This window comes from Nicotiana tabacum, chromosome 22 (genome assembly GCF_000715075.1).
Source record: "Nicotiana tabacum cultivar K326 chromosome 22, ASM71507v2, whole genome shotgun sequence".
NCBI classification, from domain to species: Eukaryota; Viridiplantae; Streptophyta; class Magnoliopsida; order Solanales; family Solanaceae; genus Nicotiana; species Nicotiana tabacum.
In genome coordinates, this window is record NC_134101.1 from 24358218 (window position 1) to 24430306 (window position 72089).

The window sequence follows — 72089 nt, forward strand, 5'->3', positions numbered from 1 at the left end:
AAACGAGAGGCGATATAGCGATATTTATGTAGTAGGGATCATTTTAATATTATCGCTTCTTGATTTCGTGCCCGGGATGATAATCTTATTTGAAGCTCTTGCACAGAGCTTAAGAGTAAAGTTAGGGGTCTTATTAGGTTGTGTGTTCTGTAAAATTGAATAAGGAAACGAGATAAGGATATAAACATCCATTTTGTTTGAAAAGTCAAAAGGTGCTACTTGGCACCCTACCATTGGTTCTTCTTCCAATACTTATAACGTTTTATATGGGTGTCGTATGTACGTATGGTTAATAGAGTTGGAAACTACATTTCAAGACCTTCAATTTAGTATATAATATATCCCAAAAAGACCTTATATAGCATACGAAATGTATTTCTCAAAAAACTCTATTACAAGGAAAATCCTTAGTCGGTTTTTCCGCATCTTTAATCCGATTTTTTCCAAACATCATATTTTCTATCCAAACATCATATATAACCATATTATGACTTTAAAATCATTTAAATCATGATTAACAAGTCTCATATTCATTACATCACCTTGGGATGCAAAGGGTGTAACAATCTTCCCCCCTTAGAAACATTCGTCCTCGAATGTTAAACTCCCAGAAATCTATAAAAATTTTGGCAGTCTCCTCTGTAATGGTACTACTACCAACCTGTCACACAGAAAACCCAACAATACAAAGCCACACAGGGCCACAATCATCAATAACACTAATGGCCTCACACGACCAATGACAATAACTAACATAAGAATCAAGTACCATATACGTACCTAAAGCTGTGATGTCTCAGTTTGATCCTCCTCCCGAAGAGGAAAAAAGTGAAGATACCTAGACTTCATGTCTTATTCATCTTCCCAAGTCATCTCCTCCACATTCTTGTTCCTCTAAAGTACTTTAACTGAACTACGTCCTTAGTTCTCAATCTCCGAACTTGTTTATCTAGTATAACAATGGGAGATTCCTCATATGATAGCTGCTCCGTGACCTGAACATCATCAACTGGAATGACTCTAGAAGGATCTCTAATACACTTGCGGAGCATAGACATGTGAAAAATTGGACGTACTGACTCCAAGTTGGAAGGCAAGTCTAACTCATATGCTATCTGGCCTACTCTGCGTATGATCTTATAAGGTCCAATATACCGAGGGCTAAGCTTTCATTTCTTACCAAATCTCATAACGCCTTTCATCGGTGATACCTTTAGGAATACCCAATCATCTACCTGAAACTCCAAGTGTCGTCGTCGATTATCTGCATAGGACTTCTGACGAATCTGTGTTGCTAATAGCCTTTCCCTTATAAGCTTAATCTTCTCAACTGCCTGTTTTACCAACTTTGGTCCTACTAACTTAGTTTCCCCAATATCGAACCATCATATAGGAGACCTACACTTTCATCTGTAAAGATCTTCGTATGAAGCCATCTGAATACTGGAATGATAACTATTATTATATGCAAACTCAATAAGTGGAAGATGATCATCCCAGCTACCCTTGAAGTCCATCACACAAGCCTGTAGCATATCCTCCAGTGTCTGAATAGTACATTCAGCCTGACCGCCTGTCTGGGGATGAAATGTTGTACTAAGACTTACCTGAGTCCCCAATCATTTTTGGAAGGACCTCTAGAAATTAGTTGGAAACTGAGCACCTCTATATGAGATAATAGATATAAGGACACCATGAAGTCATATTATCTCCCTAATGTAAAGCCTTGTATAATCTTCTGCTGAATAAGTAGTCCTGAAGAACAATAAATGGGTTGCTTTTGTAAGTCTATCGACAATAACCCATATATCATCGAACTTATGTTGGGTACGAGGTAAGCCTATGATGAAATCCATATTAATCACTTCCCATTTTCAAGTTGGAATCTCTATAGCCTGTAATAATCCACAGGTTTTCTGATGCTCAATCTTAACCTGCTGACAATTAGGGCACTGGCAACAAACTCTGCTATATCCTTCTTTATTTCATCCCACCAGTATATTCCCCTGATATCATGATACATCTTCGTCGCTCCTGGATAAATAGAATAACGAGAATAGTGAGTTTCTCCCATAACCTGCTGGCGCAACCCTGCCACATTAGAACACATAATCGACCTCGATATCTGAGGACTCCATCTCCAGTAATCTCAAATGGTGTATTCTCTTTTTGAGGGGATGTATCTCTATAATGAGCTAGTACAGGATCCTCATACTGGCATTCCTTCACTTTAGTTATTAAAGAGGATGTTGTTGTGTCCTGAATAGTAACTCTGGTATCACCTGAGTCCAGTAATCAAACTCCAAGACTAGCTAGCTAATGAATCTCATGGGCTATCCCACACTTCTCTGGCTGTAAATATGATAGGCTACCCATAGATCTACGGCTGAGGGCATTGGCTACTGCATTCGCCTTCCCCAGATGGTATAAAATATCAACGCCATAGTCTTTCAGTAGCTCTAACCATCTCCTTTGGCGTAAATTAAATTCCTTTTGATTGAAGATATATTGAAGGCTCTTATGATTCGTATATATATCAACATGAATGCCATACAAATAGTGCCTCCACATCTTTAGTACATGAATCACCGTGGCTAACTCTAAATCGTGGGTCGGATAATTCTTCTCGTGCTTTCTTAGTTGTCTTTAAACATAAGCAATTAATTTTCATGGTCGTTCTGCCACTTGTTGCATGAATACATGGTTATCTCATTGCCCACAAATATTGAAATTTCCTGTAACTCATATGATCTCAAATATCGTCTTTTGATTTATTTATTTTCCCGTTCATTAGCCACGATAGGTGCCACTTTCTTATGGAGTGCATACAATGTTGTTGTGAGACTGTTGTTACAAGACCATTTCTTCTTTATGTCAGTATGCTTAAGTTGAAGCCTTCTTCTTTATTTCCACAGCTAGTCTTTCTTTGTAGTACTTAAGAGAGACCCTTTGACTCATGTAAAGCTGTGAGCTTATTATATCGTATACCTAAAAGAATTTTTGATGTTCTTACTCACCTATAATTATCCTTAATTACTTACCTTCGTGCCCTTGTGCTCGTAAGGTTGATTCTGAACTGAAATTTTTGATTGTCTTCTCAGTGGCACCATTTTTTTAAATTTTCGTAACACTTACATGGTACCTTTAACAACCCCAACTCCTATCTGAATATTTTTCAAGGATTACGATGCCATCATATTTGCGAGACTGAATTCCCTATGCTGGGTTTCACTATGTTTATCTTGCACAACCTACTGATTTGTCTGTATTCTCTTGTTTAGCCATGGCTAGGCTCTTCCTGAATCAACTACTAACTACACGTTAGTCCATTCTCATATAAATATTATGTATAATCTCTCTTGGGTTATATCCTTTGTCTTAACTTACCCCGCACACTGGCTCCTTATGTATCCAGTGTTTATTTGCACTTATTTATCAATAACATCTAGTGATGGAACCCTTACTGCCTCTCCCCGTCGTCATGCTTACATAATGTTCTGGAGTTGTATCATATCTGTAGGATCTGAATAAATGCAATCTCATTCTTTTTGCCTTTCTACCACATTCTTCATTTACTATTCCATAGTTACCTGCACCACATAACTCCGACTTAATACCATATCACACCATCTTCCCCCTTTAGGGGAGTACTAACATTTATTGCTATGAAGATTTACCTATAAATGTTTCACTTCTTCATATTTGGCGTCTTTTTACATCTTCACAGACTCTTACTTGCCTTGCGGTAACCTTTCTGTATCAGGGATAACTGAATTTCTTACACACGAAGGTGACACCTAGTGTAATTGGCACACTTAGTCCCTTAAGCTTAACTCTGCTCGCAACGCTTGTTTTAGGGAAGCATCTTCATGAATGACCTTTAAAAGTTATTCTTCTGTTGTCCATTCAATTATCGCCGGAACGCGATCTCTGAAATTCTCACAATGTCAACTATTATCAAATCCTTCGGTCCCGAATTCATGTTCGGTTTATTTTATTCACTAGCCCATACTAATTTCTATTACTCCGAGGGTCTAACTTTTCCTTCTGGTAATCACGTATGAGTCACCAACTCATTTCTCGAAATGGGGACATGACTTTATGGCTTATACTCTTTTATTGTCTCAAGGCCTATAACTTCTTGTCTTTTCCTTCACTTGACTATAGAATTTGTAGTCCTGTCATATTTTGATTTACCGTTATCATCCATTTATCACATCTTACTCATAATGCTTCATTTACTCTCTTCTTATTCTCCCGCTAATATTTTTGTCTATCACTTTATTCTGAAAACTTCAACAAAATATTCTTTTGCTTTTAGCTCCCCTTGATCTATCTGCTGGCTATTCGGGTCGCCTAGCATTCTCTCTTTACTAGTGGTGGGATCTATACAAAGGTAAATATTTATTCCCTCTAGGATTCCAGTGCCAATCGTCTAATTTTTATCTGGGCATTCTAGTATTTCATATCTAAATGTACTATTCTAGAGTGCACCATCGAGGTATCTCTCAAGGAGATCTATTACCACATTTACACTATCCTTCAGAAATAATATCTAATGATAATAATCCATCCACAATTTTTGGAATACTCTAACCCTAACTTGATCCTGATATCCCATCTTTCTCTTAAACTATATATGTCAGCACCCATAGGGCATAATTGAGATGGGTGTGGACAATTATATATATATCTTCGTTACTGTTGAAAGAAACTCAGAAGGCTTATATTTATCTGCTTGAATTGTAAATACAGATAATCTTCACTAACTGGGAACCTTGTATCCTTCTTCACCTAGCTGCTTTTACTTGTTGAAACTTGTATCTACCTTCTGATTCTCTCGTTACTTTTTACCATATGGGTAGATAGATATTCATGCCTTAGGGCTCCTTATCAATAAGCTCACACGTCGTATTACACATATAATCTACTGAAGGCATTACATTTACTCTTCATAAGCATGACGCAAAATCGAGTTCCTCTGACTCAACTCTTCCACAGCTACATTCAATCTCTTACCAATTGTCTTTCTGGATGTATATGTCATTGTATAAAGAATAAAATAGAATTTAGGAGTTTAAAGTTTTTACAACTGAGCTCTACCACACGATCTAGAGTAAGAAGAAAGACTGACAATCCTAAATTCCCTGTAACCTCATGCTTATAAGTGTGGTGCACAACACACCCATAAAGAAGACTCTACTAGACATGTCTTGTAGACTCCCCAGGACATAACTGCTCTGATACCACTTTTGTCACGACCAAAACCGTAGGGCCGCGACGGGCACCTGATACCTAACTCAATCGAGTACCAAAGTAACGTATCATTCTTATCATACTATCATGGGTAAATGAACCGGAAAGGCCGTCATGAGATAACTAGAATAAAACATAAGGGAATACTAGACATAGGACGACCCAACATGATATAGAAACTTATACATATGACATACGAGCCTATAAGGCCGACATAATCATTTGTATACTCAAGACATAGGCCGATAAGGCCATACAAGTATCCATATACATGTCATATGTCTACACGCATCTAAGAGTACATAAATGGCATAAAGGTCGGGACAAAGCTCCGTCATACCAATCAATATATATTTAAATCATAATGACCAAATAGGTAACTCCGGAGCAAGTGGAGTGCACAAACACCTTCTGATGAGCTGATAGCCTACTAGGAGAACTCTCAACCTGTCTATCGGGACATGCGGGCATGAAACGCAGCATCCCCGGGTAAAAAGGGACATCAGTACAAATAAAGTACCGAGTATGTAAGGCATGAAAGAAACATGGAGTAAAGAACTCAACCTGTAAGTCACAATAGCCCCGTGAATCATGAAAATATTTATAATGTCATTCATATGCATATAAATGTCATACCATGCATAGGTATATGCGTTCATACCATCCTCAAGCCTCTAAGGGCATCCCATTATATCATCTCGGCCACTGTGGACAAATCATCAACGTATACCAGCTGATCAGGTGGTAGTGCGTATATAATGCTGTAACCTTTTTCCATATCCCATATACGTATAATATACGCGTATATAATTCCATCTAGTCATGGGTCAATGTACATTTATAAATGAATGAAATGCATAAGAAATAGGTTAATAAGATCAATATACCTTTCGGATAAATTTTATCAACTACGTATTTTTCTGAGACCCATGAACAGAAGATATAATAATAATTCACATGGGGAATCAAGAACGTAGGCATCTCTAATACTTCTATGAATAGAGTCATTTATGAAAGTTGTGCATTTGCTCATTTCGTTTGTATCGTACGGATCATGCCAAAAGAAAAGAAGGGATAGCCTTAACATACCTTATCACAATATTTCCAATCACCAAGTTGAACTCGTCTATTCGTACCTTAATCTACAACAACAATAATAATAATAATATCATTAAGTCACGAAAGGTACAACTATCGCACAACGAACGACAATCTTATTTTGTATTAAAACGGACAACATCTCCCTTATAATCCTTACTTCATTCAAATTCAAAATAACACCAAAACGAATAATATCAACATGTATACATTATTTTCCAACCTTATATACACCACAAAATACTATAAAATAGACCAACATACCCCAATCTCTTCATACACAAAACGACCACCGTAGTAGTGTCAAATAACCCAAAGATATTACGACGAACGACCAGCCCACCACCCTGCATTTATGAGGTGTTTCTACACAACCTTAATCCTCCAAAACTCCACAAAATATAAGTAAAACACGCAGCCCAACAGCAACACAAAACAATCTACAAAACAGTCTGCTACAAGTGAATAACTCAAACTCACGGCTTCCGATCACCGTCCCGTGAGTTCTAACTATTAGGAAATAAATTTATCAATATTCCTTGATATTTAAACACTTAAATATATAAAGTATACGTTTTATTAACTATGAAGTACCTTCCCAAATTCAAACTACAAAGAAAAAGAGAGGCGATATAGCGATACTTACGTCGTGGGGATTGTTTTAATGTTATCGCTTTTTGATTTCGTGCCCGGGATGATAATCTTATTTGAAGCTCTTGCAGAGAGCTTAAGAGTAAAGTTAGTTGTCTTATTTGTTTGTGTGTTCTAGAAAAATGAAGAAAGAAACGAGAATATAAACATCCATTTTGTTTGAAAAGTCAAAAGGTGCTACTTGGTACCCTACCATTAGTCCTTCTTCCAATGCTTATTACCTTTTATCCTTGTATCGTATGTATAAACTGTTAAGAGTGTTGGAAACTAAATTCCAAGAGCTTCAATTTAGTATATAATATGTCCCAAAAAGACCTCATATAGCACATAAAATGTATCTTTTAAAAAGCTCTGGTAGAAGGCAAATCCTTAGTCGGGTTTTCCGCAAATTTAATCCGATTTTTCCCAAACATCATATTTTCTATCCAAACATCATATATAGCCATATTATGACTTTAAAATTATTTAAATTATGATTAACAAGTCTCATATTCATTACGTCACCTTGGGACGCACATGGTGTAACATCCTGAGTATGGATTGGTTGTCTCCATGTCATGTTATTCTGGACTGTAATGCAAAAACTGTGACGTTGGCGATACTGGGGTTGCCAAAGGTCGAATGGAGAGGTTCTCTAGATTATGTTCCCATCATGGTAATTTCTTATTTGAAAGCCCAAAGTATGGTTGAGAAGGGGTGTTTGTCATATTTGGCCTTTGTGAGAGATGTTGATGCAGATACTCCTACAATTGATTCAGTACCAGTCGTGCGAGACATTCCAGATGTATTTCTTGCAGACCTACTAGGTATGCCACCTGACAGGGATATTGATTTCGGTATTGACTTGGTGCAGGGCACTCGGCCCATTTTTATTCCTCTGTACCGTATGGCACCAGCTGAGTTAAAAGAATTGAAAGAGCAACTTCAGGAACTTCTTGATAAGGGGTTTATTATGCCTAGTGTGTCACCTTGGGTGCACCGGTACTATTTGTGAAAAATAAAGATGGTACTATACAGATGTGCATTGATTATAGACAGTTGAACAAAGTTACAATTAAGAATAAATATCCATTGTCGCGTATTGATGACTTATTTGACCATATTCAGGGAGCGAGGGTGTTCTCCAAAATTGATTTGAGATCGGGATATCACCAGTTGAAAATTCGGGATTCGGATATTCTAAAGACGACATTCAAGACTCGTTATGGTCACTACGAATTTCTTGTGATCTCTTTTGGGCTGACCAACGCCCCAACATCATTTATGCACTTGATGAATAGTATATTCCAACCGTATCTTGAATCATTTGTTGTGGTATTTATTGATGATATCCCGGTATACTCACGTAGCCATGAGGAGCATGCACAACACTTGGGTATTATATGGCAGAGGCTGAGAGAGGAGAAAGTTTATGCCAAATTCTCTAAGTGTGAGTTATGGCTTAGCTCGGTGGCATTCTTGGGACACATAGTGTCCAGTTAAGGGATTAAGGTGGATCCGAAGAAAATAGAGACAGTTTAGAGTTGGCCCAGGCCATCTTCAGTTATTGAGATTCGTAGTTTTCTCGGCTTGGCCGGTTATTATCGTCGCTTCATGGAGGGTTTCTTGTCTATTGCATCGCCTATGACTAAATTGACCCAGAAAGGTGCTCCGTTTAGGTGGTCGGATGAATGTGAAGAGAGCTTTCAGAAGCTCAAGACAGCTTTGACTACAGCTCCAATATTGGTGTTGCCTACAGGTTCAGGGTCTTATATTATGTATTATGACGCATCATGTATTGGTCTCGGCGCAGTGCTTATACAAGACGGTAGGGTGATTGCCTATGTGTCCAAATAGTTAAAAGTACATGAGAAGAATTATCCGGTCCACGACCTTGAGTTAGCAGCTATTTTTCACACCTTGAAAGTTTGGCGGCATTACTTGTACGGTATCCATTGTGAGGTTTATACCGATCACCGAAGTCTACAACATCTGTTTAAATATAAGGATCTTAATTTGCGGCAGTGAAGGTGGTTAGAGTTACTTAAGGATTATGGCATCGCCATTATCTATCATCCCGTAAAGGCCAATATGGTGGCCGATGCCTTGAGTCATAAGCAAAGAGTTTGGGCAACTTAGCATACTTACATGTAGCAGAGAGGCCTTTAGCCTTGGATGTTCAGGCCTTGGCCAACCAGTTTGTTAGATTGGATATTTTCGAGCCTAGTCGAGTTTTGGCTTGTGTGATTTTTCGGTCTTCTTTATATGATCGCATCAGAGAGTGCCAGTATGACGATCCCTATCTGCTTGTCCTTAAGGACACGGTTCAGCACGGTGATGCCAAGGAAATCACTATTGGAGATAACAGTGTATTACGGATGTAGGGTAGGCTATGTGTGCCTAATGTAGATGGTTTGTGTGAGTTGATTCTCTAGGAAGCTCACAGTTCGCGGTACTCCATTCATCCAGGTGCCGCGAAGATGTATTAGAATTTGAGGCAGCACTAATGATGAAGGCGAATGAAGAAAGATATAGTTGGGTTTGTAGCTCGGTGTTTAAATTATCAACATGTGAAGTATGAGCATCAGAGACCGGGCGGATTGCTTCAAAGACTTGAAATTTCGTAGTGGAAATGGGAGCGTATTTCCATGGATTTCGTAGTTGGGCTTCCACAGATTTTGAGGAAGTTTGATGTTGTTTGGGTGATTGTGGATCGGTTGACCAAATCCGCGCATTTTATTCTAGTTAGTACTGCTTATTCTTCGGAATGGTTGGCTAAAATTTATATCCGCGAGATTGTTCGCCTACACGGTGTACCAATGTCCATCATTTCGGACCGGGGCACGCAATTTACATCATAATTTTGGAGAGCAGTGCTGTGAGAATTAGGCACACAGGTTCAGTTGAGTACAACATTTTACCCTCAGACGGACGGACAGTCCGAGTGCACTATTCAGTTATTGAAGGATATGCTACGCACTTGTGTCATTAATTTTGGAGGTTCTTGGGATCAATTTCTGCAAATGGGAGAGTTTGCTTACAATAACAACTACCAATCAAGCATTCAGAGGGCTCCGTATGAGGCTTTATATGGGAGATGGTGTCGGTCTCCAGTGGGGTGGTTTGAGCCAGGTGAGGCTAGGCTATTGGGTACTAATTTGGTTCAAGATGCTTTGGAGAAGGTTAAATTGATTCAGGAGCGGCTTCATACGACGGAGTCTAGACAGAAGAGTTATGCCGACCGGAAGGTCCGTGATGCTGCTTACATGGTTGGGGAAATGGTTCTGCTCACGATTTCACCCAGGAAGGGTGTGTTGAGGTTCGGGAAGAAGGGCAAGTTGAACCCTCGATATATTGGACCTTTTGAGATACTTAAGAAGATTGGAGAGGTGGCTTATGAACTTGCTTTGCCACCGAGTCTATCAGGTGTTCATCCAGTGTTCCATGTGTCCACGCTCCAAAAGTATGTCGGAGATCCGTCTCATATTCTGGATTTCAGTACAGTGCAGTTGGATTGTAATTTGATTTATGATGTGGAGTCGGTGGCTATTTTAGACCGGCAAGTTCAAAAGCTGAGGTCAAAGAACATAGCATCAGTGAAGGTACAGTGGAGAGGACAGCCAGGCGAAGAAGCTACTCGAGAGATTGAGCAGGATATGCAGAGCAAATATCCACACCTATTTGAGGCCCCAGGTATGATTCTAAACCCGTTCGAGGACGAACGTTTGTTTAAGAGGGGGAGAACGTAACGACTCGGTCGGTCGTTTTGAGTATTATAACCCCGTTCCCTCATTTACTGCTCAATTTATGCTTTACAGTTATTTTATGACTTATCGAGTTAGTTGGTTCGGGTCCGGAAGGATTTCGGAGTGAAATGAGACACTTAATCTCTTAATTGAAAACTTGAGTTGAAAAAGTTGACCGAATATTGACTTATGTGTAAACGACCTCGGAATTTAATTCTGATGATTCCAATAGCTCCGTATCGTGATTTTGGACTTGGGAGTGTGTCCAAAAAATTATTTGGAGGTCCATAGTGGACTTAGGCTTGAAATGGCAAAAGTCAAATTTTTGGGAAGTTTGACCGGGGGGTTGACTTTTTGGTATCAAGGTCAGAATCCGATTCTGAAAATTTGAATACCTCCATTATGTCATTATGACTTGTGTGCAAAATTTGAAGTCAATCGGACGTGCTTTGATAGGTTTCGGCGTTATTTGTAGAAATTGGAAATTTCAAAGTTCATAAGGCTTGAATTGGGGTATGATTCGTGGTTTTAGTGTTGTTAGATGTAATTTGAGGTTTCGACTAAGTTCGTATAATATTTTAGGACTTGTTGGTATAATTGGTTGAGGTCTCGAGGGCCTCGGGTGAGTCTCAGATGGTTAACAAATCAATTTTGGACTTGGCATTCGAGCTGAAGAATGCTAGTTTTCTGTCACTGATTTCCTTCTACGCGATCGCATGAAAATTTCTGCGATCGCATAGGCTTGTTTAAGGCAGTGATGATTTTGTTCTTCGCGATCGCGTAGCTGTACGAGTTCGTTATTTGCGAACACATGAAGAAGGTCGTGTTCGCATAGAGTAAGTGGAGCAGAAGTAGAGGTCAAGTATTTTGTGCTTCGCGATCGCGTGGACGAGTCCGCGATCGCGTAGGCTTGTGAGAGTGAGCTTCGCGATCACGTGGGAAAGTACGCGATCACGTAGGGTTAAATATGGGCAGTGGAAATTTGTGCTTCGCGATCGCGTGTGGTATTCCGCGATCGCGTAGAGCAAATGATTGGGCAGCGAGTTTAAGTTCTGTTCGTTCCATTTTCTATTTTTACCGATTTGGAGCTCGGAGAGAGAGAATTTTCGGGAGATTTTTAAGGAAAACAATGGGGTAAGTATTTCTAACTCAATATTGGTTAAATTACCCGAATCCTTGGGACCCACAAAGGTCGTGTACTTGTAAAATTATTTGCTAAATTGCTGTTTTGCACTGAGTCACAGTTCTATTTATACATTTTTACCTCAGTCTCTCTTATTCATTATTGGTGCATCATATCATTATTGTTGTGCTGCTTATCATGATTTCTGAGAGCCCGAGAGACTGGAGAGGTTGATGACTGAGTGAGTCCGAGTGCCTAATTGTGAGGATATTTATGGATCGGGCTGCACGTCGCAGCATGTTTCATTGATTTATGCCTGGCTTGATATAGCGCTTGGGTTGAAGGAGCCCCTCCGAAGTCTGTACACACTCCCAGTGAGCGTAGGTACCTACTGGGTGTGAGTGCCGAGTGACGAGTGACTGTGAGGAATGAGTGACTGTGAGTAAAGAGTGACTGTGAGGAAAGAGTGAATGGGAGGACTGAGTGACTGTTACTCTGAGAGGATGCATTGATTTCATTATTTGCTGCATTTAAGCTGTCATATATCACTATTTTGAAAATTTCAGAAAACTATTATTTTCTGTTTCGGTCAAACTTGATATGAAATTTCAGTGAAATCTTAAATGTTGAATTTGAGAGCATGCCTACCCTTTTATGTTGGAAAATACTGTATTTGGACATAGTTGAGAAAGCTCGTCACTACTTTCAGTTCTTTATTTATTATTGTTACTTACTGAGTTGGTTGTACTCATACTATACCCTGCACTTCGTGTGTAGATCCAAGTGATCCCGGATACAGTGGGTGTTGATTCTTTCACAAAATTGAGTTTTTGGAGATTCAGAGGTAGTTGCTATGTTTCGCAGACCTTGTCTCTCCTTCCCTATCCTTTTTCTTATTGTATTTGGTCTTGGATTATTATAGACCGGGTTTCCCAGACTTGTAATGTATGGATGCTCATGTACTCAGTGACACTGAATTTTGGGAGTGTGTTTATTTCCAATGTTGGTTCGATTTACCCTTGAACTTAATTATTATGTTTTCAGTATTTAAAATAAATTGTGGGTTATTGGTGTTGTCGGCTTGCCTAGTATTGAGATAGGCGCCATCACGACGGGTGAGATTTCGGGTCGTGACACATTAAGTATATGTCGAATCATCCACCATGCTTGCTGAGGCACTGCCATTTGCATAAGTTGTTGACCTTTGATGTAGTAGGTATGTATCCATTTGATCTAGAGTCTATCTTGTTTATTTGCAAGGTCCCAACACACATTTGCAATGGCAGCTTTGTTTCACAATTGGAGATTGATTAAGTTCAAACCTCCTACAGACTTGGGAGTACATAGTTTCTCCCATGCAACCAATGATTTCTTGGTGTTATTACTGTCAACAGACCATACATAGCTTCGACAATAACCATCAATGAGCTTCAAAACCTTAATGGGAAGGGGAAGCAGTTGAGCCCAGTAAGCCTATATGCCAAATAGAACACTTTGCACCAGTTGTACTCTCCCTGCATATGATAGCTTCTTTGTTGTCCAGGAAGACACTCTTGCCATTATTTACTGAATGAGGGGTTTCTATTGCATTAGTGAAATCTTCTTGGTTGAAAGTGGTATGCCAAGGTACCTGAAAGGTAACTCTCCTTTACCATACCCCAAGTGTTGTAGTATTCTTGATTTCTCAGTCTGAGAAACTCTACCAAAGTAGACAGAGCTTTTGCCTAAATTAGCTTGTAGGTCTGAGGTTTGAGAGAACTGACTGAAACATCCATGCAAGGCAACAATTGATGATAGATCACCTCTGAAGAACAATATCAAATCATCAGCAAAACCCAAGTGAGTAATGCCTAGCTTAGCACACTTATGATGATATTTGAAAGTTGTCTTCTTTCGGTCCATTTAGGCTCCTACTGAAATATTCCATGACAAATGCAAACAGAAATGAGGAGAATGTATCTTCTTGTCTAAGTCCCTTAGCAACATCAAAAGGAATGGTAGTCTCTCCATTTACCACTATTGTCTAATTGACAGTTTTGACACACTCAAGTATCCAACTTGTGAACTTTGTAGGGAAGCACATAGTGCCCATTACCTGCTCCAGAAAGATCCATTTTACTGAATCATAAGCCTTGTGCAAATCAATCTTTATCATGCATCTATCAGAGATATGTTTCCTTCCTTGTGTATGCCTTGACTAGCTCATGAGCTAGAATAATATTATCAGTTATCCTTCTACCAGATATGAATCCAACTTGGTTCTCACTGATCAATGTTGCAATGATTTGATGTAATCTTGCTGCTAGAACTTTGGAAATGAGTTTATACAGTAATGTGTAATAAATTATAGGCCTAAAGTCTTTTACTGTAGTAGGCTAATCAACCTTAGGAACTAAAGTTATGGTAGTACAGTTGACAACCTTGTACATCCCACCATTGGTAAACAAATCTTTCACAGCTTCATAAATCTCCTCCTTGAAGATGTGCTATACTTTTTTGAAAAAATAGACATTATATCTATTAGGACCCATAAAATTTCGCAAAGGAATATTAAGGTTTCATGGTGGCGAGGTAGACTTTTTGGGTTGAACAGTGCGTTGGGGAGTTGAAAAAAAATCTTCAGAAGCATAGGGCATTTATGCGGTTCATTCCGCAGATCTACTGTGAATTGAAGCATAGAGATTGTTGAATTTGAAGGTCATTTCTGCGGTATATTATGCGATTGCATATGCACTTTGCGGACCGCATTTCAGTCGCAGACTTGGCATGAGAAAATCTGGGAGATAATTCTGCGGTCCAGTCTGCGGTCGCAAAACATGTTTGCGGACCACAGAACTGTCGTATACTGGATCAAACAAGTCTAATTTTTGGGCATCATTTTTGCGGCCCATTTTACGGGCCGCATATCGATTTTGCGGTATGGTCTGCGACCGCAGACCCGATTTTGGCAAGTTTAAGTTTTGGAAGTTTTACCAGATCCCATTTTTATAAAAAGGCATTGGGGGTCATTTTTAAGGGTTTCATCTGATATTTTTAGAGAGATGTGAGAGTATCTTAGAGAGAGAAATAGAAGACCTAGCCATTTGTTCATCAATTATTGCTCAAGGCTTGAAGATTTCACAAGGATCTTGCTAGAGCTTCAGGGAAGTAAGAATTGCAACCCCTAGTCTTCAATTTCGAGTTTGGGGTAAAAGATTGGTGATTGGGTGTATGATTCTTGGGTGTAAGAGTATTATTTATAGATATATGTACCAATAATGTTTGTGGGAAGATTGTTGAGCTCAAATAAGTAAAGATTGGATTGTGGAAAGAAGGAAATCTTGTAGAAGAACCTTGTAGCCAAATTTGCATACCTAGTATTTGATAAAATGCTCAAATGGGTTGAAACCATGAATATCTTCCTAATTTGCGTTCAATTTTATTATGTCTCAAAATAGATTGAGATTGCTAGGATTTTGAGAACGTTGTAGTAATTTAAGGAAAGCTCAAATAGAGGTATATTGGCTAAACTCCTCTCTTAAAATTGAATCCCACGGTATTCATGTAATTTATGTAAGTCCCGAGTGGTTCATTATAAAATTGGCTATTTCGAATAAGTTTGTGTTGAAAGATATATGTTCAATATGTATACCAAATGCTCTTATCATGTTATGTTATCATTTGAGAATGTGTTCAAAGTATGGGTTGTGCATTAAAGATGTTTCGACTTCAAGTCAAGTTCAAACAAAGGCTACTATGCCAATTTTTTTGAAATATCTCTATGTACCTAAGACTCTTAATTGCTTACATGTGTACTAAAAATCTTGATTTGAAATACCTTGTTATTGATGATGATGATGATGATGTTTGAAAGTGAAAAAGGTGAGCATGAAATACTATACACGACCGACGTACCAACAGTGATTTTATAATTGTGACCACTAGTGCCAATGAAATGAAAATATGTGAAAGAAGTATGAAACGAGATGATTGGTATAAAAGGATGATGTCTCAAATGAGACGACCTAGCCGATCGGGTCGTGATCGGACGCCATATCGTACACATGGTAGTGATTATGCTGGAAATTATAATTGAAATTGTGATTGTGGTTGATGTCTCGAATGAGATGGCCTAGCCGATCGGGTCGTGATCGGACTCCGTGCTAAAAGTACGGTGATATTGGTATTGTGAACGGTGGCATATTGGTACTAAAAATCTCCCAACTTAAGATATGGAAAACTTATTTGAACACTGTCTTGATCCTAATTTGAGGTTTGATGTTGTTTGTGGCTTCCACTGATATTATGATTGTTCTTGCTTGTATTATTTATCATTCTATTGAGAGGGTGTTTTGTCATTCATACTAGTACTATTCCATATGTACTAATGTCTGTTTTGCCGGGGGCGCTGCATCTTCAATGGATGCAGGTGGTTCCACAACAGGAGATATTGATCAGTGATAGCGGTAAACTCTCTTCCCAACTGACTTGGTGAGACCCACTTCATTTCAAGGTCATGTATCTTTTGTTCCTTGTGTATTGTGTTTGAGGTATAGCCGGGGCCTTGTTGCCGGCATTATCATAGTACTCTTTTGTATATATTAGAGGCTCCGTAGACATAGTGTGAGTTGTATATTAGTGCTAGGGAAGTCAAACTAGTTATGTTGTGTTTGAATTACTTATTCCATTTCAGACCATGAAAATGTGGGTAATATGAGACTTTAAAATGAAGTAACTAATGGTAAGGAATTGGTATTATATACATGATCTCTTTATTGTCTAATTAACAAAATTATGTATTATCTTTATTTATAAGTGAGTTTGGGTAGAAAGTATATAACATGCTTTCTTGACCGGGTTCACTCGGTTGAGCGCCGGTCGCGCTCGCCGAGTTCGGGGCGTGACAATATCCATCTACTCCTTAGGCCTTATCATCACCTATAGCATGCAGTCCCTCAGTGATTTCCTGATCTATAACCTCTGCACGTAGTTGGAGCCTTTGTTGTTGTGTAAGAATATGCCCTTGCTTCATAACTTCCCTGTTGATGGCAGGAAGGGATTGTGCAGCAGTACCCATCAATGACTTATAGAAATTGATGATCTCCTGCTTTATCTCCTCAAGATCTTTTAGTATCTGTCCATCAAGAGAAGTCAGCTCCCTAAGTTGCTTTTTCTGAGTTCTTTCTTTGAGTACAACATTGAAATACTTGGTGTTTGAGTCACCAAGTTTAATTCACCTAGCCGTGGACTTTTGCTTCAGTACACTGTCATCAATGAGAGACCATTTTTCTAGTTTAGTCAGCATAGTTTTCTCCTGGTCCAATAAGAAATCAGAGTATTGGGAAGCCATTTGTTTATGTATATGGTGCAACTCACTTCTGGCTTGTTCAATCTTTAAAGTGATAGACTTAAACTCTTCATTATTCAGTGTTTTGAGCCTAGGCTTCAGATCTTTCAATTTCGTCCATATACTCTTCATTTTCCACCCTCTTTGTGGAAAGCTACATACATCCTGTACTAGGTGGAGAAATTTGGCATGATCTGCCCATACATTAAGGAACCTAAATGGGATCTTGCCAACCTTAGCATCAACTGTTACATCTATCAACATAGGTGTATGATCAAAGATCAGTGGCAAGTCATACTAAGTTTGTACATGTCTGCATTGCATCATCCACTCAAAATTACCAAATGCCCTATCAATTATGTTACTCACTCTATCTAATCCATGTTGTTTATTGGACTAGGTATAATATTCACCTTTCCATGGTAGTTCACTGACCTGTAAGACTTGAACACAGTCAGTGAAATCTTATGTCTCAGCATATGTGATTGTGTTGCCCGCCAGCCTATCTTGTGGATATAGAACAATATTGAAGTCTCCACAAATTAGCCATGTTGTAGTTATGGTTGTAGTTAATCCTTGCATGTCATTCTATAGAGTTTTTCTTTGTTTCACAGTATTGTATCTATAGATCACTATCAAATAGCAGTCCAGCTTCCTAGTGTTATCTGTTATGTTACAGTGTAGGAATTGTGCACATGTTTGTATTACAGTTATACTGTACCATCTTGGATCCCATATAAGCCAAATCCTACCATTTTGGGCATGTTGATAGTTTGTTCTGACCTCCCATCCAGGTGCAATAGCTTTGCTTATTATGTTTGAATTATTCTCTTTGACTCTTGTTTCAATCAATCCTGCTAGCTTGATACTCTTAGCTTTAAGGTATTGGTGTAGCTCTTTTTGTGTGTGTTCTTTATCCTTGTAGTGTATCATGCAATATCAATTTTGCTTTCTTTACTTTCATTTTCATATGAAACTATTTTCTTGGTTGTTAAATTATATTTTATTAAACTGTTTCATGTGTTAATTCTTTTTAATATTTATTTATTTAGGACATTAAAATCAACTAATTTTTTTTATTGAATATATTTATTTGAACCATATCAAAAAATATTAAAAACTTTAAAATCAATTAAGATTTTAGTTATCTTATATAAATCATTTCTTTGAGCAGAGGTTGCATTTATTTTGATATAAATTGTTAGTTTCCAAAATTTTATTATTCTTGTATATAAGTATATTTATTAATTGAGTAGCACACACGTGCAATGAACATACAATAAAATTAGTTATATATTAAATACATATATTATACATCTGTCGGCTACTTTTTTTTATGGAAAATATAGGGTTATTTTGGAACTTCCAAAATTTGCGGTGATGTTGTTACACTAGGCTTAGAGATGTTAACCGGATGGGCCGGTCCGGACTGGACACGAAAAAAATAGCCCATCTGGTTATTGTTCCGGGCTAGTAGTGGGCTGAGATTTTTCGAATTTTGGTGGGCCCGTCCGGGTTCGGGCTTAACGGGTCCGGACCAGGCTGGTTACTTTTTTTTAAAAGTATATTTTATTTTTCTTATTCAGTATTATTGATACCTAAGTGTTTGAAAACTTTTAAGGCTTAGAATTAAACTTTAAATGTTAAAGTTTAAAGTTTAAAGTTTTAAATTTGAATTTTGAATTTTAAAATTTAAAATTTGAAATTTGAAAGTAAGTGGCTACAAAAAATTATTTAATAAGACCAAAGGCTTTCGTTTAATATTTTTATTGAATAATAAATAATACTTCAAATTAATTTGCAAGTTCTATTTTGATTTTTTTATTTTTGAATTTGCAAATTAAAAGTTTACAATAATTATGAAAAATAAAGAGTACATCACATGCTTTGCACCATTTTTGTAAGTTCATCCATGTCAACATGAGGTTCTTGATTTCCGGCATTGCTTGAATCGGAACCATAAACCATTATATCTCCAATTTCTTGGTCCTCCGCTTCATCTACCTTTTCACGCCCTTGATTTCACCGTTATGATCTTATACAATCTCTGAAGCACACTAGAATTTTCAAAGCGTTGCTGCCCAATGAATGACGGGTATCTCCTATTTACTGCCTTGCTTGGCTAAATACGCTCTCTGATGTAACTGTTGAAATCGGCACATTTAGCACGCCTCGAACCATGGACGAAAGAACATGAAATTGATTTGAGTTGCTCCTCCACCAACCCAGCGGTAGAAATTCCTTTGTGCGGGGCTCCGATGACTTTTGCAAGTAGAGTTGGTTCATCAATGTTCCTGCTACTGGTTTATTGATGCTCTCCTAGTGTAGACCAAATCAAATAATTTTCAACACCATCATTATCCTCCAAAGCACCAGATGCAGATGTTGAAACTGAACTTGAAGGAATATTTGCATCTACATCAGCAGAAGTATCAACAATGTTAACATAATAATTATATAAAGTTTGTAAATGTTTGTGTAGATCAGAAATACAAGTTTCAATATCAGGGGTTTCAGTTGGTCCAATATCCATATAAACATATAAAACAATGATTAATTGACGATAAGTGGCCATTTTGATAGAAGGGTTTAAAATAACACCAATTAGGTAAATAGGGGGAATTGGGTAGAAATATTTTTTAAATTTATCTAGCAAAGATTCAATAAAAAAAGTATATCCTTCTTTTTTCTTCAAATTATAGAGTAAAAGAGAAATTTCAGCAATATGAACTAAACCATTTACAATAGTAGGATAATAAGCTCCAGAAAACTCAAGTGTAGCCACATAAAATTTTTGAAATTTTTTTACAACATCTTCAATGACATCCCAAGTTCTAGATGTTAACAAACTGTTAGGATCTGTACAATAAGAATTAACAATTTCAGTTATATGCATTTTATATTTATAACAACATCTTAAGAATAAATAAGTATAATTCCATCTAGTAACTATTTCTTCAGGCATGAATCTTGGTTTTAGTTCATATTGTACACATTTTTCCTTAAATGCATTTAATCTAGCACTTCTATTATTTTCTTGAATTACACCAACAACTCTTCTAACTAAAGTGATCTCATAGCTAAATAATTCAAGGCCACTCTTCACAATTAAATTATAAATATGACATGCACACCTAACATGAAATATTTCAGGAAGTGGTGGGTGTAGATGCAATTTTAATATTGTAATAGCAGCATTGTTATTAGAAGCACTATCAAATGACATACACAAATTTTTTTCTGCAATATTGTAAAATATAGCAACTTCATGTATAGTATTACTTATAAATGCACCAGTATGACTTTGATCTTCATCATATTTAAAAGCAATAATACGTTTTTGCATATAAAAATTATCATCTATCCAATGGCATGTAACAGTCAAATAATCATTTTCATTTACAACACGACCAATATCAGAAGTAAGAGAAACTCTACAAGAAAGACTAGCGAACAAATAACGGATATATGTCTGATATTGTCCAAAAAACCTAAAGATATCAGCTCTACAAGTACTTATAGGAATACCTTTAAACAAAAGGTTATAAATTCTTTGAATATAAGTAACAAGATATGGTGAAGAAGCAAAACTAAAAGGTAAACAACCTAAAATAATCATTTTAGCTAATTCTTCCCGATCTTTCGCTATATCGTATTTATCCATTAAACCGCCAGTACCCGGGTTAAGTTTTTGTTGTCCACCTTCCTCATCGGCACCCCATGCAATACGGTGGTTATCTATCATGTGCCTACGAAGTTGACATGTTCTCCATGCCTTACCTCCGATCTCGTATTTATAAACTTCCTTACAAATTTGACATCTTACATAATTTTTATCTTCTTCTAGTCTTTCAAAAAAATTCCAACACTTACTTCTTAATCTTTGATTCCTCTTAATAGGGAGGGATGGCCTACCTGTATTACCATGACCTCCACCCCTAGTATTTTGAGTTTGACTAGCATTACCAGGTGTAGTTGGTGGTGTTTTAAGATTATCAGGTGATTGAATATCATCTAAATTATCATCTATACCATAATTTTCTTGAAGTCGCTCATAATCTACATTTAAATTTTCAGGTAAATTTTCAGAAATATATGTAAAGCTACTAGAAGAACCAGCACACCTCTTGATTTTTTAGAAGTTTTACTCTAACTACTACCACCCCTACTAGTACACGCTTTTTTGGTTGCTCTAAATATATTAATTATGTAAATTAAATTAATAATTCTAAATAATAAAATAAAAATATACATTAAAGAAGATAAAGAGATGGAACGAGTGTACCGGGATCCGGATGTCGCACTAAATTTGATATCAAACTTCAGTTGATAGACTGATACTTGATGATATTGAATATTGATACAACACTTCACTTGAATACTTGATATTTGATAATTATAATTTTATAGTGACTAAAGTAAATATTTGATGAAACTTGAAATAATAAGTAATTGAGAATTTAAGAGCAATAAGCAATATTATCAAGAGAGAATTGAGAAAGAATTAGAGTAGTAAGAGAGCAAATTGTGAGAAAAAATGAAGAAGAAGGGGGCTATTTATAGTTTTTAAATGGTTAAAATTATAATTTATCAATTATTAGGAGGGAGAGTTATTTTCTTAACGGGTAGGCCAAAATGGCCATTTTTGCAAAAAAGGCCATTGCCCAACGATCATTTTTGAATTTGACCATTGGCAACAGTCCAGAAATTAAAAAATAAAATAAAATTTTATAACGGTAACCGGGCTGGACCGGGCTGTAGCCCAGTAAAAACCCGGTAATGGGTAACCGGGCTAACTGGGTTCCGGGGCACCGGTTACCAAAATGTGTACGTTCCCGCCCCGCCCAACCCTCCCTAACCCGTCCCCAACCTGGACTGACCCGGGTCGAATCGGGCTGTGATTGGACTGGCCCGGCCTGATTAACAGGCTTAATTAGACTAAATGGACTACCAACTTCAAGACATTTGGGCTTTTTCAGAGTCAAAGCCCAGTTTAACTTATTTATAGGAAAAATGATACTTTATAACCAATGTAAAAATAATAGCATAAGAAATATATAAAATATTTTTTGTATACATATATATTTATATAAAAATATATAAATTTTATATATTTTTTCGGTTAACAGATGTAAATAGTTTCTGACGCGGGATAAAAGTGATAATACAAACTCATTTCATACACAGGCCCACAATCAACCAGCCCAACCTGTAGACGAACTGAGGCGCCACCTCTGAGTTACAGCAAACAGAAACTCCACAAAAATCACACACTGCTGGAAAATGGAGAACTATTGTTTGAAGGGTGTTCAACTCAGTAGCCTCTGGAGTTTCCTTAGAGAGCTGAAAAGGTCCAATTTTTCAAGCTAAATACTTCTCTACTGTTCTTGATATGTGTTCTTTATTCAATTCATTGCACTTTATTCAATCAGAAAATGGTACACGCTGTAGTGTAGACTGTTATGGAAAAACCCTTCAAATTAGGTAGCGATAGAGTTGGGACAACTTTTCCTCTGTATGATTATTTGGGTGCTCAAGCTTTAGTTTTTACTTCATGGGTTTTGGGTTATTACCAAAAAATTCTTCTTTCAACCTGATATTTAAGGCTTTAGATGAATTGGGTTTTTTTCAAAGGCAGATTTTTTATATAAAAGAAAGAATCTTTTGCAGAAAGTATATTGGTGCTTCTTCAGTTGTATTGATGGAAGATTCTGATTCTTGTTCAAATGGTGAAAATGAAAGCAGTATGGAAAATGAAGCAGTAGTTGTTCCACTAAGAAGAATGTATAGTTGCAGAGGGCGAAAGCTGTCTTCAGTTGTTACAAGAATATGCAAGTCTTTGAGTTGGGAAGTTGCAAAAGAGATTCCTTTTAGAAAAGCTATGAGGAAATATGGCTTTTCTCGTTCCATAAATGCCTTTAATATGATTATACATATTTTCGCGTTCGCAAGGATGCATATGGAAGTCCATGCCTTGCTTAAAGACATTGTTTTCTACTTTCAGAAGGCTGGTTTTGACTTGTATAACATATTCCATCTTTTTACTCTGCACACACCATATAGTGCAACAACTTTGGTTTTCGTGGCTGATGTACTTATCAAGGTGTTTGCTGCGAATAAAATGCTTGATTGTGCAATTGATGTTGTTAAACAGGCAAGGAAATTTGGGCATCAACCAAGTATTTATTCATGTAACTTTCTACTGAAATGCTTGGTAGAAGCAAATATGAAGGAGCATCTTCTAAATCTATTTGAAGAAATGAAAAGCTTTGGGCCATTGCCTAATGTAAGGACCTACACAATCCTGATTAACTTTTACTGCAAAATATATCAAGGGATAGAAGAAGCCGAAAAGATTTTTGAAGAAATGCAGAAAAGACAGATCAGTCCTTCTGCTGTTACATATAGTACATACATTGATGGACTTTGTAGAGTTGGAGAGGCTGATTTTGCTCTGGACTTCATTCGGGATCTGAGAGATAATAACAAGTCACTGAATTGTTACTGCTACAATGCTATTATTTGCAGATTTTGTGCTACAGGTGAAGTAAATAAAGCTTTAAGCATTTTTGACGAAATGAAGAGTTTTGGAATTATACCAGATATCCATAGCTACAGCATTCTGATTGATGGATTCTGCAAAAGCCAGAACGTCGAGAAAGCTATAAAGTTAATTGAGGAGATGAAAGCTAATAACATAAAGCCTACCGTAGTCACTTATAGCTCACTTCTTAATGGATTCTGCAAAATTGGAGCGATGGAAATAGCTATTAAAACGTTTTATGAGCTTGAGAATTCTGGATACAAATATGATCAGACTGCTTACAGTATCTTAATAAATGGATTTTGTGCTCAAGGAAATGTCACTTCAGCCTATAAGCTACTGGTGGAGATGATCAACAATAATTTGGCTCCGGATGATTCACATTATAAGCGATTAATTCGTGGTTTCTGCCAGATGGACTCCTCTAATAAAATGGAGTATTTAAGTATGACGGTACAAGAAGGTAACTTGCCTGATACCATTACCTGCAATTTCATTGTCAATTGGTACTGTACTGAAGGGAGTGTGACAGAAGCTTTGCAACTGATTGATAGAATAGTGAATCAAGGCATCACATCAAATAAGTATTGCTATAATGCAGTCATTAACAGGCTGTGCAAAGATGGAAAACCAGAAAAGGCTTTGGAAGTAATTCCAATAATGCTTAAGAGGAACGCATTGCATGTTGCAAGCTGTAACACTCTTATTGATGGTTTTGCTAAACAGTCCAATTTAAAAAAGGCTTATATGTTGCATGAGAAAATGCAAAAACTTGGGATTAATCCTAACATCATCACGTGGACAATTCTTGTGAACATATTATGCATGACAGGACAAGTGGGAAAAGCCAATGAACTTCTTAGGGATATGATTATGATGGGATTGAATCCTGATACTATCTCTTACACCTCCATGATAGCTGGCTTTTGTAAAAATGGATATGTGAATGAGGCCTTCAAATTGTTCAAGAAAATGCCACATATGCCTTCTGTTGTTACTTATAATTGCCTCATTGATGGATGTTGCAAGGTAAATAGAGTGGATAAGGCTTTAATGCTGTATCGGAGAATGCAAAAACTTGGGGTTACTCCAGACATCATCACGTGCACAATTCTTATTAAAGGATTATGCAAGAGGAGCAAAGTGGAAAAAGCCTATAAACTTTTCAGGGAAATGAGACTGAATCCTGATAAGGTCGCTTACACCTCCATGATCGATGGCTTATGTAAAATGAGATATGTGAGTGAGGCTTTCGAATTGTTCATGGAAATGCCGGCGAAGATGCCTTCTGTTATTACATATACTTGCCTGATTGATGGATTTTGCAAGGAAGGCCGAATGGACAAGGCCAAAATGTTGCTAGATGAAATGCGAAGACAGAATGTCTCTCCTGATGTCAAAACTTATAACATAATGATTTATGGATACAAAAGACGTGGACAATTGGATCTAGCTTATGATATGTTTTGGGAGATGATAGACGAAGGTATCTTGCCCGATGATGTTATCTTCAAAACCCTTAGGGCTGAAACAGATACCATGATGCCAAAATAAGACGGAATTTGCTAAGCTCAGTCCATAACATGAGGTGGCTTTTGCATGATATCGGTGAAAGTTTTACCTGGTTCACGCATCTCATCAGTTTTTCTTTGGAAGTGCTAACTGGTAGGCACTCCTCACCAACTCACTATTCTGTTTTGCATTTTGCATTTCTGTATATTTATCTCCTAATTGTTAAATATAGAATTGCTTTGCTGACCGAGGAAAGGATTTTGCTCCTCTCATTTTGGTTCTGCAGTTTATTCTTTCCCTTTTGGTTTGGGTTGGGGGGGGGGGGTAGGCTGGGTTATGTTTTGGTAAGTATCAAGAATGTAACTAATAGGCTACGTTTACTTTTTGGGACCATAATGTAAAGGGATCTCATAGTGTTTCAGATATTCGGATAAGGAAATGTACAAAAATTGATGGTGCAACATGTGTAGTTTGTTAAAACGAAGTGCTTTTGGTTATCGTGAATGTTTGCTAGATTATTCTCATGTAGAGAACATAAGATATCTCCCATTCTCTTTGTCAGTTCAAACTACACCTTGAAAGTTTCAGTCAGCTATCAAGAGCTGTAGGCTGCTAGGATATATCTTAAATAACCTTGTTAAATTTCTTCTGTTGTTTCATGGATTTCTTAATACTATAGGGAGAGTTGATGATCAGCTTTCTCATTGAATTCCAACTCCAAGTTGGTTGCAGACATAAAACCTGATGTGAGAGCTTTAATGCTGTAAGTTGCTGAAAAAGTTAGAAGGTCATTATGCTACAACTTTACAGAACGTTTACGGAATCCCAGATGGGGAAGAGCTGGGTTCAAGCTTTGCTAAGCTGAGTTTGGCTTTGGAAGCCCAATCAGCTGTCCGATTGGACATGGTAAGTTCTAGAATGAGTAGTTTGCTATATAAAATTAGTGTGTTTTATCTCTAAGAACTTGGAATACCATACTTCAAGCTATTTGGTGGACTGTCTGGCTTGAAAGAAACAATAGAATTTTTGAAGGCACATCGAGCAATATTCACAGCCTTAAACAAAGATGTATTTTTTTGTTAGCTTTTTGGTGCAATCTCTGAACATGATGTAGATGGAATGCTAGATACAATAGAGGGTTTGCACAACCTGTAATTATGCCTGATGCACTGGCGTAGTGCATAAATTTATAATATCTTTAATTACTTATAAAAAATAAAATAAAACATTAGTGTGTTTTAGGTACTGTCCTGAAATATTTGGTCATTGGCTCTCGAAACTTATAAATGTGTAAGCAAAGAGTGGTCATTTTTCATTCCAAAGAACACCGGTTTAGGATATCGGTTAACGTGATTTCAATTTACATTCCCGAGTAAAAAGGATAGAGAAGATTACTTACTGTGAGTATATTGGTTTATCTTGCTGAGATGCATAATTCAGAGCTACATGTGTTACTTCGATGAACTCATTAGCACATTTATTTTTTGGGGTTTAGATAGCCATATATTCCTGGATATGGTTATAAGTTGGAAGTTTCTGGGCTTTATTAATATTATTTCTTTCGATAAAGGAAATTTCTGGATTATTAGATCATTCTATTTTGAAAAAATAACCCTTCTCTGTGTTATATTTTATAACTTTAAAAACATAAGAAAGAGAAAACTAAAGAAAACCAGCATGTTCTAGTTATAACAACAACAACAACAACAAACCCAATAGCATGTTCTAGTTATAAAATTTGGAAAACCTTTACAAAACAAGAACTATTTGAAACTTAAATATCTATAGTTTATGTCTTATAAGTGAGCAGAAAGACTCTTTCTGATTGCTTCATTGCTCCACTTGTAGCTTTAAATTGAATGCCTATACGCAATAGAAGTTGCTTTTGGTCCAGCTAGTCTTTTTCATAAATTGAATTAATGTCTTAGGAAGCAAGAACTTGTGTTTCTCTAAGTTGCTCGGACACGGGTGCGGATGTCCGATACGAGTACGGATCTAGAGGTCGGATCCTTCGAGATGTAAATTCTAAGACTCGGGGATACAGATCCTAGTACGGATGTGCGGAGATCTGACTAAAAATAATACAAAAAAATAAAAATATCTCTAAATTACGAGAAATTTTGTGGAATACTTACGTATAGTGATACACGATTATTAGAAGAGCAGTTAGTTGGGAAATTCAAAAGGTAGTTAAGGCAGTTAGTGGGAATTCAAAAAGTAGTTAGTGTTAGTTACAAGAATTAGTTGGAGTTGTTAGTTGGAAGAATCTGTTAGAAATCTATTAGAAGCTCGATCATTTCATACAATGTAATAGATATAAATACATTTGTAATCAACAAATTACATATGTGAAAAGATATACAGTTCCTATTCTACTCTGCTTTCTTCTTCTTCTTCTTCTTCTTCTTTGATCTCCATTGCTGATAATCTCGAGCTTCTCCATAAGCTCCTGACTTAGCTGCTCAATCCTCGAACTCTTCACTGAGTTCCTGCAATTGAGCTATCATTGGTATCAGAGCTTTCGACCCTTGGAGTCATGGCAAAAGGTACTCGATCGACTGAAAACGCAACTGAAGAATCTGATTTGCGTGAATTGATGCAGAAATTAGTTGCAGATGTTGGGGCTTTAGCTGGAGAGGTCTCTAATCTGGACCAAACTGTTCTAGAACTCAAAGAACAATTGACTCATTCCGGAGAAAATCGAAGGGATAAGACTCCTATGCAACATGAAGGTGAACCATCTGATGAAAGGTCACCAAGAGAGAAGAGCCCTGCCAGTTATAACCATCACAATTGCAATTTCTCGAGGTGGTCGAGGATGGAATTCTTGAGGTTCAATGGTGAAGATCTGAAGTCATGGCTATTCAAAATTGAGCAATTCTTTTCCATGGAGAAGGTGCCTGCTGAAGAAAGAGTGGAGGTGGCTGCAATGCAGTTAGAAGGTGAAGCTATACAATGGCATCTAGTATTTATGAGGTATAGACAATATCTCAAACCAGCTACATGGACTGAGTATGTGATGGCAATGATGGAAAGATTTGGAGTCGACTTTGATGATCCTATGGAAGAAATTAAGAAGATTAGGCAAACTGGTACTGTCAAAGAGTACCAAGCTGTTTTTGAAAAAAACTCTCAAGAGTTAATCTGTCACAAGAGAATGCCATCAATTGTTTTCTTGGTGGACTGAAACATGAGTTGAATATTGCAGTAAAACTCACCAATCCCACTATCTTATCTCAGGTGTACAAAACTGCTAGGATTCAAGAGGCTTATTTAGCTGCTATTAGACAACCTTCATTAGTCAGCTATACACCAAGCAATGCTCCCAGAAAGATCATGGATCAGAGAAATAATAACAGATCACTGTTACCAACTCCTAGCCAAGGTAATGTTGTGACTTCTAAAGGATTCAGTAGAAGAACACTAAGTATAGAAGAAATGAATGAGAAAAGGGCAAAGGGGTTGTGCTACTTCTGCAATGAGAAGTATGTACTTGGGCATAAGTGTAAGAATGCCAAGCAGATATATGTATTGGAGTTAGAGGGAATGGAGGAGAATCATGACACAGAGGTGGAGGGTGAACTGATACTGCAAGAAGAAGAGTTCAATCAACTAGAACCAGCTCAACCCATAGAGCAAATGGAGATTTTCATCCATGCTCTAAATGGTTCTTTAGGCTACAGAACTCTGAAGGTGACCGGGTATCATGCTAAAAAGGCCTTGAATATACTGATTGATACGGGGAGTTCACATAATTTTATAGATCCTGATTTGGTTCATCACTTGGAATGTAAGATCAGATCAACTACTCCTCAAATGGTGGCTGCTGCTAATGGAAATATGATGGTGGACAGAATGTGTACCATCACATGGTTGTTGCAAGGTGCTGAGTTTTCAGCTGAATTCCTACTACTACCACTAGGCTCTTGTGGGGTAGTATTAGCAGTGCAATGGTTGCTGACTCTGGGAGATATAAAAATGAATTTCAAGAAGCTAACCATGGAGTTTTGGTACAGAGGAAAAAAGCATCTTCTGAGAGGAGCTGGCAATCAAGTCAAGGTTCAAGAAGCTGGAAGGATAGCCAAACATACAGGTAACACTTCTCAGTTATGTATGATTCAAGTAGTGCCTATGGAGAGTGTTGGAGAACAGTGGCATTCACATAAGGCTAAAGAGGAACCTAAAACAGATGTTAGACTAACTCAATTGTTATCTGAGTATTCTAAATTGTTTGAGGAACCTACTGAACTACCTCCTTCTAGAGGTGTATTTGACTATAGAATTGTGTTGCAAAGTGGCACTGAACCTGTGAATAAAAGACCCTATAGGTATCCTTCTGTGAAAAAGGATATCATTGAGGGCCTAGTACAACAGATGCTTGATCAAGGCATCATACAACCTAGCTGTAGTCCCTTTGCATCTCCAGTGGTCTTGGTGGGGAAAAAGGATGGTACATGGAGACTGTGTGGACTATAGAGATCTGAACAAAACACTGTGAAGAACAAGTTTCCCATTCCAATTGTGGAAGACTTGTTAGATGAATTAGGGGGGTCCAGAATCTTTTCTAAGATAGACTTAAGGTCAGGCTACCATCAACTTAGAATGGCAAGGGGGGATGTGCCCAAGACTGCTTTCAGAACTCACTCGGGTCATTTTGAATACCTGGTTATGCCTTTTGGCCTCTCAAATGCTCCTGCAACTTTCCAAGGATTAATGAACTCTGTCTTTCACAAGTTTCTTAGGAAACATGTATTGGTTTTCTTTGATGATATCATAATCTACAGCAACACTATGGAAGATCATTTGATTCACCTAAAGATCTGTCTTTGTGGAGATGATGAAGCATCAATTATTTGCTAAAAGGAGCAAGTGCTTCTTTGGAGTCCACAAAATTGAATACCTAGGCCACTTTATTACAGCTGAAGAGTCTCTACTGATCCCCACAAAATAGAAGCTGTGAGGAATTGGCCTACACCAACCACTCTCAAACAGTTGAAAGGATTTCTAGGCCTAGCTGGATACTACAGGAGATTTATCAAAGGTTTTGGTGTGATTTGCAAACCATTAACTGAATTAACCAAGAAGAACAATTTCAAATGGTCAACAATTGCTGATGCAACCTTTGTTGAACTGAAGGAGGCCCTTACTCAGGCACCTGTCTTAGCTTTTCCTGATGCCAGCAAGGCATTCATTGTGGAGACTGATGCAAGTGGCTCTGGGATAGGAGCAATGCTCATGCAAGAAGGGCATCCAATAGCTTTTATTATCAAAGCTCTATCACCTAGACATGCTGCTTTATCTGTCTATGATAGGGAGCTATTAGCTGTTGTTCATGCAGTTTCTAAATGGTCACAATATCTGCTGGGATAGAAGTTTATTATAAGGACTGATCAGAAGGCTCTGAAGTTCCCTTATGGAGCAGAAACTGCACACTAATTCTCAACTGTTATGGTTAACAAAATTGATGCCTTTTGACTACTCTATAGAATACAAGAAAGGAGTGGAGAATAAAGTAGCTGATGCCCTTTCGAGGGTCACTGGTGCTGAACTATTAGCACTAATGCTATCACCTCATGACACTGATCTGTTCCAAAACATAGTATCCAGTTGGAATTCAGATTCTGAGTTTTAGCAACTTATTGCAGAACTTCAACATAATCCTGATACTCACAAACAGTACACCTGGACACAAGGCCAACTAAGGAGGAAGGGCAAACTGGTGATTGGGAAAGTTCCAGAACTAAGAAGGGAAATCATGACAGCTTGGCATGCTAGACCTCAAGGTGGTCACTCAGGGGTTGAAGCTACATTAAGGAGGTTGGTGACATTGTTTTACCGGAAGATATAAGGAAGGACATAAAGGAATTTGTCCAGAAATGTGATGTATGTCAAAGGAACAAATCAGACTTGGTTGCTTATCCAGGCCTATTGCAACCACTACCTATACCAGATGTAATTTGGTCACAGATCAACATGGATTTCATTGATGGGTTGCCCAAGTCAAATGGATGTGAAGTAATCTTAGTAGTGGTAGACATGCTAAGCAAATATGGTCATTTCATTCCACTCAAACATCCTTACACTGCTCAGTTAGTTGCTAAGTTTTTTCTTGATACAATAGTTAAGCTACATGGGATGCCTGATGCTATTACAACTGATAGAGATGCTGTTTTCTTGAGTTCATTCTGGCAGGAGCTATTCACACTCCAAGGAGTACAGTTGCACACCTCATCAGCCTATTACCCTCAATCTGATGGGCAGACTGAGGTCCTGAATAGAAGTCTTGAAACTTACTTGAGTTGCTACTGCAGTGAGGATGCTAACAACTGGTTTTCCTATTTACCAATGGCTGAATATTGGTATAACACTTGCTTCCATTCTGCCATTCAGACTACCCCTTATGAAGCATTATATGGCAGACCACCCCCCTTGCATTTACCATATATACCAGGAGAATCAGCCTCTGCTGAAGTATTGATCAATAGAGAACTCAAGCTATTACTGCTTAAACATCATCTGAGAAGAGCACAACTTAGGATGAAACAACAGGCAGATTCTCATAGAAGTGATAGACAATTTGAAGTTGGAGACTGGGTTTATTTGAAGGTCCAACCATACAAACAAGTAACTATTTCAAATCATTCCTCACACAACTTAGCTGCAAAATTTTATGGTCCATTTCAGATTATTAGAAGAATTGGTCCAGTGGCCTATACTCTATTGCTACCTGCTGGGGTGAAAAATCATCCTACAGTTCATGTGTCTTTGCTGAAAAAGTGCCATGAAGTGCCCTCACAAATCTCTTATCCCCCAGTTGTTGATTTGGCAAGCCCTTACTGCCCTGATCCTGAGTTGATTTTGCAAAGGAGGATGATCAAAAGAGGTAATAAGGCTGTTGCACAGGTTCTAGTCAAATGGCAAGGATTGCCTGCTGATGTTGCTACGTGGGAAATTGCTACTATTTTACAGACTAGATTTCCATTCTTTGATCCTTGTGGGCAAGGATCTTCTATTGGAAGGGAGTAATGATACACGATTATTAGAAGAGCAGTTAGTTGGGAAATTCAAAAGGTAGTTAAGGCAGTTAGTGGGAATTCAAAAAGTAGTTAGTGTTAGTTAGAGTTTGTTACAAGAGTTAGTTGGAGTTGTTAGTTGGAAGAATCTGTTAGAAATCTATTAGAAGCTCGATCATTTCATACAATGTAATAGATATAAATACATTTGTAATCAACAAGTTACATATGTGAAAAGATATACAATTCCTATTCTACTCTACTTTCTTCTTCTTCTTTGATCTCCATTGCTGATAATCTCGAGCTTCTCCATAAGCTCCTGACTTGGCTGCTCAATCCTCGAACTCTTCAGTGAGTTCCTGCAATTGAGCTATCATATAGCTTGTAAAGTGTGGATTTCTTTTTTATTCTCAAGTTGTAGATAAGTAAAGGATTGATTTCCTAGATAAGGCATGCTATTTTCTTCAAATTTACCCTAGTTTTGGTTCTGATTTCGGGAATCAAATTGTATCTCGTCTCGAATTTTTCCGTCCGTTGCGGTCAAAGTACTCAAAATTGTTTGACCAGATCCGGTACGGATCCCATACCCACACCTATACTAGTGTCGTGTCGACACAGGTGCGGCACCTAAACTGCCGTGTCGGAGCAACTTAGGTATTTTTTAATTTATGCAGTGATTTACTCTTCTGAAGTCTTTCTATTAGCATCGAGGTGAACATAGATAAAGCTATAGAATTATAGTCTATATTCGAGACATCTTTATGATCCCAATCAGTATTAACATTTGTGCAGATTAATAGTTCACTAGATTTCCTCACCAACCCCGAAGCTTGATATTGAAACTTGAAAGTTGAAACCTATCTATTTCTCAAGATCTGAAAGTTAATGAAAGTGGTGAGGAAATCTAGTGAATTATTAATGGACTTTGGTTCATTATTTTTGCTTTGCATTGCGCAGTTGCTGCCTCAATTTTACTTGACTAATACTTTCGTGATGGTAGGCTTGATGATTTAGAAGGTCATAGCTTATACCGACTTGGAAAAGAGGTGTGGGTCCTGTTGTCCTGGCCTGTTACTGCTGAGGATTGATATGAAGGGTTGTAAATGGAGATCTTCTCAATCAACAGAATTTCAACCGGAGTTATCTTCCACTGGTGAGTATATATGGTTGAGCTACTGTAGTGTATTTGTTAAGCTGGACTGAAAATGCTGTGATGGAACTTTGATTTAAAGAATTGTTTCTGGACTTGGTACTGACATTATACTCAAATATTAGCTACATTTCTAGTGCAGAACTCCAAGATGAATTCTTCGGACTCATACTACAGGTGGCATCAATCATAACTTATGAACACCTAAAAAACACTTTTTAATTGGGGAATCAATTAAATCTCTGATTGGTTCTACATTGTGTTGTTGCTGCAGAGGAAGAAAAGCTTTGGTTTTGTCATGTTTGTGGCCATATGTGGCATTACGCAGCTAATGTCTTTCGGTTCAGTCTGAATCAGTTGACGCCCTAAAGCAAAGAGGGAATTACCTAGATTAGCATTTTTGCAGTTCAGCAGCATCTAGATGGGGGCAAACAATCAAGAAACCTTTCAGGTTAATGGAGATGAGATCTTCCGTCTACTGATCGGATTGACAGTTACTTCTGCTGCGGTAATAATCACTTAGTTGATCGGGGATCTTTTGGAATACATGACAGAGGGTGGCTCAAGCCCGAATATCTGGAAGCTTGGAAACAGGTGGTTAGATCTGTTTTTGTTCGAATGAGTATATCAACGAGGCTGTCATGCAGATTGCAGTAGTGAAGCAAATGGGGGCATCAAGATTTGGGATTTGAGAAACACCTACTATTATCTTGGATGTAACTATGATTTAAGGTTACACTCTGAAGTTCCCTTTAGTGATGAAGTTACTTTGGTTCATCACTATTTTCTTGAAGAAATTTAAGAGGGTGAGAGAGAACAGAGTTGTCTCCTGCATGCATGCATCAATTTTAACTTGAGAATTACGTTGATGCATCAATTTTTTCAATGCAAATATTAATAGAATAAAACTAGGTATTGGTTTTATAACCACCATACGAGTTGCATAATTTGTGTTCACAATCGTACTTTCATTTTGGCTTTACGGTTTCAGATATATTTTCTATTCAATCGGATTCTCGGTTATGATAAAAACTGTTCTTAGTTTTTTCCCAGAAGTGACTATTCTTCATCCAAATCCAAAGATAATAAAAATGTCAGTAACTTTCCACAAATTTATTTCGAGTTCATTCTTAGTCCCCTTGAACACCATTCTTTCAACGGACAAGTGCTTGCTATTATCCCACCACAATAAGATTATTACACCGAGTATTACTCGGTTACCTTGGTCTTCTCCAGATTTCTTGACAGAATTATTGATGGAATGATTAATAATGAAATGAATGTCATGCAATGATTGATAATGAAGGAATTGTTATACACGTATTACTTATTTTAGGGGATTTTTGACTTTAAAGTTAATCATAGTATTTCTAATTGTATACAGTCAAAATCGGGCCTACCTGATTTTGCTGTTTGATCGAGACAAGGGAGTTGCATCGGGGGTAGCCTTGAAATAAATCAGACCCAAGCTCGAAGACGAGACATCAAGCCTAGAGATCGAAGCGTACGTTGAGACCGAGGCTAGCAACAATCGAGATCAAGTATGACTGACTTCGAAGGAGCACAATAACGGAATGACGAGAAATCAGTAACCGGTCGAAGATCACATCGTGAATCTCGGACGGATATCCGTGATTGGTCGAAGATCATGACGTGAATCTCGGAACGGACCAAATCAGAAGCGGTTAACTAGCTGTTTATACGATTTCCTTTTGTAATGAGAGTCATACCATAACAAGGTTTCCTCTACTATATAAAGATGAGTTCCAATCATTTGTAGGGCATCATGATCCACTGATAAAATATACATATACGCTGCTTTCTTTGTCTTACTTTCTGTTCATTACTGCTTGTTCCATCCGCTGCTATTCTTATTAACTAAGCTCGAGACTATCTCGAATCAAGGTCGAGGCATTGTTTGAAGACCAGTTTGATTTATTTTACTGTCCAATTTATCTATTTAATTCGTTGTTTATCAATTGGTGTTGGTTTAAATCACATATCCTTAAAACCACAATATAAATTTAATTGTTACTCAATTTTGAGGGTAAACACTAATATAAATATTTTTAGTTCATATTTTATCTCGCGTAACATAACATATAAATTTCTATCTAACTTGTTGCGGGTATTATTTAGTAATTTCAACCAAACAATGCATTATACATGCCGATTTTTTTTTTTCTTATGCAACGCTGCTTTGTTTACGGAGATAAGTTTTTGTTGTGGGATCAATTTGAATCATCGACCAGATTGATATTAATCATCGACCACAAATTACAAATATATTGAAAATAATGAGCGCTGTAAAATAATATGGGATCCGTGGCGCAATGGTAGCGCGTCTGACTCCAGATCAGAAGGTTGCGTGTTTGATTCACGTCGGGTTCAATACCTCCCGATTCTTAGGTACCCAATCCATTTTTTTCTTATTTTTTTTGTCTATATTTTTCCCTACAAGATTTACGGGGAACATCAAAGTGAGCCACAATATAGACATGAGCAACTATATACAGTATGTTATATTCAAAAAGTATTGAGGTGTAAGAATGGTTAGCAGAAACCTTAAGGAAAGCAGCTGTATGTTGATTTGTGTGGTGTCCAATTTTTGCGTGCACTTATTCTAGAAGAACCTGGTTCTTCTAAGTGTTCTTTATACTACTGTTACGGAAATAGTAAATGCGAAAAGTAAAGAACACAAGTACTTTTACGTGGAAAATATCCGGCTCAAAAGGTAAAAGCCCACGACCTACTACTCACGACCTATTACCCAGTAGGATTTTTCTTAACACTTCACTAAATCACTGAGCCAAAACTGCATTTACAAAACTCTTTGTAAACCTAAGGATTAACTCTAATCCCGTTGTGGCAACCAGTCTCTAACTGTTGTGACAACTTCAAGTTAACTCTAACTTGAATACTTAGAGTACCTAATACAATTGCTTCTAAATAAAGTTGAAAGGTACAAATTGAAAACACTTACTACAATTGAACTAGAATAAAAGATAGACGCTTGGAACTAGTTCTTCTATCTGGTTCATGTAGCTTTAGGTTCGCACACTTGAATCACACAAGAATTGTTTGCAAAATGCCTTGCTATTTTGCTCCCAACTCACGTTTAACTTCAGCGTTTGTGTGTTTTTGTAAAATGAGAACATCCTGCAATATATAGAGTTAGTAGAATGGGGAATAACTAGAGTTCTAATGCTACTCTTCCTTGGTGGAAGAGTTCTAGTTATCTTCAACTTCTAACTCCTCTCTTATCTTGGATAAAGTTCTCTTCGAGTAAGGAGTTCTTCTCCTTATCATTTATGCAACCTTTTCGATCAGGAGATATCAGATATGACAACTTAAGCTTATCTCCTTCACGTGCATCCCTTATGCTGGAATCTGCCCGTGTCTGTATACATTGTGTATGGACCTGGTTCATGCACAAGTTTCTTTGTCAATCATCGAAACAAAACTTTACTTGGGCCAACAAATTTTCCCTTTTTAATGATGGCAAACTCTGTGCTTTTCATAAGCATAGGCCCTGTATCAACTCAGCTCAACACCAACACAAGGTTAGATTATATTCATTTTAAAGTCACTAATCATCAAGGACCAGGTTTATTAGGTTATAAACATCACAGTCCAATGTAAAAACCACAACCTCAATGTAAAAAGCACAACCTATCTTCCCCCTTTTGGCATCATCGAAAAGTTGTATAATTATATTAAATAACCAGATTTTAACAGAAATTACTCATGGCCACTGGGCTACTTCAAATGCAATCATGGAGTCAAGCATCATTTATAAATCTAATGATATTAGACATTTAAGAAGCATCAACAAATAGTTAGAGCACAAAAATAGTTAATTATCATTGATACTCAGTCATCCACAAGCATAAATAGAAATAAAAATACTGGTTCATGCGCAAAAGAAAAAAAAATTCCATCCGGGTCACTGGTTGGTCTAAGTAGGCTAGGAATGTCTTAAAGGTGGGAAGGACCAGGTTCTTGGTTCTTGGCTTGAAGCAGTTTCAACATCTCCCGAAGAATGCCATCATTCTTCTCCTTCTCTTTTGCAAGCTCACCTCTAAGAGCATCTCTCTCAGATTCTACTTCTGCCAACCTCTTCTTCAGCCTTTCAATTTCAAGCATCCTTAGCCCCACTTTCTTGCACCAAATCTCGCACTTTGCTGTTCACAAGTACCTTTTTGGATGAACCAGGTTCTTTGGGAGTGGTGTGGACTTCATAGTCACAAGCAGTCAAAGTGTTTGCCCCAAAGTGATCCTTGCTTGTACCAACTTTCCATTTCTTGATGGGTACCTTGAAATGTACGAGTACAGCCGTGAGAATGAAACCATAAGGTATGACATGAGTTTTGGTGCCAGTCAGAACCCTATCGAGAAGCTAGATGATAAATCCATGCCAAATGATTTGCCTCACATTGTCCAGACATTCCATAAGGACCAGATCCATGAATGTGGAAATGTGCCTCTTTTCCTGCCTAGGCAGCACAATTTTATTAACAAATTCAAACAACACTTTGTGGGGTGGCTTCATCTCACTTTTGTATACAGCCTTGGGCTCAAGCTCTTCATCATTGTCACCAAACTTTTTTGTAATGGCAAGGGCAGTAGGGAGATTTTTTAGGCTTGGCCATTTGAGTTTCTTGTAGTCATTGTACCCTGGAGCAGGTACACCCAAAATCTCTCCTAGTTCTTTATCATCAAAACTCACTGTCACCCTTAGGGCTTTTCAAAACCGAACCGATGGCTTATTGGCTTATTGGTATCGAATTATCGGGGTAATGGATGAGAAACGGATTAAGATTTTATAATTAATGGCTTAACGGTTTGGGAGCGAATTACTCAATTTTCTTATCGGGTAAACCGTTAACCCGTTAAGAATTTTATATATTTATAAATTTACCCCTATGTATATAAAGTACTATTGAACGAATGTGAATGTTTGATTGATTATGAACGGATGTCCTTTTGAAAGTTTGATTGATTAATGAACTAATGTGCTTTTCTGGTTTTACAAATTTGGTTAATATGTCTATGATAGATTGTCTGTTGCCTTCCAACTCATGCATTTTTCCCTGCCTGTTGCCTTCCAAAATCCAGCATTTGTTGCTCGGTTTGTTCTTGAACCTGTGAGATACTTTCTATCCTTGTGGCTGAAAAAGTACCACTCATTCTGCAGCGTTGATCCAATCTTATACCTCTTTGTACAATATATGTAGTTTTGGTATATATTGAACAATTGTTCAAAAATTTTTAATTTGGTTTAGCCGATAAGTCGTCCGATAACCGTTCGATAATTATTAATCCGATACCAATCCGTCCGTTGTCTTATTGGATGGCTAGTGGATTACTACATTTATAATTCGATAACTGTTAAGCCGAACCGTTAAGTGTAATTATCCGCCCGATTCGCCCGATAAGCACCCCTAGTCACCCCTTTACCACACTGGTGACCCTACCATCTTTGATCTCACAATTTGCCATAAACTCCACAATCTCAGTTCTGGCAAGCTTTCATTCCATGTGAAGGACCATGTCCTTCCAACCCTGCACTTGTAACTTCTCCAGCAACATCAACATACATTCCTTCTCCAAGTCCCTTAGGAGTCTACCTTTCAAGATAGTTCTCTTTCCAAACTTAACCATCTTGTCCTGCTCAGCATCATATTCTTCTTCTTCTTCTCTTTCTCCACTCCATTCTTCTTCTTCTTCTTCTACTATTTTCACTTTTCTGGACTTCAAGGCAGACCTTGTTCTTTTGATCAAGGAAGATGGCCATGCAGACTTTGTCTTTGAGACAGACTTCTTTGTAGAAGTCTTGCTCTTCTTTGCCTTTGGAGTTACAACCTCCATCTCTTCTACCTCTCTTCATCCTGAAGACCCAGGTCCATCTCATCAATTTCAACTGCCTCAACAGGCTCAACCACATTTTTCTTTCCCTTAGCAGTAGCTTTTCTCTTACTTTCTCCTAAGGCCTTTTCCAGTTCAGCCTCACTCTGCTTCTTCTGACTTCTTGTAACTCTTCTTCTTGTAGGAGGAGTCTCTACAGGGATAGACGAGGCAACTTTTCTTTTCTTGTTTGCCTAGAAGTACCAGGGACTCTAACTCCTAAACTCCTTTTCTTTTTAGGTTTGTAACTGTCAGACACCTTTTTCAGTAAGTCTTCAAAAGGTTCCTGCTGGTTCTTGAACCTTCTTCCCCAATCTAATTAACCCCTCAACATCTTCTCTAGACCCACTTCCCCCTTTTTCTTTCACACTTTCTTCTTTTTCAGCCAATTCCTCAGTCCGTCCTTCCATAGCTCCAATTTCTTCAGTCTGACCAACATGGGTGGGTGAAGATTCAGCCACTCCTTGTCCCATTCCTCTTACATCACCTTGAGCTCCCTCACCCTCCTTTTATTTTCTCCTTTTATTTTTACAACCCATTTTCTGAAACTCAGCAGTCTCTACCCAAGCCATATTACCTACCAAAACAAATCTAGTTTCCAGATTTTAAGTAACCTCAGAAGTTACTTCAGATGTAACTTTAGGACCAGATTTTACCTGCTCTATTTCAGATGAAACAGTTTCTTCCCCCTCAGTTGCAGATTTGAATGAGTCTTCAGATTTTTGGGGTTCAACTTCCTGACTTGCCCTCAACTGCTTATTGATTTTCTTGATTTGTTCTTTTCCAGCAACAACTCTATGAGCTAACATCTTTACCCTTCCTTTCTTAAATGTGGGTATGATTGAGGGTGTGATGGATGGTGTGGGTATTTTTTCCTTGGGTGGTGATGAAGGATTCTCAAAAGGGTTTGCCATTGATGTGTTTGGGTATAAGAGAAGATGAGTATTTGTGCGTTTGGAAGATGAGAGAAAATAGAGAGAATTTTGACGGCTTGGTAATTAAGAATTGAAGAAACAATAAAGGCCTAATCAATTTAAAGAGGTGGAGTTTAATTATGTAACATCTATCTTTACAGAAGTTCAGAGGTCTAATCAACCTGGGAGTTAGTTTGATGAGACGTTTGTGGCTTTCCCTAGAATCTAGGCACTTATTGTGTTTTTGGACTCTTTTGAATAAAACTGGTTCATTTCGTAATGGATAAGCTCAAGGAGGTTAGGATTAAATTTGTATCGCCTCTTGATCGTAATTCAAATATAATTATTTCAGAATATACAGAGTGGAGAATACGTACCAAGTAATCTTGATGAACCGGGTTCTTCACTGGGAAATCTCTTGTGTAAGTCTGAATTTTCAAAGAAAATAAAGAGATATTAATAAGACATTTTAGCACATGGAACAAGAGTATACTGATGAAAGTATGGGACTGAGCAAAATCTAATCTAATTATGTACAAAATTCATAATTTTTCTAACAAATTATTGAGTTAGAACTGGTTCCTTTTAGGTGATCTTAATCATCCCTAATTCTAACCTGTTCCTTTCAAAGTGATCTCTACTTAAAGCTTTTTTGAAGATGCCAGCTATTTTGCTTGTCAGTAGCATAAAATTCTACAGTGATCAACCCCTTCTCATAGTTGTCCCTAAAAATATGATGCCTAATATCTATGTGCTTAGTTTTCTTATGATGAACCGGGTTCTTGGTCATACTAATTGTACTAGTGTTATCACAAAAGATGGGTATACAACCTACATAAATTCCAAAGTCTATTAATTGCTGTTTGATCCACAATAATTGAGCACAACATGAGACAACAACAACATACTCTGCTTGAGCAGTAGATAAGGCCATAAAATTTTGCTTTTTGGTGGCCCAAGACACAAGACATTAGCCAAGAAAGTGTGCCATACCTGAGGTGCTCGTTCTATCCACAATAAAACCTGTATAATCAGCATTAGCATATCCCACTAAGTTGAAATTACTACCTTTTGGATACCATAGACAAAGGTCAGTGGTGCCTTTTAGGTATGTCAAGATCCTCTTGACAACAATCAAGTGAGACTCCTTTGGACTTGGCTAAAATCTAGCACAAAGGCCTACACTGAAAATAATGTCAGGTCTGCTAGCAGTGAGATACAATAAGGAGCCAATCATTCCCCTATACAGCTTCTGATCAACAGATGAACTAGGTTTATCTACATCCAATTTTGTGGTTGTTGCTATAGGAGTGTCAATTTCTTTGGAATCTTCCATTTAAAACCTTTTAAGCAACTCCTTCACATACTTCTGTTGATGGATCATAGTTTCATTTGAATTTTGTTTAATTCGTAAGCCTAAAAATAAATTAAGCTCACCCATCATACTCATTTCAAATTCACTCCCCATTATTTTAGCAAACTCTTTATTTAACTTATCAGTAGTTGCTCCAAAGATTATATCATCAACATATATCTGAACTACCAAGAGATCTTTACCTTTTTCTTTCAAGAATAAAGTATTGTTAATTTTACCTCTCTTATAGCCATGCTCAAGCAAGAATTTTGATAATATTTCATACCATGTTCTTGGAGCCTGCTTAGGCCCATAAAGTGCCTTGTCAAGCTTGTATACATGATCAGGACATTCCTTGCTTTCAAAGCTCGGAGGTTGCTTGACAAATACTTTCTTCCTTTAGATAGCCATTGAGAAAGGCACTCTTGACATCCATATGATGGAGAGTGAATTCCATATAAGCTGCAAAGGCTATAAGGAGTCTAGTTTCCTCCAATCTTGCAACTGGAGCAAAAGTCTCATCATAATCTATACCCTCCTCTTGACTATATCCTTGAACTACCAATCTTGCCTTATTCTTTGTAACTGTTCCATCTTCGTCAAGTTTGTTTCTAAAAACCGATTTTATGCCAATTACTGATATGTCCCTGGGTCTTGGTACCATATGCCAAACTTGACTTCTCTAAAATTGGTTGAGTTCATCTTGCATTGCATTCACCCAGTCTGCATCTTGCAAAGCCTCAACAATATTTTTAGGTTCAATAAGAGATAAAAAAGCATCAAAAGCACAAAGATTCTTCAAAGAGGATCTGATTTTGATTCCAGAGATTTGATCAGTAATTATTTCTTAATGGGATGAGAACTTTGATACTTGTAAGTTTTTTCAACCATCTAATTTCTCTTAGACGTTCCTTCAATGTTTTGTTGTTGAGGAACAGGTTCATGGGCAGGTTCCCTCGAGGTTTGAGGATCAGTTCCTCTTTGTTCAGTTCCCCCTGTCAGGTTGCCCTGGGTGGAAGGACCTGTTCCATCCCATGTTCCTTCCTCTGGTGCAGCTTCAATCTGGGCTGTTGTTTCATTTGATTTTCTTACATCCCAACTGCTTCATCATCATGTTCCTGCCTCTCAGAAAGAATGTTACTTTCATCAAAAACCACACGTACACTTTCTTCTATATACGTAGTTCTTTTGTTATAAATCTTATAAGCTTTACTATGTGAAGAATATCCCAAGAATACTCCTTCATCACTTCTGGGATCAAACTTACCTAGGGAGTATTTACCATTATTATGCACAAAGCACTTGCATCCAAATGCCCTAAAATGGGATATGTTTGGCTTTCTCCCTTTAAGTAACTCATAGGGAGTCTTCTCAATAAGAGGTCTAGTCATGCACCTATTTATGATGTAACATGCAGTATTCATAGCTTCTGTCCAGAAACTATGGGGCAGTTTACTAGAAAGAAGCATAGTCCTAGCCATTTCTTCCAATGCCATATTCTTTCTTTCAACTACTCCATTTTATCGTGGAGTCCTAGGAGCAAAAAAATTATGATTTATGCCATGCTCATCACAAAATTCAGTAAATTTAGCATTCTCAAATTCAGTACCATGATCAGACCTAATTGATGCAAGTTGATTACCTAGTTGTTTCTGAGTTTTTCTAACAAAAGTAGTGAACATGTCAAATGCTTCATCTTTAGATGTTAAAAACAATGTCCAAGTAAACCTAGAGTAATCATCAACAAGCACCATCACATATCTCTTACCACCTTTGCTCAATGTTCTTATTGGTCCACAAAGATCTATATGGACCAGTTCCATCGTTCTGGTGGTACTTACCACTTTCTTGCTTTTGAAAGAGGATCTTACCTGCTTTCCCATTGCACAAGCCTCACAAACTTTATCTTCCTTGAACTTAATGTTAGGCAGCCCTATCACTAAGTCCTTGGAGACTAGTTTATTGAGTTGACTTAGACTGGCATGTCCAAGTCTTTTGTGTCAAAGGAGGGTATCATTATCCAACACACTTAAACAAGTGAGTTTATTTTCTGAAAGTGTGGAAAGATATACAACATATATGCTGTTCACTCTTTTTTCCTGTAAAACTATCTTGTCAGTGGTAAGATTTATCACAAAGCATTTTATAGAGGTGGATGCTACTATACTTCTATCACACAATTGTGATACACTTATTAGACTGTACTTTAGTCCATCTATAAAGTAGACATTCTCAATAGAGTGAGAATCAGTCTTACCTACCTTTCCAACCCTAATGATCTCACCTTTCTTCCCATTTCCAAAGGAGACATTACCTCATTTAAGGTCCTCAAGTGAAAGGAACTGGTTCTTGCTTCCTGTCATGTTCTTTGAGCAGCCACTATCCATGTACCATATTTGGTTGCTCCCCTTCAATTGGACCTGCAAAAGGAAATTAGGGGTTAGTCTTAGGAACCTAACCGAGTTTGGGTCCCTTTCTATAAGCAAAAGGACGAATCAAATTCTTTTTAGCCCAATTTGGTAGCCTATTCTTCCCCTGAACAAATTCTTTATTTTTTTGACTTGCCTTTTCTTTTGCAGTGCATTCACTTTTATAGTGACATGTTTTACCGCAGTGTGTGCAAATCTTGTTCTCAGGAAGTGTGAGGTACTTGCTTTTGGGATCCCACTTAGGAGCCAGGTTCCCAAAGTCAAGTCCTCTTCTGTTACTACTATGGTGTTCTTGTAGCCATGAAAGTGCATTGGAGGACCTGTTCCATTTACAATTTCTGTCTAGCTCATGCTTGACCTTGCTTAGATCCTCCTTTAGGATTCTTACCTGCTCATCCCTTTTATACAACTCATCTTTCATTTTTTCTCCGTTTTCTTCTAGAGTGAGTTGTGTGTGATCACCTATTTTTTTTACCTGTTCCTAATTTCAGTTTTAGATTTTCAGATCTAAGCTCTAGGACAGTTGAGTCAAGTGCATGAACCTGGTTCTTCAACACAAAGTTTTCACTTATAGTTTCACTAGCCCTAAGTTCCAGGTTTTTGCACTTAGCCTTCAAAATCACACATTCTTTAGACAACTGTTCCTTTTCATTGTTTACATCCTCAGATTCATCAATTAGTTCTAGAAGTAACTCAAACAACCTTTCTTTAGATAACAATTTAATTTTGTCTTTGAGATGAATTACACTAACCTCAGTTTCTTCATCAGATTCTCCAATGGCCATAAGTGCTTGTTCATCATCATCATCATCATCTGAGCTCTCATCTGAGCTTTCTCCCCAAGCAGCAACCATAGCCTTGGTTGATCCTTTGTTGTTGCTTTTCTTGGGTTGAACTTGCTCCTTCTTCCTGTTCCTTCGTTAAGCTCTTTCCTTCTTCCATTCAATCTCCCGTAAAGGACAATTCTTGATATGGTGATCAATCTTTCCACACTTGTAGTAGCCATAATTTTTTGCTTCTCAGGAGCTTTTGACTTGCTATAGCTTTCACTTCTTGAAGAACCCTTTCCTCTCCTCAGGTACTTCTTGAAGACCTTAGTGATCATAGCCATTTCATCATCTTCTAGATCAGAACCTTCAGTGATTCTGAGTGCCAAGCTCCTTTCCTTCTTGGGTACATCCATCTTCATGGTTTGTCTCCTAAGTTCATATGCAGTAATATTTCTAATTAATTCATTCAGTGGGAGAGTAGCAATATTCTTTGATTCCTGAATGGCAGTGATTTTGCTTTCCCAAGTGATAGGCAAAATCCTTGTCAGTATCTTCTCGACTCTATCTTCTTCAAGAATACTTCATCCAAGAGACTTTAGTTCATTTGTCAGTGTAGTGAACCTTGTGTACATCTCTTGAATGGTTTCTCCTTACTTCATAGCAAAGTTCTCATATTGAGAATATAGTAGAGTTCCTCTGGATCTCTTCACCTGAGGTGTTCCTTTATGAGCCACTTGCAATGTGTCCCAAATTTGGTTAGCAGTGGTACAACTTTGGATTCTGCTATACTCATCTGGACTAAGTCCACAAAAAAGCCATTTCTTGGCTTTAGCATTCTTTTCCCATTTCTTCAAGTCTTTAGCAGTGCAATTCAATCTTGTCTTTGGCACCTCTACTCCTTCAGCATTTATCTTTAAGGTAACCAGTGGACCATCGGTGACAATGTCCCATAGCTCATAATTCTCTCCTATAATGTGATCTCTCATCCTGTTTTTCCACCAAGAGTAGTACTGGCCGTTAAAGAGTGATGGTCTAGCAGTGGATTGCCCTTCCCAGTTTCCAGGTAGTGCACTCATGTTGATCTTCTCCTAAGGTGTAAGCCTCTTCAAGGAGAACCCGCTCTGATACCAATTGATGTTTTATACTTCAATGCCACACAAGAGGGGGGAGGGGGGGGGGTGATTTGTGTGGTGTCTAATTTTCACGTGCACTTATTCTAGAAGGACCTGATTCTTCTAAGTGTTCCTTATACTAGTATTGCGAAAATAGTAAATGCAGAAAGTAAAGAACACAAGTATTTTTATGTGGAAAATACCCGGCTCAAAAGGTGAAAAAACCACGACCTACTACTCAGTAAGATTTTCCCCAACACTTTACTAAGTCACTGAGCCAAAACAGCATTTACAAAACTCTTTAAACCTAAGGATTAACTCTAATCCCGTTGTGGCAATCAACCTCTAACTGTTGCGACAACTTCAAGTTAATTCTAACTTGAATACTTAGAGTACCTAATACAATTGCTTCTAGATAAAGCTGAAAGGTACAAATTGAAAACACCTACTATAATTGAACTAGAGTAAAAAACAAACACTTGGAACTGGTTCTTCTATCTGGTTCATGTAGTTTTAGGTTCGCACGCTTGAATCACACAAGAATTATTTGCAAAATGCCTTGCTATTTTGCTCTCAACTCACGTTTAACTTTAGCGTTTGTGCGTTTCTGTAAAATGAGAATATCCTGCAATATATAAAGTTAGTAGAATGGGAAATAACTAGAGTTCTTATGCTACTCTTCCTTGGTGGAAGAGTTCTAGTTATCTTCAACTTCTAACTCCTCTCTTATCTTGGATAAAGTTCTCTTCGAGTAAGAAGTCTTTCTCCTTATTATTTATGCAACCTTTTTGATCAGGAGATATCAGATATGACAACTTAAGCTTATCTCCTTCACGTGCATCCCGTATGCTCGAATCTGCCCGTGTCTGTGTACACTGTATATGGACCTGGTTCATACACAAGTTCCTTTGTCAATCATCAAAACAAAACTTCACTTGGGCCAACACTAATTTAGGAATTTCAATTGAGTTGGTAATAATGAGATTTAAAGGGCCAAAGTAAAAAAAATATTGCTAGAGTTGGAAGATTTACTATTTAAAATGCCTTTATTCACTTATTTTTTGACTTTGGAACTGGGATTTAAAGAGGCAACCATATAAAATATTGCTGTAGCTGAAAATGTTACTATTTATAATAGCTTTATCACTTTATTCCACCAAAGTAACTAAAATATTTTTTTAACGGAAAACTTACTTAGTTTTACCTAAGTATCATGAAAGTTACTTAGACATAATAGTTTATTGAGAATAATCATTTTTTCGGACGACATGATGTGTGACACCCAGACATATGTATTGTATATCTAATAATATCGGTGTAACTTGCATTCAAAGACTCGATAGGTTACAGATTCTACAATTCCCGTCAAGTATGGCTTTTTTTTAATATGTTCATCGATGCGAGAGTCTGAGATATGGTAATAGGGCTTTTGCTTCCCATTTCAAAGCTAAAGCCTACAATTGTTAAACTGCTCTCTCAAGTTAAAGATATTGCACTTTGTCATGTCTAATTTTATTTTCTTATGCAGAATTACGTATGTAGATAAGGTATTATGCTTGTATGATCACAGTTTTTTTTTTTTTACTTATGCACAATTGGTGTTTATCTCAATTGAGAAAGCCTATTCACATTTCAATTGATTACGCAAGAAGAATCGGAGATGGATTTTAGACAATAGGTAATTGGTTAGTGCAAAATTGTTTTTTTCTTTTGGTAGATTACTAAAAATTTGTTACTTGAAAGAAATACCTAAAAAAATAAAAAATTAAGATATATTAGCAATTGCTAAATAAAATTTTCAAATCTGCTAAAGTATGCTTCATACTTGTGGTTTAAAATAAATTGTTGTTATTGATGATTTATGCATTACAATTCTATATATTTCAAGTAAAATTTAAGAGGATAGTTAATGAGCTTTCAAATATAAAAATAAAAATAAAAAACTTATTTCTTATTTATACATCACAAATGATGAGTATAAAACAAAGTATTTACAATATTAAACAAGAGTATTGTTTACCCTTAAAATCGGATAATAATTAAATTTGTAAGTGGTTTTAAGGATACGCGGATTAAATTGACACAAACGAGAAATTAAGTTGCTATTGAGTAAACAAAGATAAGATAAATTCAAACCACATGAGTTGGACAATTTCAGCCTTGATGGAATAATCGCCCTCGAGCTGGGCTTATCACGACCGATGTCGATGAACAAAAGAAAAAGAGCTTAAAGACAGAAAATAATAATGTATTGCTTTTGAGTGCGTGTTACAATGTGTCAAAATAAATTATTAGACCCCCTTTATATAGTAGGGGAGTCCTATTTTAGGTACAACTCTATAAAAGGTAAAAATTCTTCTAATTCACTGATTGCCGGCTCCTTATCGATACGCGCCGAGATCCCCGCCGTAATATTCGACCGGTTCCGGATATTTTGGCTTTCTGTTGGCCGTGCTGGATTGTCTGACAATGTTCTTCGAAGTCGCTCGAGGCTAGGATTGATTCCGGGATCATTGCCTCGATATTCTCGAAGGCAGGCGTCATGCGCCCCCGTTATAGTCCGGTGGGACTTTGGCTCGATTTCGGTCCCTTATTGCCATGTCTCGAGCTTGGCTTATCTTGTCAGAGGTTAGGATGCATCATGAGCTCGGTTTTACCCATATACAGATAGTCCCCTCATTTTTTGAAGAGTAAACGACGAGAAACGACACGAGCTTCCGATTCTTGCTTCGATGCACCGTGACAGAAACGACAAAACAACTGAAACTTCTCGTCAGTCAAGTCTTAAAGGCATTAAATGCATGTCAGCCACCGGTCGGACGTCCCTGGATGCGAAACGCTGCTGAAATACTATAAATACCCCATCTTTGTTCATTTTAACTTTATATCCAAACTTTCTACCCTCGTACCTTTAAGATTTCAATACTTTCTAGTACTTTTACTCCGGTTTTTCGAGATCCTTCACAAGAATTGTTACCCGTCTTCATCTTAAGCCATCAAGTCTAATCTTTCAACTTTCTTTCTTTCTCTACCTTACTCAGATTTTCCTCCATCTTTTAAAGAAATGGCAAAGACTTCAAAAACCGTTCCCCAGAAAGAAACCCCTTCTACTTCGCGGCCGGCTACTGAGGTTGAGGAGAACGTTTCGCGTGCTGCCGTCGATGAACCAGTACCTGAACCCCCTTTGAAAATGTTCATCCCCGGGGGATGGTCAGTCAACGTCGATTTCAAGGTTGAAAAAATTCCTCCGTACAAGGCCGGTGTGAGCAGGTCTCGAGATACATCTGTTCGATCACTGAAGAAGTCCTACCTACGGTCCGTAAAGACTATAACTGGGCCGATAAGGACATAGTGATCCCCGACCCCGATGAAGACATTACCACCCTTGTAGAAGGGATACCTAAATGTTTACACTTATCCCTTTACATTGGGCATGATGGACCCGGTCATCATAGATTTCTGTAAGAGGTACGACGTATGCCTCGGTCAGATTCATCCTTTGCTTTGGAGGATCTTGATCCTCCTCTGGTTCTTTGTGAACAAAAGTGATGGGTGCTCATTCACCATCGACCATCTTCTTCTCTTATATAGTCCCCGAATCTTCCGGGGGGGGGGGGAGGGGAGGGGTGATAAAGATTATGCGTCGGGCCAGTAAAGCCCCATTCTCAAGTATTGATGAGGACCGGGATTGGGGTTGGCAAGGCCATTTTGTCCGAGTGAGGACTTCGTACTTAATCCCAGCCAAGTACAGGCCATTCCCCGAGAAGTGGAATACCTCACGTAAGTATGACTCACTTTCGAATGTCGATTTTACACTTACATCTCTTTTTCTTACCGATATTTTATGGTGGTGCAGCCATTGCTCGGGTCCCGAACGCTGTCCCTCGACTCAAGGAGTGGGTTGAGGGTATCGTATCAAAGATGCCATATTCCGAGCGCTCGTGGAGCAAGCCCTCGAAGGGCCGTTGGGAGGCCCGTTCCTATGGTGAGACTTCTTTCCCGAGTAGGTAGTATTAGGATTCCTCTTTTAATATTAAGCCCTTACTCCCTTTACTTCTTTCTGCAGTCTTATCTAAGGACGTCGAATTGAGGCCTCCAACCGGTGGTGAGGACTTACCTACCGAGTCCCCTGCTCTGAGACATGCCGAAGAGAAGAAAATAAAAAGGGCTCCAAGTTTCCCGAGCTCGGAAAAAAAGAAAACAAGAAGAAGGCTAGTGCGCAAGTTAAAAGAAAGCACTAGTGCCCGAGCACCACCTTCGGATTCGCTCTATTGGCTAAGAGACGAATCCGAAGAAGAAGAAGAACCCTTTGTTCTGGTGGCCCGCGTGCCGTCGCAGCTTGAAGGGTTGGGGGCCTCAGAACCAGAGAACCGCGAGGCCGATCTGTCTCAAGCTAAAGAGGTCGATGAGGAGGCCAGGGCTGAGGCTTCCCAGGATGCGTACAGTGCCCCGAAGGAGGCATTTGGTGTGATAGACATCACCGAGTCACCCTCGTTTACTATGTACAACGAGGCCCAAACGGCGAAAGAATGCCCTAGCAAGGGGGCCCATGGGGCGGACGACCCTTTCCGTTGCTTTTTTGATAGTGTGGATTCCACTGCCATGGAGGACGTCACCGGATTGGGTGACTTAAAGGTACCGAAGAAGAGTCCATCTTCGGGAGCAAGTGGGCCTACCTCGAGCCCGAAACTGATCAACCGGTTCCCTGCCCCGAGCATGGATCCTGATCGGAAGCCATCCATCATCATCTCCATTCTGGAGGAAGCCCGGGTTCTTTCCGTCCTCGTAAGGGTGGCCAGTTACCTTGCCTGGTGACCGAGGAAGACCAAGCCAAAATGAACGAGGTAGACGCGCCCTTCCAGTTAAACAAAGCACAACATGTGCTGAACCGGGTAACTTTAGACAACTCTCGATGATTTCAATTCCTCCTCTTATCCTTGAACTAATTCATTGATAATCCTAATATTCTTCTTCGTATTTGTAGGCCTCGGTGCTTTATCATGAAACTTTTCTCCGGTATCGGGATGAGTTGAACCAGCTCGAAGCCGAAGTCAGAGGGCTTACTGAGAAGAGAGATACCTACAAACTTCTCAGCGAGCAGCGTGAAGGAGAGGCTAAGAGCCTTTGAGAAGAATTGGAAGTGGCTCGGAAAGAACACGTCGACCTGGTTTAACAGGTAAGTTACTGATGATGAGCTAGACACGGTGACTAATGGTCGGAACCCTCTGGTCCAGCAGAAGATTGATCGTATCGACCAACTCCGAGCCGAGATGGATGCAGTCAAGGTCGAGGCTGAAGAGTAGAGAGGCAGGATGGAGCACCTGGCCTCAGAAAAGGAGATTGCCCGAGCGCGGTTGGCCTCAGAGGAGGCCTAGCTTCGGGCGGCGAAGGAGAAGGCTAAGGCTCGGTCCCAAAAAGTTGAGGAGCTTGAGTCTCAGCTAAGCTTGGTCATTTCCGATCGAGAGACTCTTGCCAAGGAGCTTAATGCGGCCAAGTCGGTGGTTGAAGTGACCAAAGTTGATGCCGACCAGATGATGGCCCAGTATAAGGCCGATGCCGAGGCAGCCCAGGACCGTCTGAAAGATATCGTCGAATACATGAAGTGGCAGTCCCAAAGGGAGGCCCTCAAAGAAATTTATGCTCGGGGTTTTGATTTATCGACCGAGGTCGAGAGTGGTTCGAAGCCGAGGCTAAGAAACTGGCGTATCCCGAGGATGAAGAAGACTCCGAGGGTTCGAACGGATCCGGGGGCGGAGAAGACTCTAATGGTGCCGGTGACGAGGCGGGTTCCGGTGGAGACCAGGCCGTTTAAGTGCCTTGTATATTTTTTTTGTTTATGTATTCTTGTACTTTTGTATTTTTTTTTGTCAAGGCCATTTGGCCTTTGTAGATATTGTTTCATATATATATATATATATATATATATATATATATATATATATATAAGGCTCTTTTTTCCTTTGATATTTTTTAAGCTCGTTTCGCTTTTTTCCTTGTGATTGTAAAGATATCGAGTGCCTTAGCACATAGTAATTAGCTTTTGTTCGGAGGTTCGAACATGCCTTGCTTTCAATATTATTTTATTTAAAACTTGTGGGGGCTCGGTATAACTGGAAGCTTTCCCCAAAGTACTTAGAATATTTTAGATTACAATTTGTCGAGGGTAGCCTTTTGAACCGGTTTAGAAATTTTGGAGGCCCTTTTTTTTGTTTATAGGTCTCATACGTCTCTAAGCCATTTTAAAATGGTCGTAGACATTCTAGTTCGGGTGTTGCCCAGTGGGCTCATTACCCCGAGTCATCCGGTCTTAATCGAGATAACCGTTCCCGAATGGGGATGACCGTAGCCTTTAAAGTTCGGGAACTGCCAAATAAACTTTGTGCACACGGGCTTCATTATACCGGGCTATCCGAATCTGCCTTAGGCGACAGTCCCCGAGTGAGGTAGCCCTTGGGGTCGATATCTTTAGGGGATCAAATGTAAGAAAGAAAATATTTTCAAGGGGCAAAATATTTATCCGCAAGGTAGAAATTTCATTTCAATTTTGTGCGTAATATACAAAGTTACACATGAGGTTCAAGCTTTGTGTCCGGGCTCGGGCGGTCTTTGTGGGTACGGTTCATTCGACCGTTTGGCCCTTACAGTAAATCCTATCGATCAAGTCTATACTATTCGAGCACAAAGTTTCTTTCCTTGCCATAATCATTATTTGAGGGTGATGCCCCCAGTGTTCGAGGTCGATCATAGAGAAGCCTCAGATACTATTGACAATCGATCATTGATTCTAAGTTAGCACGATCTGCTGTTTCCTCGTTAAAAACCTTGCCGGAAAGCCCATTTGGGGTAAAACCAGTTCAAGGAAAAAATAGTGCAACGTGTGCTTTCAGGCCTAAAACATTGTATCGTTCTTTGATGGTTACCTGCAGGTGTTAGTCCAAAATGTAAATAAATAAAAGAAGTAAACGGGGTCGTACCTCAACACTAATATCGTTTCAAGTGAGTTATGTTCCAGTTGTTCGGTAGTCGCTCACCGTTCATTGCTCCGAGTTTGTACGACCCCTTTTCGGTGATCTTGATAATTTGATACGGACCTTCCCAGTTCGGCCCCAGCTTTCCTTCGTTCGGGTTTCGGGTATTTAATGTGACCTTTCTCAACACTAAGTCCCCTACATTGAAGTGTTTAAGGTTGGCTCTTCGATTGTAATACCTCTCGATCCGTTGTTTTTGGGCGGCCATTCGGACGAGGGAGGCTTCGCGCCTTTCATCTAACAGTTCCAGGATCGTATTCATGGTCTCGTTGTTTGATTCTTCGGTTGCATGCCGGAACCTGAGACTCGATTCTCCGACTTCTACCGGTATTAGAGCTTCGGTGCCATAAACCAATGAGAATGGGGTAGCCCCAGTACTGGACTTCGAGGTCATCCGGTAAGCCCATAGGACCTCGGGCAAGATTTCTTACCATTTTCCCTTGGCGTCGATCAATATTTTTCTGAGGTTTTGGAGTATGGTTTTGTTCATGGACTTCGCTTGCCCATTCCCACTGGGGTGATAGGGTGTTGATAGGATTCTTTTGAACTTATGATCTTCTAGAAACTTGCTTACTTTGCTACTGATGAACTGCTTCCCATTGTCACACACGATCTCGGCCGACATTCCGAATCGACATATTATGTGGTCCTAAATAAAATAAATGACTTCCTTCTCCCTGACTTTCTCAAATGCCAGGGCTTCCACCCACTTAGAAAAATAGTCAGTCATAAACAATATAAATTGAGCCTTACCGGATGCCCAGGGAAGGGGGCCAATGATGTCCATCCCCCATTTCATGAACGGCCAGGGAGACAAGACCGAATATAGCAGCTCCCGGGCTAATGAATCATCGGAGAATGCCTTGGACATCCGTCACATTTTCGTACGAACTCCTTCGCGTCTTTTTCCATGTCGATCAAATAGTAGCCGGCTCTGATTATTTTCTGAACTAATGATTCGCCACCCAAATGATTCCCACAGGTGCCTTCGTGGATTTCGCTCAGAACATACTTGGTGTATCCGAGTCCTAAACATATTGAGAGTGGGCCATCGAATGTTCTCCGAAACAATGTACCATCTTCAGACAGGCTGAACTGGGCCGCCTTCGTACGCAGAGTCCTCGATTCCTTAGGGTCCGAAGGCAGATTTTCTGTCTTTAGATATTCTATATATTTGTTTCTCCAGTCCCAAGTTAGGCTTGTTGAGTTTATTTCGGCGTGACCTTCTTCCACTACCGATATCATGAGTTGTACGACCGCCCCCGAGTTGAACTCATTATCATCGACCGACGATTCTAAGATAGCAAGGGCATTAACCTCGCTGTTTTGATCCTGAGGCACATGTTGTAGAGTCCACTCCTTGAACCGATGTAGCGTTACCTGCAGTTTATCCAGGTATTTTTGCATTCGTTCCTCTATGACTTCGAGCGCCCCATTAACTTGGTTCACCACAAGGAGGGAGTCGCACTTAGCTTCGATCACCTCTGCCCCCAAGCTTTTGGCCAGTTCGAGACCTGCAATCATGGCCTCATACTCGGCCTCATTATTAGTTAATTTTACAGTCCTAATAGATTGTATAACTACATTACCTGCGGGTGGCTTCAATACAATTCCAAGTCCGAACCCCTTTGCGTTCGAGGCACCATCCGTATAAAGGGTCCAAATTCCCGAAGAAGTCCCCGAGCTTAACAACAACTCTTTCTCGACCTCAGGTATTAGGTCCAGCGTAAAGTCAACTACAAAGTCTGCCAAAATATGAGATTTAATGGCGGTCCGAGGCCTATATTCGATATCGTGTCCGTTGATCTCTACGGCACATTTGGCCAACCGTCCCGAGAGTTCGGTTTTATGCATTACATTCCTTAATGGGTAAGTGGTTATGACACATATGGGGTGACATTGAAAGTACGATTTCAGCTTTAAAGGCGCTTAGCAAAGCGAGCGCCAATTTTTCTAGGTGAGGGTATCTAGTTTCGGCCTCACCTAAAGTCATGCTAACATAGTAAATTGGAAATTGCCTACCTTTCTCTTCCCAGACCAAGACTCTACTTACCGCTATCTCCGATATTTCCAAGTATAGGTACAACTGTTCATCTGTCTTCAGCGTGTGAAGTAGCGGTGGGCTCGATAGATATCGCTTGAGCTCCTCCAAGGCTCGTTGGCACTCCGGGGTCCATGAGAAGTTATTCTTTTTCTTCAACAGTGAGAAGAACTGGTGGCTCTTATCGGATGACCTCGAAATAAATCGTCCCAAGGTGACTATGCGTCCGGTTAACCTTTGTACGACCTTCACATTGTTCACAACAGTGATATTTTTGATGGCCTTGATCTTATCGGGGTTGATCTCGATTTCCCCGTTGGATACCATGAATCCGAGGAATTTACCAGACCCGACTCTGATTGCACATTTCTCTGGGTTCAGCTTCATATTGTATTTCTTCAATATGCTGAAGGTTTCCTACAAATGTTTCAAATGGTCCTCTGCTCGCAGGGACTTAACCAACATATTGTCAATGTATACCTCCATTGATTTTCCTATTTGTTCTTCGAACATCCGATTTACTAGGCGTTGGTAAGTGGCATTGGCATTTTGTAGTCCGAATGACATCACGTTATAGCAGTAGGTGTCGTACTTGGTGATGAAGGAAGTTTTTTCCTGATAACCCGGGTTCATCCGAATTTGGTTATACCCAAAATAAGCATAGAGAAAACTAAGGATCTTGTGGACGTCCGTTGCATCGATCATGCGATCGATATTAGGCAAAGGGAAAGAGTCCTTGGTATACGCTTTATTCAAGTCTTTATAGTCCACACACATTCTTAATTTGTTCCCCTTTTTGGGGACTACTACTATGTTTGCTAATCAATTCGGGTATTTAACCTCCCGGATGGACCCTATTTTAAAGAGTTTAGATACCTCGTCCTTGATGAAAGCATGTTTGACCTTGAATGGGGTCTCCTCTTCTGCTTGACCGGGTGAAACTTCGGGTCCAGGCTTAGCTTGTGAGTGGTTATTTCCGGCGGGATCCCTGTCATAGCAAGGTGGGACCAAGCAAAACAATCTTTGTTAGCTACAAGAAATTGAATGAGTTTTTTCCTGAGCTCGGGATTCAACCCCATGCCCAGGTATACCTTTCGATCGGGCAAGTGTTCGATCAGTATGACTTGCTCCAGTTCCTCGATCGTTGATTTGGTAGCGTCAGAATTGTCGGGAGTTATGAAAGACCTGGGAACCCCATAGTCGTCGTCCTCATCCATATCCTGCTTCTCCGATTGGGATGGAGTCGGTGTCAGTAGTTTCTATTTAGTTTCTCCCTTGGTGACAGGATCCAGCTCCTTCGGTGTCGAAAGTGTTGATATCGGGACCACCTGCTCGACTACAAATATTTCTTTTGTGGGCCAGTTGTTCCCCGTAAACTGTTTCTATTCCTTTTGGCGTCATGAACTTCAACACTTGGTGCAGCGTCGAGGGTACCGCCCTCATGTTGTGAATCCATGGTCTTCTGAACAAAGCATTATACTTCATGTCCCCTTTGATCACATGGAACTTTGTTTCTTGAACGGTCCCGGCAGTATTCACCGGTAATGTTATCTTTCCTTTAGTGGTCTCACATGCCATGTTGAACTTGTTCAGGACTCGAACCGCAGGAACGATATGAACTTGTAGGCCGAGCTGTTCCACGACCCTCGATCTGATGATGTTGGCCGAGCTACTTGGATCAATTAACACACGTGATGATTTAACTTCAATACCACACAAGAGGGGAGTGATTTGTGTGGTGTCTAATTTTTCTCGTGCACAAATTATGGAAAGACCTGGTTCTTCTATGTGTTCTTTATATTACTATTGAGGAATAATAAATGCAGAAATTAAAGAACACAAGTATTTTACGTGAAAAATACTTGACTCAAAAGGTGAAAAAAACCACGACCTACTTCCCATAGGATTTTCCCAAACTCTCAACTAAATCACTGAGCCAAAAACTGCATTTACAAAATACTTTTGTAAACCTAGGATTAACTCTAATCCCATTGTGGCAACCAGCCTCTAACTGCTGCGACAACTTCAAGTTAACTCTAACTTGAATACTCTAAGTACCTATTACAATTGCCTCTAGATAAAGCTGAAAGGTACAATATGAAAACACTTACTACAATTGAACTAGAATAACAGACAAACACTTGGAGCTGGTTCTTCTATCTGGTTCATGTAGCTTCAGGTTCGCACACTTGAATCACACACGAACTGCTTGCAAAATGCCTTGCTATTTTGCTCTCAATTCACGTTTAACTTCTGCTTTTGTGCGTCCCCTGTAGAATGAGAACATCCTGCGAATTATAGAGTTAGTAGAGTAGAAAACAACTAGAGTTCTAATGCTACTCTTCCTTGGTGGAAGAGTTCTAGTTGATCTCAACCTCTAACTCCTCCCTTATCTTGGATAGTGTTCTGTTTGATTAAGGAGTCCTTCTCCTTATCAATTATGCAACCCTTTTCGATCAGAAGATATCAGTTATTATGCCATATTTCGTTTATCTCCTGCATGTGCATCTCACATGCTTTGAATCTGCCAGTGTCTATGCCTACCAGTGATGGACCTGGTTCATCCCTGAGTTCCTTTGTCAATCTTCAAAACTATTCTTTACTTGGGCTAATAAATTCCCCCTTTTTGATGATGACAAACTTTGTGCTTCCATAAGCTTAGGCCTTGTTTCAACTTAGCTCAACATCAACATAATGTTTGAAACAATTTTCCTTTTTATTACTTAGCATCAAGGACGAGGTTCATTAGGTTATAAACATCACTGTTCAAAGTGTAAAGCACAACCTTTTCCCCCCTTTTGGCATCATCGAAAAGTTACATAAAAAAAGTGAGATAACCAGATTTTAAAACTTACTCATGGCCACTGGGGCAACTTCAAATGCAATCATGGATTAATCATCATAGATCAAGCTAAGAATTTTAACCATCAAAGAAATATAAACAAATCGTTAGAGCAAAAACAGTGAATTTCATTGATGATTGATACGATTCTTTCACAAAGCATAAAAAGAAATAAAAATACTGAAAACATGAGCAAACAAAAAACATCCCAAACTGGGTCACTGAAAGGTCTACACTGGGCTAGAAGTTTGAGGCTTGGAAGAACTGGGGGCTTGGTTTTTGGCTTGGACAAATTTCAGAATGTCTTGAAGAATTCCATCATTCTTCTCCTTTTCCCTTGGTAGTTCAGTTCTGAGAGAATATCTCTCAGACTCTACCTCAGCCAACCTTTTCTTCAGCCTCTCAATCTCAGCATCATTAGCCCTACTTTCTTGCACCAAGGCTCGCACCTTGCTATTCACTGGTACCTTATTAGATGAACCAGGTTCTTTAGGAGTGACATGAACTTCATAGTCACAAGCAGGCATCGTATTTGCCCCAAAATGATCCTTGCTTGTACCAACCTCCCTTTCTTCTTTAGATTATAACTTTCAGTCATTCTCTTCAGTAGGTCTGCGAGGGTTTTCTGTTAAGATGAAACGGGTTCATCTATATTTTTTCCCAAGTTGAACCAGCCCTTCAGCAGCTTCGCCAGACCCACTTCCCCCTGTTGTCTTCACACTCTCCTCTACTCCAGTAGATATTTCTCCCCAAACAACCATTACACCTGTGTCTTTGGTTAAACTCACAGGAGTGGGTGAAGAATCAACCACTCTTTTACCCTTTCCCCTCACAGCACTTCGAACACCCTTGCTCTCTTTTTCTTTTTTATTTTTACCACCAATTCCTCCAGACTCTGTAGTTTCAACACCTGCTTTAGACCATACTAGTACAAACCTATTCTCCAAATTTATTCTCTCCCCACAACAACCTTGTGAGCAAGCATCTTTACTCTTTTCTTAGAAGTTGGGGTGGTGGAAGGGATGATACTGGGTGTGGAAGTCTAATCAAACTAAATTTCAGTTTTGAAAAGACTTTGGAGTGTATCCCTAGAATCTAGGTACTTCAATTCGGTTGGGACTCTTTTGAACAGAACTGGTTCACTTGTAACAGATAAGTCCAAAAGGAGTTTGGAATTAAGTAGGACTCTGTTCATGATCCAAATATTATTATTTTAAATTATGCAGAGTGTAGAAAATATACCGTGTTATCTTGATGAACCAGGTTCTTTACTGATAATTCTCTTGTGTAAGTCTAAATTTGCCAAAATAAAGAAAATATCATTAGAGATTAATGAGTCATTTTAACACGTGGCACAAGAGTATACTATTAAAAGTATGAGTCTGAGCAAAAATTAACCTAATTATATACACATTTTCAGATTTTCTAACCAAAAATATTTTTTTTTCAATTTTTTTTCTCGTTGTGAATTCTGAACTGGTACTTTTAGGTGATCTTAATCATCCCTAATTCGAATCTGTTCCTTTCAAAGTGATCTCTACTTAGGGCTTTTGTGAAGATGTCAGCTATTTGCTTGTCAGTAGCACAAAATTCCACAGTGATCAACCCCTTTTCATAGTTATCCCTCAAAAAGTGATGCCTAACATCTATGTGCTTAGTTCTCTTGTGGTGAACCGAGTTCTTAGTCATACTAATAGCACTAGTTTTATCACAAAAATAGGGATACAACCAGCATAAATTCCAAAGTCACATTAATTGCTGTTTGATCCACAACAATTGAGCACAACATGAAGCAGAGGCAATATACTCAACTTCAGCAGTAGATAAGGCCACTGGATTTTGCTTTTTGGTGGCCCAAGACACAAGACATGAGCCAAGAAAGTGTGCCATACCTGTGGTGCTCTTTCTATCCACAAAAAACCCTGCATAATCAACATCAACATATCTCACAAGATTGAAATTACTACCTTTTGGATACCAAAGACAAAGATCAGTGGTACCTTTTAGATATCTCAAAATTCTCTTGACAACAGTCAAGTGAGACTCCTTTGGATTTGCCTGAAATCTTGTACAAAGGCCTACACTGAAAAACAATGTCAGGTCTACTAGCAGTGAGATACAACAATGAGCTAACCATTCCCCTATACAACTTCTGATCGACAGATGAACCAGGTTCATCTATATCCAACTTTGTAGCTGTTGCAATAGGAGTGTCAATTTCTTTGGAATCTTCCATTTAAAACCTTTTAAGCAACTCTTTTACATACTTCTGCTGATGGATCATAGTTCCATTTGGATTTTATTTAATTTGTAAGCCTAAAAAGAAATTAAGCTCACCCATCATGCTCATTTCAAATTCACTCCCCATTAGTTTAGCAAATTCTTTACTTAACTTATCAGTAGTTGCTCCAAAGATTATATCATCAACATATATCTGAACTACCAAGAGATCTTTACCTTTTTCTTTCAAGAATAAAGTATTGTTAATTTTACCTCTCTTGTAGTCACGCTCAAGCAAAAATTTTGATAATCTTTCATACCATGCTCTTAGCGCCTGCTTGAGCCCATAAAGTGCTTTGTCAAGTTTGTACACATGATCAGGATTCTCCTTGCTTTCAAACCCCGGAGGTTGCTTGACAAACACTTCTTCCTTTAGATAGCCATTGAGGAAGGCACTCTTGACATCCATATGGTGGAGGGTGAATTCCGTGTAAGCAGCAAAGGTTATAAGGAGTCTTATTGCTTCCAACCTTACAACTCGAGCAAAGGTTTCATCATAGTCTATGCCCTTCTACTGGCTATATCCTTTAACCACCAATCTCGCATTGTTCCTTGTAACAGTTCCATCTTCATCAAGTTTGTTTCTTAAGACCCATTTTGTGCCAATTATTGATCTGTCAAAGGGTCTTGGTACCAGATGCCAAACTTAACTCCTTTCAAATTGGTTGAGTTCATCCTGTATTGCATTTACCCAATGTGCATCCTGCACATCCTCAACAATATTTTTAGGTTCAATAAGAGATAAGAAAGCATCAAAACCACAAAGATTCTTTAATGAAGATCTGGTTTTGATTCCAGAGGTTGGATCAGTAATTATGTTCTCAATGGGATGAGAACTTTGATACTTGTAAGGTTTCACAACTAACTGGTTTCCCCTTGATATTCCTTCAGTGTTTTGCTACTGTGGAACAAGTTTATGGACATGTTCCATTGAGGTTTGAGGATCATTTCCTCTTTGTTCTGTTCCCCCTGTCATGTTGCTCTGGGTGGAAGAACCTGTTCCATCACCTGTTCCTTCTTCCAGTGCAGCTTCAGTCTGGGTTGTGGTTTCATTTAAGTTTCTTACCGGCCCAATTGCTTCATCATCATGTTTCCGTCTCTCAGAAAGAATGTTAGTTTCATAAAAAATCACATGAACACTTTCTTCAACACACATAATTCTTTTGTTATAGACTTTATAGGCTTTACTATGTGAAGAATATCCCAGAATACTCCCTCATCACTTCTGGGATCAAACTTGCCTAGGGAGTCTTTACCATTGTTGTGCACAAAGCACTTGCATCCGAATGCCCTAAGATGGGATATATTTGGGTTTCTCCCTTTAAGTAACTCATAGGGAGTTTTCTCAACAAAAGGTTTAGTCATGCATCTATTTATGATGTAGCATGCAGTATTTACAGCTTCTGCCCAGAAGCTATGGGGCAGGTTACTAGAAATAAGCATAGTCCTAGCCATATCTTCAAGTATCCTATTCTTTCTTTCAACTACTACATTTTATTGTGGAGTCCTAGGAGCAGAAAAATTATGATCTATGCCATGCTCATCACAAAATTCAGTAAATTTAGCATTTTTAAATTCAGTGCCATGATCAGACCTTATTGATGCAAGTTGATTACCTAATTGTTTCTGAGTTTTTCTAACAAAAGAAGTGAACATGTCAAATTCTTCATCTTTAGATGTTAAAAACAATGTCCAAGTAAACCTAGAGTGATCATCAATAAGCACCATCACGTATCTTTTACCACATCTGCTTAATGTTCTCATTGGACCACAGAGATCCATATGGACCAGTTCCATCGTTCTGGTGGTACTTACCACTTTCTTGCATTTAAAGGAAGATCTTACCTGCTTTCCCCTTGCACAAGCCTCACAAACTTTGTCTTCCTTGAACTTGATATTAGGCAGTCCTATCACCAATTTCTTGGAGACTAATTTGTTGAGTTGACTCAGACTTGCATGTCTAAGTCTCTTGTGCCAAAGGAGGGGATCATTGTCCAACACACTTAAGCAAGCGAGTTCATTTTTTGACAGTGTGGACATTGTCCAACACACTTAAGCAAGTGAGTTCATTTTTTGATAGTGTGGACAGATCTACAATATATATATTGTTCACTCTTTTTCCCTAGAAAATAATCTTGTCAGTTGTAGGATTAATCACAAAGCATTTAGTAGAGGTGAATGCTACCAAGTTACCTCTATCACACAATTGTGATACACTAATTAGACTATATTTTAGGCCGTCTATCAAATAGACATTCTCAATCCTGTCATGTGCTTTGAGCAGCCACTATCCATGTACCATATTTGGCTGCTCTCCTTCACTTGGACCTGCAAAAGGAAATCAGAGGTTAGTCTTAGGAACCCAAACTAGTTTGGGTCCCTTTCTATAGGCAAAAGGATGAATAAAATTCTTTTTAGCCCAACCTGGCAGCCTATTTTTCCCTTGAACAAACTTTTTATTCGTTTGACTAGCCTTTTCTTTTGTAGTGCATTCACTTTTATAGTGACCAGTCTTACCACAGTATGTGCAAATTTTGTTCTCAGGAAGTGTGAGATACTTTCTTTTGGGATCCCATTTAGGTGATAGATTCCCAAAGCCAATTCCTCTTCTATTGCTATTGTGATGTTCCTGTAGCCATGACAGTGCATCGGAGGACCTGTTCCATTTACAAGTTCTGTCTAGTTCATGCTTGACCTTGCCTAGATCCTCTGTCAAAATTCTTACCTGCTCATCCTTCTTATACAACTCATCTTTTAGTTTACCTACATTTTCTTCTAGAGTGAGTTGTGTGCAATCAGTTGTCTTCTTACTTGTTCCTAATTTTAGTTTTAGGTTTTCAGATCTAAGTTCTAGGACATTTGATTCAAATGCATGAACCTGGTTCTTTAATGCAGTATTTTCACTTACAGTCTCACTAACGCTAAGTTCTAGGTTCTTACACTTTGCTTTTAAAATCACACATTCCTTAGACAACTATTTCTTTTCATTGTTTATATCCTCAGATTCATCAATAAAATCTAGAAGTAACTTAGATAGCCTTTCTTTAGACAAAAAAATAATCTTTTCTTTTAGATGGTTTATACTTATGTACGGACCCATAAAAATTTTAAGCAAATTACTCGGGGTTTCGTGGTGCCAAGATAGATTCCTGCGTTACTCGGTTCAGACTTGTTTTTGGATTGAACAGTACCTTACGGACTGAGAGGAAAATATTTCGCAGAAGAATGCGTTTCTGCGGCCCATTATGCGGCCGCATAATCACTCTGCGGACCGCATAATGGCCGCAGAGTGAAGCAGTAAGTTTGGACAAATTGAGGTCAGTTTTGCGATCGATTATGCGACTGCATAATCGATATGCGGACCGCATATTGGTCGTATAATTCCTCTTGGGTTTCTGCGGAGGGAGTTCTGCGGTGCATTATGCGACCGCAGAACAAGTATGCGGACCGCATACTGGCCGCATACCCGAGCCAAACGTTTAGGCCCCTGAGGGCCATTTTTGCGGTCACTTTGCGGACCGCATAACCATTATGCGGTCGCATATGCGACCGCAGACCTGTGTCGGGCCACCATTTTTTTAAATTTAAAACCCGACCCCTATTCCATTAAAACACCCCCTTAGGTCTATTTTGAGCTCATTTTCTGATACTTCTAGAATGAGAGAGAGAGAGAGGGTTCAAGAGGGAGGGCCTAAGTTTTCATCAAATTTATCTTCAATCATCACTCAAAGCCTTGGAAATATTCAAGTAGAGCACCAAAATTCTTCACCCGAAAAGGTAAGGCTTCATCACCCCAGCTCTAAATTTCAAACATAGCTATAATGGGGTACTAGGGTGATACTTCATGAGTATGAAGGTGGTTTATCTTGCATGCATGTGGGATAAAGAGTGTGGGGGAAAGAAAGTGAGCTAGAGCCATGAACGTTTTCCTAATTCTTGGTTCAATTTGTATATTGCTAAAATAGATTGAGGTTGCTAAGGGTTCCAGATTATTGTAGAGTCCAAAGAAGCGAAATTGAGGTATGTATGGCTAACTCTCTTCTTCTTGGAATCAAACTCCTGGTGTCCGAATAATTGGTGTAAGTTCCAACTTGATTATACTAGAATCGTTTGCCTTAGTGTGTTTGATTGAAAGATTCATGTTCCCTAATTGTTTTAGATGGTTACCATGTCATCATGCTATTTGAGAACGTAATTATGATTTTCCAAGCTTCTTCCCTTATGTGTGAAATGCCTTATGTGATGGTACTTATCGACATGAATGATGATGTTATTCTAACAAATAAAAAAAGGGAAAGATTTGAATTGTAAAATGTGCCCAAGTACCAAGAACTACTTAATAAATGAGGTTGTTTGTGCCATGTAATAGAGATGGGAAAGAAATGTGAATTGAGTGGACAGTTGAAAGAGGTTATGTCTCAAGTGAGATGGCTTAGCCGATCGGGCCGATATCGGACGCCATGCTGTACACATGGTGGCATTTGTATTGGAATTATTGAATTACATTGGAGATATGGATATGTGTCACTTGAGATGGCTTAGCCGGTCAGGCCGAGACTGGACTCCGTGTAAAAACACGATGGCATTATGAGTTATGGCTTTGGCACTAAAGATTATTAATCTAAGAAGATGGAAAGATTGAATTGGAAACTATGTAATCCTTACTCGGTGTTTTTTTTGTATTTCTATGAAGTACTTATTGATTATTATGACTGCCTTCTCTTTGTTTCACTGTTCATTCTACTAAGATTGGTGTTTGCCTTACATACTAGTACTATTCGACAGTACTAACGTCCCTTTTGCCGAGGGCGCTACATCTTTGGATGGATGTAGGTGGTTCCATCGCAGACAGTGCCGATCGCAGATAGTGGTGCTCTCTTTCTCTCCTCACAGCAGTCTTGGTGAGCCCCCTTTATCCCAGGGGTCATGTAGTCCTTCTTTTGTATAAGTTTTCACATTTTGAGGTATAGCCAGGGCCTTATTGCTGGCATTATCATGTTGCTCTTTTATATCCTTAGAGGCTCTGTAGACGTTTTTGTGGGTCATGTATGTATGTTGGGGCGGTCATTGGACCGAGTTGTATTTTGGAAACTCAACTATGACATAATGTATATAAGGAAAATGAACTAGCAACGTTTATATATTTATATAACTGATCTCTCCCCGGTTTTACAAATGGTGATGCGATCCCTTTTTGGGTTATGAATGAGTCGAGTAGGAAAGGTTTAATAGGCTTGCTCGACCGGGTTCACTCGGTTGAGCACCGGTCGTGCTCCCCGAGGTTGGGGTGTGACAAACTTGGTATCAAAGCCTAAGGTTTTAAAGTGTCCTAGGATGTCTCGGAGCCGTGTCTAGTAGGGCCCTTCTTATCAGTGTATTGTCGACCACATCTATAATTAGGGGGCTACTTGGACATTTAAGAATGATACCCTTCATTGTTGTTCTATATCGTGTAATAGAGCGAAACGCGAGATTGTTTTCCCCTAACTCATGCATTGTTCTAACTTTCAGTAAATGGCACCTAAGAAGAGAGCGAGAACTGGCCAAGAAGCCAATATCACCCCAAGAGTAGTTGTTGATCCCTTACTTGATAATGCAGGGAGGATAATCTCCCTTCTATCACACTGCCTGGTTCGTCTATTCCAGAACATACTGCTGCAGTTCCTACACCCGCGGAGGGTGCCACAATCCCGCCCACCGATATACCTGTTCCACCTCTAGCCCCAGCTCCAGGTCCCGGTATTTCTGATGGGGATCTTAGGGGAGCTATTCAGATGATGACTCAGTTAGTAGCTTCTCAGGCCCAAAGGTCAAATGTTGCACCCACCCTATTTAGCTCGCAAGAGGATTCTTCTAGTTCCAGGGTAAATAGGTTCCTTCAGTTAGACCCTCCAGGGTTCACAAGTACTGATCCCGGGGCAAGCCCTCAGGATTTCATTGATGAGATGCATAAGACTCTCCGAGTTATGCGTGCTACTGAAGTAGAGGGGGTAGAGTTGGCCTCTTATCGTCTGAAAGGGGTGGCATATTCCTGGTTTGAAATGTGGGAAGATTCCCGTGGGGAGGGGAGCCCTCCGGCGAGATGGAGTGAGTTCGCGGATGCCTTCATAGACCATTTCTTGCCTGCCGAGACTAAGGCAGACTGTGCTATAGAGTTTGAGACCCTTAAACAGGGTAGTAGGAATGTGTGGGAGTATCACATGGAGTTCGTGCGCCTGTCGAAGTATGCTGTTTATATGATGCTGACTATGGAGACAAGAGTGCGCTAATTTATGTAGGGCCTAAGCCCTTTGGTTATTAATGAGGCTGCTACAGCTGCTCTAAATTCTAACATGAACTATGGAAGGATGGTGGCATTTGCCCAAGCTACGAAGGCTCGAAAGTTAAAGCTCAGGATGGAACGGAAAAGTAGTAGTAGGGCCCGATCAGCGGGCAACCTTGGGGATTCATTCGGAGGTTGGAGATCAGCTTTTCGGGGAGGATCATCAGGGCCATCCCAGTCTTATGCTCAGTCTTCAGCTAGTGCCCCGCCATCAGGGCACGGTCAGCAGCAGGGGATTCGCTTTAGGCCCGGTCAGGGCAGCAGGGGGTCCCACCATCAGGGCCGATCAGGGGGAGATTCCAGCAGCAGCAGAGGGCCCCATGCCCTAAGTGTGGGAGGATACATTCGGGAGTCTGCTACCTGGACATGCCAGTATGTTACAGATGCAGAATGAGAGGCCATATTTAGAGGGAGTGTCGTGCATCCCGTCAGGGTGCAGGCAGGGGCACAACTCAGTCATCCAGTCCTACAACTGCCACATCTTCAGCACACCCTCCAACTCGAGGCTCTTCAGCACCCGCAGGGCGTGGTACATCCAGGGGTGGTGCACAGAGTTCAGGAGGACCCAACCGATTCTATGCTATGAGTGGTCGATAGAGTGCAGAGGCTTCCCCGGATGTCGTCACAGGTATATTGACTGTTCAATATCATGATGTGTATGCCCTTATTGATCCCGGATCTTCTTTGTCCTATGTTACTCCTTATGTTGCTACGAGCTTCGGGATAGAACCGAAACAGCTTCATGAGCCATTCTCTGTATCTACCCCAATTGGCGAGCTTATTACGGCCGCGTGGGTTTATAGAGATTGTGTTGTCACAGTGCATGGTCGGGGTACCATGGCCGATCTTATTGAACTAGGTATGATCGATTTTGATGTAATAATGGGAATGGATTGGCTTTATTCATGTTTTGCCAAACTCAATTGCCGAGCCAGAATCATGAGGCTTGAGTTTCCTAACGAGCTAGTTGTTGAGTGGGTGGGGAATATTGTTATGCCAAAAGGTAGGTTTATTTCTTACCTTAAGGCCACAAAGATGATCAGGAAGGGGTATATTTACCATTTGGTCCGAGTTACGGACACCACTGCTGAGGTGCCTACCCTTGAATCTGTACCAATTGTGAATGAATTCCCCGATGTATTTTCGGATGAGCTCCCTGGAATTCCCCCAGACAGGGAGATTGATTTTGGGATTGATGTGATGCCGGGCACACAACCTATATCCATTCCACCTTATAGAATAGCGCCGACAGAATTAAAAGAGCTAAAGGAACAACTAAGGGATTTGCTAGAGAAAGGTTTCATCCGATCGAGTGTGTCACTTTGGGGCGCACCGGTTCTCTTTGTCAGGAAGAAAGATGGATCACTGCAGATGTGTATTGATTACCAGCAACTCAACAAAGTCACAATCAAAAACAAATACCCATTGCCTAGAATAGATGATTTGTTTGATCAATTACAAGGTGCTAAGTTCTTCTCCAAAATTGATTTGCGGTCCGGGTACCATCAATTAAAGGTAAGGGAGCAGGATATTCCGAAAACAGCTTTCAGAACTCGGTATGGGCACTTTAAATTTTTGGTAATGTCTTTCGGGCTAACAAATGCCCCTGCAGCTTTCATGGATCTTATGAATCGAGTCTTCAAGTCGTTCCTCGACTCCTTTGTGACAGTATTCATTGACGACATCCTTGTGTATTCACGAAGTCGAGAGGATCACGCCGATCACCTCAGGGCAATTCTGCAAACTCTTCATCAACACCAATTATATGCAAAGTTCCCGAAATGTGAATTTTGGCTTGAATCTGTTACATTCCTGGGTCATGTCGTCTCCGGAGAAGGAATTAAGGTTGATCCTCAAAAGATTGCAGCGGTGAAAGATTGGCCTAGACCTACTACTCCAACAGAGATTCGCAGTTTCTTGGGTTTGGCAGGGTATTATAGGAGGTTTGTGGAGGGGTTATCCACTCTTGCCTCTCCATTGACTAAATTGACGCAGAAGGCAGTTAAGTTCCAGTGGTCCGATGCTTGTGAAAGGAGCTTCCAGGAATTGAAATCCCGATTGACTTCGGCGCCGGTATTGACCCTGCTAGAGAGTACCGAGGGGTTTGTGGTGTATTGTGATGCTTCAAGGATCGGTCTTGGGTGTGTATTAATGCAACATGGTAAGGTTATAGCATATGATTCAAGGCAACTTAAGAATCATGAAAAGAACTATCCAACTCATGACTTAGAGCTTGCGGCGGTAGTTTTTGCATTAAAAATTTGGTGTCATTATTTGTATGGAGTCCATATAGATGTATTCACGGACCGCAAGAGTATTCAATACATCTTCAAATAGAAGGAATTGAACTTAAGGCAGAGAAGGTGGCTTGAGTTGCTCAAAGATTATGACATCGACATTTTATATCATCCGGGGAAAGCTAATGTGGTGGCGGATGCTCTTAGTCGGAAATCTATGGGTAGTTTGGCTCACTTGGAGGCATGTCAAAGGCCCTTGGCCCGGGAGGTTCACCAGTTGGCCAGTTTGGGAGTTCGTCTTGAGGACTCTAATGAAGAGGGAGTGATTGTACGGAATAGGGCATAATCATCGCTTGTGACGGAGGTCAAGGAGAAGCAATACAGTGATCCAGTGTTGGTGCAACTGAAGGAAGGGATTCATAAACATAAGACTACAGTTTTTTCTCTTGGCATGGATGACGGTACATTACGGTACGCAGGACGACTACGTGTTCCAAACGTAGATGGTCTTCGGGAAAGAATCATGGCAGAAGCGCATACTTCTAGATATTCCATGCACCCAGGCTCTACAAAAATATATCATGATCTCAGGGAAGTTTACTGGTGGAATGACATGTAGAGAGGTGTGGAGGACTTTGTGGCAAAATGTTCAAACTGTCAACAAGTGAAGGCCGAGCATCAAAGGCTCGGTGGGTTAGCTTAGAGTATAAAAATTCCAATGTGGAAATGGGAAATGATCAACATGGATTTTGTGGTAGGGTTACCACGCACGCCGCGTAGGTTTGACTCAATTTGGGTGATCGTGGATCGACTCATAAAATCAGCTCACATTTTGCCAGTTAAATCCACCGACACTGCGGAACAATATGCTCAGTTGTATATCAAGGAAATAGTCAGGCTTCATGGCACTCCGGTTTCCATCATTTCCGATCGAGGGGCTCAATTCACAGCTAATTTCTGGAAGAAGTTTCAGCAAGGTTTGGGTACGCAGGTAAATCTTAGCACGACTTTCCATCCACAGACTGACGGGAAAGCAAAGCAGACTATTCAGACGTTTGAGGACATGTTGCGTGCGTGTGTGCTTGACTTCAAGGGTAGCTGGGATGATCATTTGCCGCTCATAGAATTTGCTTATAACAACGGTTTTCATGCCAGTATTCAGATGGCGCTGTTTGAGGCCTTGTATGGTAGAAGATGTAGATTGCCGATTGGGTGGTTCGAGGTTGGAGAAGCTGAATTAATAGGACCAGACCTTGTGCATCAGGCTACAAAAAAAGGTTAAGATCATAAAAGAGCGGCTGAAAACTGCTCAGAGTCGTCAAAAATCCTACTCGGATGTTCGTCGCAAAGACTTAGAGTTCAAAGAAGATGATTGGGTGTTCTTGAAGGTATCTCCCATGAAGGGGATCATGCAGTTTGGGAAGAAAGGAAAATTAAGTTCGAGGTATGTCGGGCCATATAGAATCATTCAAATGATAGGTCAGGTGGCGTACAAGCTTGAACTACTTCCTGAGATGTCATTAGTACACCCGGTATTCTATGTGTCCATGTTGAAGAAGGTAGTTGGAGATTTATCCGCTATTATGCCGATTGAGACCATCGAGGTTAGTGAAGAATTGTCATATGGAGAAATTACGGTTGCTATTCTTGATAGGCAGGTCCGAAAGTTGAGAAACAAAGAAATTGCATCCGTGAAGGTGTTATGGCAAAACCAACAAGTCGAAGAGGCTACTTGGGAAGCCGAGAATGAAATGAAAGAAAAGTACCCTCATTTGTTTGAATAGACATGTAATAGTTCTATGAATTTGTTTCCCCTAAAGTTTGTATCGCTTGTTCGGCTAATATAAAGACACTCCTTTCTAGCTATATATGTTGTTATTTTGCATTTTGTTGTGTCATTTAATTTTATATATGTTGCTAAGGTGTGCTTCGGGGGTTCTCTGGCAGGTGGATAGGCCTAAATACAAAGGAAACTAATGGCAAAATTTTCAGGAAGTTAGGAAGTTAGGCAAATTTGGGGCTGATGGTATGTGGCATAACTGAAATTGTTTCGTGGTGCCAAGATAGATTCCTGCGTTACTATTGGTTCGGACTTTTTTTGGATTGAACAGTACCCTACGGACTGAGAGGAAAATATTTCGTAGAAGAACGCGTTTCTGCGGCCCATAATCACTCTGCGGACCGCATAATGGCCACAGAGTGAAGCAGTAAGTTTGGCCAAATTGAGGTCAGTTTTGCGGTCGATTATCCGACCGCATAATCGATATGCGGACCGCATATCGGTCGCATAATTCCTCTTGGGTTTCTGCAGTGCATTATGCGACCATAGAACAAGTATGTGGACCGCATACTAGTCGCATACCTGAGCCGAAAGTTTAGGCCCCTGAGGGCTATTTCTACAATTACTTTGCGGACCGCATAACCATTATGTGGTCGCATATGTGACCGTAGACCTGTGTCAGGGCACCATTTTTCTTAATTTAAAACCCGACCCCTATTCCGTTAAAACACCCCCTTATGTCTATTTTGAGCTCATTTTCTGATACTTCTAGAGTGAGAGAGAGAGGGTTCAAGAGGGAGGGCCTAAGTTTTCATCAAATTGATCTTCAATCATCACTCAAAGCCTTGGAAATATTTAAGTAGAGCACCAAAATTCTTCACCCTAAAAGGTAAGGCTTCATCACCCCAGCTCTAAATTTCAAACATAGCTATAATAGGGTACTAGAGTGATACTTCATGAGTATGAGGGTGGTTTATCTTGCATGCATGTGGGATAAAGAGTGTGGGGAAAGAAAGTGAGTTTGGCCAAATTGAGGTCAGTTTTGCGGTCGATTATCCGACCGCATAATCGATATGCGGACCGCATATCGGTCGCATAATTCCTCTTGGGTTTCTGCAGTGCATTATGCGACCATAGAACAAGTATGCGGACCGCATACTAGTCGCATACCTGAGCCGAAAGTTTAGGCCCCTGAGGGCTATTTCTACAATTACTTTGCGGACCGCATAACCATTATGTGGTCGCATATGTGACCGTAGACCTGTGTCAGGGCACCATTTTTCTTAATTTAAAACCCGACCCCTATTCCGTTAAAACACCCCCTTATGTCTATTTTGAGCTCATTTTCTGATACTTCTAGAGTGAGAGAGAGAGAGGGTTCAAGAGGGAGGGCCTAAGTTTTCATCAAATTGATCTTCAATCATCACTCAAAGCCTTGGAAATATTTAAGTAGAGCACCAAAATTCTTCACCCTAAAAGGTAAGGCTTCATCACCCCAGCTCTAAATTTCAAACATAGCTATAATAGGGTACTAGAGTGATACTTCATGAGTATGAGGGTGGTTTATCTTGCATGCATGTGGGATAAAGAGTGTGGGGAAAGAAAGTGAGTTAGAGCTATGAACGTTTTCCTAATTCTGGGTTCAATTTGTATATTGCTAAAATAGATTGAGGTT

At 39.3% G+C, this 72089-nt stretch overlaps 2 protein-coding genes and 1 non-coding gene across 22 annotated transcripts; all 3 read left to right on the forward strand.

Moving 5' to 3' along the window:
* Window positions 1–22399: 22399 nt before the first annotated feature.
* LOC107804091 (uncharacterized) lies at window positions 22400–35100 on the forward strand. 20 transcript variants are annotated; one of them, XM_075243682.1, is made up of 6 exons: window positions 22401–22530; window positions 22850–25388; window positions 25968–26141; window positions 33249–33401; window positions 33524–33575; window positions 33673–34328. In XM_075243682.1, the coding sequence occupies exons 1-2, from the start codon at window positions 22463–22465 to the stop codon at window positions 25275–25277; spliced, it is 2496 nt and encodes an 831-aa protein (XP_075099783.1). In that variant the 5' UTR covers window positions 22401–22462; the 3' UTR covers window positions 25278–25388; window positions 25968–26141; window positions 33249–33401; window positions 33524–33575; window positions 33673–34328. The 20 variants fall into 20 exon arrangements, with proteins under 20 accessions (XP_075099767.1, XP_075099774.1, XP_075099773.1 ...); XM_075243683.1 differs by having other exon boundaries at window positions 33536–33575; XM_075243666.1 differs by adding an exon at window positions 34783–35100 and having other exon boundaries at window positions 22400–25388; window positions 33524–34130.
* On the forward strand, window positions 25698–30605 carry LOC142175749 (uncharacterized). The gene is made up of 6 exons (XM_075242736.1): window positions 25698–25760; window positions 26016–26141; window positions 26319–26373; window positions 27752–28350; window positions 28476–29685; window positions 30187–30605. The coding sequence occupies exons 1-6, from the start codon at window positions 25698–25700 to the stop codon at window positions 30603–30605; spliced, it is 2472 nt and encodes an 823-aa protein (XP_075098837.1).
* Window positions 35101–35717: 617 nt separating the features above from the next.
* On the forward strand, window positions 35718–35789 carry TRNAW-CCA (transfer RNA tryptophan (anticodon CCA)). Its single transcript has one exon. It is a non-coding gene; the product is annotated as a tRNA-Trp (tRNA).
* The last annotated feature ends 36300 nt before the right edge of the window (window positions 35790–72089 follow it).

Excerpts from the sequence above, each read along its gene's own strand:
- LOC107804091 (XM_075243666.1), top strand. The coding sequence starts at position 22,734 with ATGGGTTTTGGGTTATTACCAAAAAATTCTTCTTTCAACCTGATATTT.
- LOC142175749 (XM_075242736.1), top strand. The coding sequence starts at position 25,698 with ATGTGTAGTTTGTTAAAACGAAGTGCTTTTGGTTATCGTGAATGTTTG. Across the intron at positions 25,761-26,015 it reads GTTTGCTAGATTATTCTCAT|TTAGAAGGTCATTATGCTAC; the intron begins GTAGAGAACATA and ends TTGCTGAAAAAG. Across the intron at positions 26,374-27,751 it reads AATGCTAGATACAATAGAGG|AGCTTTCGACCCTTGGAGTC; the intron begins GTTTGCACAACC and ends CATTGGTATCAG.